The sequence below is a fragment of the Pinus tabuliformis genome, chromosome 6 (genome assembly GCF_031772625.1).
Source record: "Pinus tabuliformis cultivar Carrire ecotype Pingquan chromosome 6, CPIR1, whole genome shotgun sequence".
NCBI lineage: Eukaryota > Viridiplantae > Streptophyta > Pinopsida > Pinales > Pinaceae > Pinus > Pinus tabuliformis.
The window spans coordinates 1,021,492,910-1,021,564,998 of NC_142292.1; positions in this window are offsets into that span (position 1 = coordinate 1,021,492,910).

Genomic DNA, 72,089 nt, shown 5'->3' on the forward strand with positions numbered 1-72,089 from the left:
AGAAAGGGTTCATCAGGCCTAGCACATCACCATTTGGGTCACCTATCGTCTTGGTGAGAAAGAAATATGGCTTGTGGAGAATGTGCATTGACTACCGAGCACTAAATAAGATAACAATAAAAAAAAATTATCCCCTTCCTCGCATAGATGATCTTTTAGATCAATTGAAGGAAGCTGTTTATTTCACCAAGCTAGATTTGCACAGTGGATACCATCAGGTCAGAATTGCAGAGTAAGATGCATGGAATACTTCTTTCAAAACAAAGTAGGGATTGTATGAATGGCTGGTTATGCCTTTTGGCCTAACCTCCTGCTACTTTCATGAGATTAATGAATGATGTACTCAAACCTTTTCTTGATGATTGTGTTATTGTGTATCTGGATGACATTCTGATTTTTAGTAAAACGTGGGAAGAAAATTTAAAGCATGTTAAGCAGATATTAGATGTTTTGAAAAGAGAAAAACTTTATGTTAAACTCTCCAAATGTGAATTTGGCAAAACCTCTCTAAACTATTTGGGTCATATAGTAGGGGGAGGTGAATTAAAAATAGATCCCTCTAAAGTGGCAGTCATCATAAACTGGCCTAAACCCAAGTCTACTACAGAAGTGAGAAGCTTCTTAGGAGTAGCACAATATTGGAGGAAGTCTATTTCAAATTTTTCCTCAATTGCAGCTCCCTTACATGCTTTGACAAGATTGAACAAGGTGTTTCAGTGGGGAGGCAAACAGTAGAAAGCCTTCGACACCTTGAAAGACAAGATTAGTACAACACCTGTACTAGCACTGCCAGATCTACAAAGACCATTTGAGATCCAAATTGATGCCCATGACTATGCCATGGGAGCAGTGTTGACACAGCACGATAAACCCAAATGTTATCATTCTGATACTTTTAATCCTGTAGTAGTCAACTATGCTACATATGATAAGGAATTGTATGCATTAGTTCAGAGTGTGAAAAAGTGGAAACATTACTTAATGGGCAAAGAAACAGTAATACATACTGATCATCAGCCACTTCAATATCTACACTCCCAAACTAAGTTGCAACAATCAAGAGATTATATATGGATGGGTTTTCTACAATAGTTTCATTTAGTCATCAAATATAAAAAGTGCATACATAACAAGGTTGCAGACATGTTATCTAGAGCCATTATAAATGCATCTACCATACTTGAGCATAATTCTGTGTTGCATGAAAGCTACATAGAACAGTATGCTCAGGATATGGACTTTAAGGATGTATATGCAACTTTGAGTCAAGGAAAAAGAGTAGAAGAATTGGACTATCATGTGAAGGACCGACTCTTATATCATTGTGGGAAACTCTGCATTCCACAAACTGAGAGAGTAAAGATAATTAGGGAAGCACATACTTCTCTGGTATCAGGTCACTTTGGGGTAAGTAAAGTAGTTGCACAGCTACAAAGGTTCTGCTATTGGCCGAAAATGAATGAGACAGTTTCTAGATATGTAAAGGGATGTGCTATGTGTGCTAAAAGCAAGCCCAGCAACAGAAAACTAGGCTTATACACTCCATTACCAGTTCCTTCTCACCCTTGGGAAAGCATTTCCATGGATTTTGTTGGAGGACTACCCAAATCTAGGAAAGGCCATGATTATTTGTATGTTGTTGTGGATAGGTTCAGCAAAATGTGTATTTTGATACCCTGTACTAAACAGATTACGGTTGAACAAACTGCAAAATTATTCTTTGAACATGTATGGGTTCATTTCAGATTACCCACTTCTATTGTATCTGATCGAGACACCCGATTTGTGGGGAAGTTTTGGTCAAGTCTGTGGGAACTAATGGACACCAAGTTAAATAAAAGCACAGCTTTCATCTACAAACAGATGGCTAGACAGAAGTAGTTAACATGATGGTGATCCGGTTACTCAGAGGATATTGCAGCAAACACCCTAAGCTTTGGGATGAACAATTGTGTTATGTGCAGCATGCTTACAATAGAGCCAAATACTCTTCTACACAAAGATCTCCTTTTGAGACCTATTTTGGTTTCATACCAAGGTCTCCCTTGGATTTTGTCTTTGGCAAAGATACCATGGTTGATAGACACAGTGATGTGGACAGGGAAACTAGGTTCATTGAACAGATCCAGGAGATCCACCAGGCAATACAGGAACAACTAGAAAAGATCCAGGCCAAGTACAAGGCTAGGCATGATAGGCATCGGATGGAGCATAGTTTTCAAGTTCGAGACCAAGTCTGGCTGTATATCAGTAAGGACAGGATGCAAGGTGAAGGTAAAAAGCTAAAACCTATCAGGTATGGACCCTTCAACATGCTTGAGAGGATTGGTGAAAATGCTTTTTGCCTTGATCTACCAGCTTACATGCACATCTACTCAGTCGTGAACGCGGATTGCTTGAGGTTGTTTGAACCTTCAATGATCGAGGACCCTGAAGAGCAGAGTGAATTACCTTTTGTTGACGACCTGCTACCTGAATATCTTAATGAGTTGCAGGAAGATATAGTGCTGGACAGGAAGGTAAGGACGATGTGCAGTGGACAAGTGGAATACCTCAAGATTGGGCTTAAAGGTTCGAAGCCGAGTAGTGTGAAGTGGATTGAGATTGGACAAGTGAGACAACAGTTTCCTCACTTAGTCGATGCTTGAAGAAAACCAACTTTTGGTGGTCCAAAAGCTTTTTCAGTATGGAGGTCGTGATCTGAATTGGATCCACAAAAGATTGTCAAGAACCTTGATAGTATCGAGTTGAATAAATCCTTGAAAATTCCAAAACAGTGATCGAAAACACCCTAAACCAGTGGCCATGGCAGCCGACGTCGAATGACAAGGACCTTGGTCAAAGCACGCTGACCAAGGCCCATGGAGGCTACGCGGGATGCCAAAATAGCCCCTGGGAGCTGTGGATCGGGAAAAGGAGTTGATTTCCGATGCGCGAATAGCACTAGGCGCTGGGCGAACACGACCAAAATGGGAAAGCCTGAGCACCCGGTCGCGTGTGGGGGACCAGAGGACGGTGGGTGGAGAAATGAAAAGTGCCAATGTATGAAGGTGGGACCCACGATCTAGAAACCGACGGTTTTGATCGGGGCGCCCTTGAACGGTAAGATGTTTTGGAAGAGAGTGGAGAAATCCCACTCAAAGATCAACGCATGGTAGAAGAGGTGAGAGAAAAACTGTCGTGATCGTGCGCTACCGGTTGAGCAAGTCAACCGCGCTCGACGTGCGTATGACGTCGGATCTTGAGAAGCCCAGATCAGATGGCTGAGATTGCGCCTAATAGAAAGAAGCAGAATCGACAGGGAATTAAGCTGCGATTTAAGGGGATTTGGAATCCGTTTGACCACCACGATGGAGAAAGAATGTATCCACGACATAACCGAAGAAAAGAATCGACGAGCAGGTTGGCGTTGTTCCGATGGGGACGCGTGGCTACTTCCCGAGCGTTCATGCTGACGCCGAACAGGGAACTCCAAGCGCAACTGCAGAAGGTGAATCCCCATAGGCGGGAGAGGAACCGAACAGGCATGGGGATCGAATGACTAAAGCCATGAACAAAGGCAATCGAATAGGGATTCAGAGAGAGGAGGAATAGAGAGGAGTCCAAGCGACCAAGAGAGACAGTGAACCCTTGAGAGGAGGACTGAACACAGAGAACAGTAAAGCCAATCAGAGGAGACAGAGGGCTGAGCTGACCATAGGCAGCGTCGAACACCAGAGAGCTTGAAGATTCAAGCCTTTCCCTAGAGGAATCTGTCCGAACTGAGCATCACATTTGGCTCTTTCCATGTAGACCAAGGGTCACAGAGCTGGTAGGAAGAAAAAGAGTCTGTGAACTCCGAGTGGCTTGAGGAATCCAAGAACCACCCTACCAAGCAAAATCTTCTTTAGGAGAACTCACATTGAGTTCCTGTATTGTAATTTCTCTGCTGTAACACACAATAAAACAAGGCCACCACTCAAGATGGACTGGAGACGTAGCCCTGGAGAATAGAGTGAACTCCTTATTAAACACTGTTTGTGTCTTTGTGTTGCTTACTGTATTTCTCTGCTATCTTTCTACTTATTTTTTGTGTATTGGCAATCTGATCGATCCGTTGCTTAAATAACACAGGACACACACCATCACATGAGTTTGTAATACCTTTTTTAAATAAATCTTTAACTGAGGTCACTCATAGGGTGATTATCAGATCATTCATGTTTTTGTTGGGGTTTCTTTGGTTGCCCTTCACTTGGTTCTTAGTAACTCGATAATTATGAAGGATATATGATGGTATTAGTACATACCATCTAACCTTGGGACTGACATGCACCTTGAGGTTATGGGTAATCTAAGAAAACCCCATGATGACGATGATGGAGGGGGATGTCCAAGTATAGGTACCTTCATCATGGTTTAGGGTAAGCCAATAAAACGCAAAGCATGGTTATGGCTAATCTAAGAAAACCCCATGATGACGATGATGGAGGGGGAGTTGTAAGTACATGTACAGGTATCTAGATATAACGATTGACTGGATCATGTACATGAAGGACATCCTTGTAGACTGGCGGTTGCAACAGTTTAATACCCATGCATTATGGTGGATGATTCTTCCTTTATATGAACATCAACATATTTTTTTATTATATTTGTAAACACCAGGTTGGACCATACGTAGACCTTGTTGATTGAGATCGATACAAGTAGTCATTAAGAGGAGAACTTAGAAAATACAATTCTTACTTCTCTTTGATGTTATACTTTCTATGTAAAGGAGTCTATTCCTATCCTTTAGGAGTTGCTTAGATCTAGATATTTCCTAGATTAGTGTGTGATTGAGATATTCTCTTAACGTGTCCAAGATAGTCTCTCTATCTTGAGACAATACTACATGTATTTATATATAACATAATTTGATTAATAAATATAAGTGTGATCAGTAAACTTAAATACAATTTTTTCTTGTTCATTCCTTCTCATACTAACTCAATCTTTTCTTAACTTAATAAAAAAATTATTGCAATCATCAACATAGATTTTTTGGTAATATGAGGTCATGAGAAGAAACCCATGCTTGATTATCCACCATTGTTTCATCACCTCTTGGCACATCAAAAAAATAAACGATATCAATGGAATTCAGGTGATGGACCAAACCTTCAGGCAACCTATGATTCCCGTCACATCCTATCCATTGGTCACACATAATCAACACATTCTAACCACACCTTATCATCCAAAAAAACCACATCTTCATACACTAAATTCCTCTCACCATATTTCACCATATCATCTACCCACCATATTTCTATATTTAATTTCTATATATATATATATATATATATATATATATATATATATATATATAATATCATATCATATTAAATTTAATTTAAAATTAAAATTTTGAGATATAATTAATTATAATTAAAAGAAATTATATTTAAAATTTTATAAAAAGAATAATGAAGGTTACTCATAGCGATAATCATCCTAATAAATTACAAATTAAAATGTTCTAATAAAATCTGGTCCTAATGATGAACCACACTTGTTGGTTCCAAACGTGTTGGCCAAAAATTTCTTTTATGTAATTTCTATTGAAAGACTCTGCTTAGTTCATTATGGATCACAAAAACCTAACACAAAAAATACAAAATATTATTTTGTTGTTTTTTAATTAATTATATTTAATTTCAAAAACTTTATTTTCTCTTATGTCTAATATCTATAATAGTTATTATTTATAATTTAAAAAATTGGATCCCTCACATTTTATGATAAATTACCAATTAAAGTGGATTAATATAATGTATTAAAGATTATTTCTTAATCATTCAGGAATTCTATTTCTCTTTGAACATCTAATTTATTTTATTTTAATGGAAAACATTAATTTTTTTTTTTTTTTTATAGATTTTTTTATAATAAATTAGAATTAAAATAAGGGGGCTGCCAAGTGGAGGAGTATCACTGAATGCATCCAACCAAAGGTTTCTGCTGTGAATTGATGTCCTATAATCAAGCTACAAGTGCGTATTCCTTAACCGGGAAGATGTAAAACCAATGCATGCCGACATCGCTATATTCATGCCACGTTTCTCGTATCATGGCCTTCGAGCCTAGAGCGATTCCCATGCATGCATGACTATCCATTCGTGTTTTCTCTTCCACTACTATCAGTGACATCTAGCTTACATTGAGGAAGGTTTCTGCATACTAACTCCTGTGACATGTTCACGCCATATTTCAATCTTCTGCTGATTCTCCGTCTAAATCTATATAGCCATCTCTGTCTTAAGGGGGAAGATTTTTTGTTTCTTTTACTCCCTGCGTGTTTCATGCACAGAGGTGGGTCTTCGTCCTCCTGACCATTTCTCTTTCTGATAAGGCGCATTCTACCCTGGTTCTCATTTTATCCTGGAGTTTTTCTCTCGGTTTTCATTAGTCCAGGTCTCAGCTGTCTGGTTGTGGTATGCCGGTGATTTTCAGCACTCTTCACTCGGCACGCTCGCAGTTTTAGGTCAGTGCTCTTACTTTCTCCTGACTCTCATAAAGAATGTCTTTTTAGAGAGAATACTAGCATTTATCAAATGGTTTTTGATTTCTGGCTTTCAATATCAGTCTGAAGTCTAAATTTTAGTTTTCTGCTTTAAAAAGACTGAATTCATCCCGGAAGGTCTGTTGTTTTTTCTTTGGTATTCTTATTGAATTCTCATGTCGGGGCCTGTCAATCCAAACCGGTCATGGGTATCCGTCTTCAAGCTAAAAAATTATTGTGTCATAACCAAACCTTGCTCAGATATACGATTCAAGTTAGGCCCCTGGTGGTGTGTTTGCGAAATTTTTTGTTGCTGCATTGTATGTCCTGATGTTTCATCCTGAACAGACTCTGTATCTATGATGCAAGAGTTGTTTTGTTATCTGGTTTTGATTGGGATGATCATGTCAACCTTGAGGCAATACTTCTCCATTCCTCCTTTTACAAACCCATGTAGATGAGGCCACTGGAGGATTGGCAGCATTCCTGGCCGAGTTTTGGCACGATCCTTCGATATCGCCTATCTCCTGGTTTTTCCGGGTTGGAACCCTCTTTCTGAGCATCGGAAAACTTTTTGGGCTTCAGATAATTTCCTCGAACACATTTCTACTTTTCAGGACAACCTCGGGCAGAGTTTATTGAGATTCAAATCTTATGGTATTAAGGGATAATAGTACTATAAGGGATAAGGTCAGATCTCCGGGAGAAAATAGAAGCCACCGTTTTTCAAAATTTCTCTCTATCTGTCCTATATTACCTCATGGCAACGTCACCCTCTCTTAAAATCTGAAGACAGCTGGCCCTTTTGATTTCTACCCTCCCTTTGGAAAGGGAGCCTCTTTATTCTCGAGGCTTCTTTTTGTCAGTCCTTTTGTCAGAAAAGCCTCGATCTTTCTCCTTTGAACTTATTTTCTCTGGGTAATATATACAGAGGGTGTCAGATCACACATTCTGCCGATTTTTGCTGCCTGAACCGACATATCTACTTTTGGATTTCTTAGTACTCCTGTTTTAAGACAGTAGGTGGACTTTATTAAGTATGGACTTAGCGTCTGACTCATCTGCCACGGAGGCCATGGTCCACGCAGCCATCCAGGCCGAAATCTGCCAGGGTGCCGCCATGTTGTCAAATGAATGGCAATCCACGTTGGATGATGTGTTTGTCCGACCCTCGTTTCCTTATGATGACATGGATGGCAATGGTCGGTCAAAGGTAAGACCAATCCGCGAAGGCAGCCAAACCAATGTCCATCAAAAGGAAAATGTTCATTGTGAGCCTATGATCTGTTCTAAAAAGAATCTGAAGCCTGTCAAAACTATTCCCCCGCCTGCGGCGATCAAGCTAGAAAGTACTTACCTGTTGGACCACATAGAAAGCCTCCAGGAATATGCTCTGGTTGGCCGATGGCACTTTCCAGAGATGGATGACACCAAGATGAGAAATTGGCTCGAACTGCAATGGAAACCTCTGATCGGCTATACTCCCATTGTGGCTAGACTGCTGAAAGAATGGTATTGCTTTCATTTTTTGAGTGCTAGCGACCTGGAAGCCATCCAGAATCGCCCATGGGTTTATGGAAGGAGTTTTCTTGCGTTACATAAGTGGTATATTGGTTATAACCCGTTGAAGAATACTCCTATCAATAACTTGATTTGGGTCAAGCTCCCCGGACTTCCCCTCGAGTTTTGGTCAAAGGAAACCTTAACAGAGATAGGAAATGCCATAGGAAGATGTGTATATGTTGATCCTAGATGCCTGGGGGAAAAAGACAAACGTGTAGCCTGGATTCTCATAGAAAAAGCTTACAGAGGAGGGTTCCCCGCCCACATTGAGATTTTCTGGAGGGATTTAAAAATAAATCAGAGGTTGGATTTTTGGGGAGTACCCTTCAGATGCTCAGCATGCCATCGGACGGGACACCTAATAAAAAATTTCCCTCGTTGGCAAACATATATAGGATGAAGTCTCCATCCCCGGGAATGGAGAAGTTAACACCTACAAAAAGCCTATCTCCATCAGAGTTCGGTGAGCAGCAAAGGGTTATTAATCTTGAAGTTTTTCCTCACCAAACTCCTCCTTCTTTTAAGAATTCAAATCCTTTGGATATTGTTTCTCCATCAATGCCTCCCCTCGAACCTGCTTCTGATCATGAAATCCCCCTCCCTCCTCCGGTCCCTCAGTCTTTTAAAGATTCTAATATGGAGACCCATATTACCTTTATCCCATCCTCTTCTCCGTCTCCAAAAAAGAAAAGGACTCCATCTGGAAAAGGAAAAGAACCTATGGTTACGGCTACTCCTTTAAATTCCCCAGTCTCTTCCCCCACAAACTCAATTGGCAGTGACTTGGACTATCTTCTAAACAAGAAATCACTTGAACTTAGACCCCTCACTATTCATAAACTGAGGAAACAATCCTCTCCTCAAATAAGCCCTAATTCTGCAAAGAACATTACGGTGAGAAGAAAAAATAATAGGGGTAGTAGACATTTCAGGGGAAGGGTCGATGGTGCAGGTAGAGGAGTACGTAATCTTTCTCTTATAGATGTCCCTATCATTGATATGACAGAAGAAAGGCCTCTTAGAGCAAGCATGGCCGAAAAGAATCCCCAATGACCTTCATCATATCCATGAATGTAAGAGGTCTGGGGGCAGACCTAAAATTTTTGGCCCTAAAGAATTTTTTCTATTCAGTACGACCTAAAATCATATTAATCCAAGAAACCATGCATAACATTCCTGTATCTATTTCCTACTTCAGGAAAATGTTTCCCACATGGCATATAACTGCTTTGGAAGCAAATGGCCTTTCTGGGGGCCTGGCAGTTTTATGGGATCCTGATTGGATCAGAGCAAAGGCATACAGGTGCTTGGCGGGTATTCTCATCTCGGCACAAATCAGGGGGAAATACTGTCCGATCAACATACTGAATATTTACGCTCCTTACAAAAATAGATTTCCATTCTGGGAGAAATTATTTGCTTCAGAAATACTTGACATCGAATTTTTGATGATTGCAGGAGATCTAAATATCACTTTAAACTCAGATGAAACATGGGGCAACAACAGGAAAAAGGATCCCCTTGCAGATCGCATCAAATATGAGCTTCTAAACAGGAATCTTGTTGATATAAACCCTCCCAAAATGCTTCCGACTTGGGACAATGGAAGGATCGAAGAGGCTTATATAGCCAAAAGACTTGATAGATTTATCCTTCATGTTAGTATAATCGATAGACTGGGCATGCCTTTCTCAACAATTGGGAATGTGTTCATATCAGATCATAGACCGATACTTCTAAGTTGGAGAGATAAGGGTTTTAGAAAAGGCTATTCATTCAAATTTAACAGGTCATATTTGGAGGAACCAGAGTTTAATGATGTTATAATAAGAACTTGGAAAGAGCTGTCAACAACAGAGAATATGCCCCCTTTATTGACCTTTAGGGACAAGCTTGCCTCCATTAGAAAGGTGGTAAAGGAATGGCAATTTAAGAAAAGGCAAATGAATAGAACAACCCTCTGGAAAATACAAATGGAATTGGACAGCACCTCTGGAGTCCTAGCTGCTCATCTACTCACTTTCAAAATGAGATGCCATATAAAGGAGCTTCAAAAGAAAAAATTAAAAATTTTGGAGCAGGAGGAAGCTTTTTGGAGATTAAAGAGTAGGGCGATCTGGCTTAAGGAGGGGGACAAAAACACAAAATTCTTCCACAAGTTCGCGAGCTCCAGACGCGAAAAAAACTCTATATGGAAAATAAGTGATGGAAAAGGGGGTTTCCTATACTCTCAATAGGACATCTCAAACGAGGCTGTGAGATATTTTGAAAATCAGTACAAGAGAGCTGGGGATTGCAGAATTCAGGACATTCTATGGGGCATTGATTTATTCCCTCAAATGTTTGATGATGACCTAAATGAATGCCTTTTCCAGCCAGTAACTGAGGAAGAGCTGTTAGAAACAATGAAATCTTTCAAGAGGGATAAGTGTCCAGGCCCAGATGGTTGGACGATTGAATTCTTCATCCACTTTTTTGATCTTATCAAAATTGATTTGCTAAGGATGGTAGAAGGATCCAAAATTTTAGGTAGCATACATCAGATAACTTCCTCAACTCATATAGCACTCATTCCAAAAAAAGGGGAAGCAGAATCCTTCCAAGATTTTAGACCGATATCCCTTTGTAACATTTCTTTCAAAATCATCTCGAAAATTATTGCGGAAAGAATTAAAGAAACTCTATCAAGGTTCTTAACAAAGGATCAGCACGGGTTTTTAAAGGGAAGAAATATACTGGATGCAGTTGCAAATACACAAGAAAGTCTGTTTGCCATGCATACAAAAAAAAGTGAAGCTGTTATTTTTAAAATTGACCTCCGCAAGGCATATGATTGCTTGGATTGGGGTTTCATTAGGTGCTTACTTGCAAAGACTGGATTGAGAGCCAATATGATAAACTGGATCATGGCATGTGTTGAGAAGGTGAACTATGCTATCATTATAAATGGGATTCCATCTTCTTACTTTCTTGCTGCCAGAGGTCTTCGCCAAGGCTGCCCCCTGTCGCCTCTCTTGTTTATCTTGGCAATGAATTCGTTTAGCCTCCACATCAATAAGGCAGTCAGTGAAAACAGGTGTCGCCCATTGAAAATATGCAGAAACAACTACATCTCGCATAACTTATTTGTTGATGATATTCTTATTTTTGGAATGTTGTGCAGACTCACCTGGTTATGCTTATATGACATCCTAAAAAACTTTCAAAAGGCCACAGGACTGCAAATAAACAAATCAAAGTCAGTGATCTTCCATAATGATGTCAATTTGGAAATAGTAGAATGGTTATCCTCACTGTTTGGGATAGAGGCGCAGTCCATCAAGCATGGAATAAAATATTTAGGCTTCCAGCTAAAAGCGAAGGGATATTCCAAAATGGACTGGCAATGGATTCTAGATAGATACTATAAAAAGATATCAGTATGGGAATACAAGTGCCTATCATTGGCAGGAAGAGTGATCTTGGCTCAATCAGTTCTAACTCAACTTGCAGTATACTAGGCTCATTTATTCTTTCTTCCTGCAAGTATCATTCAAAACTTGAATAAGTTAATTGTGAATTCTATATGGGTGGCCAATTAGAAAAAAGAAAATTTCATCTGTCTAAATTATCTGATATCTCTTTACCAAAGAACCTTGGTGGGTGGGGCCTGCTGGACTTGAGGACTTTCGGAAAGGCACTTTTATGTAAGTCATTGTGGAGAGGGATTTATGGAGAGGGTCCATGGAGCAACACAATTCAAAAGAAATATATGGGCAGTAAGGATATCTCACACTGGTACAGGTTGGGAAGGATTGGTTCCTCATATGGGTCAGCAATATGGTTGAGCTTCCGCAAGATAGAAGGTTATTTCCTGAAGAATTTAGCATGGTGCTTCCAATCTGGTAGCAAGATCATCATCGGAATAGATCATTTTCTGAGCGGTCTGGAGGAAATCATTGTGCCTGAAGCACTGATAAAATTTTTCCATAGGAAAGGTTATTTCTATTGGGACAAACTGATTTCAGATTGGCAGGGCCCGATCCCTCTATGGAAAGAGGCAGACAATATGGAAATGCCAGATACTCTATCCCAAATGTGGAGAAACATCAGAGGCTGCCTGAGGAGCTGCAGCCTATTCCGCTCTTCGGATTTTTGATTTTCTTATTTGGAAGGATTCTAAAGGTATAAAACTGGTTCTTGTAAAGGACATTTATCAAAATATGATTGGTCTAAAGGGTGCTCTTCCTAGTCCTATATTTCATACAGTTTTTTGGAAGTCTGTATGTCCTCCCAAAATGATTTGTTTTTCCTGGTTGACTTTTCACAACAAAAATTTATCATTGGAAATTTTGAAAAAGAGGAGATGGCATGGACCAAGTATCTGTTTAACATGCAAATCTACGGAGGAAAGTAACTGTCACATGTTTTTAAATTTCCAGAGAACTCATCAATTATGGCAAACTCTTGAAAATACTTATGGATTTCCACATTTTTCTCATGCTTCCATAAAAGAAGTGTTTTTCTGGTGGAGCGGGTAGAAGGAATCTTGGAGGCTGATAGTTATTATCACTATCTGGAGCATCTGGAGATGGAGAAACAATGTTATCTTCAATGACAAGAAAGAGCCTTTCATGGAAATTTTACCTAATATCGTATCTCTCTATGACTCCTTACCGCAAAAGACTCACAAGCAAAAAAAGGATGATCTTAAAGAGCATGCTCAGGCTCACACAATGCTTCCAAGAGTGTATTTTGACGGAGTTGCGTAGAATGGTTACTGTGGTTGCGGAGTGCAGATATTAGTAAATGAAAATGTACAATATCTCATCAACTGGAATGGGGGAATGGGCTCCAATAGCAAAGCTGAGGCGATGGCTTTTGCAGGCCTCCTAAATTTTTGTTCTTTCCTCAACATATAGGCAGTCTCAATTTTTGGAGATTCCAAAGTTATGGTGGATTATGTGTCAGGAAAAAATAATATCTGCAAGCCTCACCTTGTAGGTTGGATGGACAGACTTAGGTTTTTTTGGAGAAGGATGGAAGGTTGCACCATTCACCATATCGACAGGGCACAGAACCAACAAGTAGACACTTTATCAAAGGAGGGTCTTCTATTGAAACCAGGTTTTTGGTATATGAAGGTAAAGTCTGAAGGGGAATTTTTCTCTATCTAAGAATTTTCCCTTCGAGATTCTTAACTTCAAAATTTTGTTGATCCTCAGGTATGCATTGTCTTTTTGTTCCTTTCTTTGTCCCCTTGCCTTCCGAATTTTGTTGAAATATAAAGTGAATCTCCTATTTAGTGCTTCTTCCGTTTTGAAACTCTAATTTCTTCTATTTTCCTCTCTAGAAATGTAAAATTTTGCATCTTGGTAACAGCTCTTTGGACTGTCTTTTTTTTTTTTTTTTTTCCAGAAATCTTATCTTTCTGCTGGGATTATGCTTCCCATCTCATCTAGATACTTTCTGGCTCAGATCTATATTTTGGCCATATGCAGAACTACATGTCAATGTACTGATCTGTCTCATTATATATCTTATACAATACAATTATGATTTTTTCGACCTGAAAATTATAATTAAAATAAAATAAACTTATATTAAAATTATTATGTAGAGAGGTGTATTTTATATTTAATATTAAGCTGATGCGTGATTTAGTTCTTAATGTGAAATTGACACATGTATATTGAGATCAAAATAAATTATTTATTTTTGAAATGGAAATTTAGTAATTTTAAATTATGAAAATAAATTTAAAATTTTTATTTAATTTTTAATAATTTATTTTCTATAATTAATTATTTGAAATTTATATTATTTTAATTTTTAAAAGTAATGTTTTTTTTAATGTAAATTTGAATTTGTATCATCTCAAAATACCTTCATACAATAATAGATACTACTTTATATGCTACGGTTACTTATAGTCCCCTTAAAGGATATAACATCCCCGAAATAAAAACATGTAATTAATTAGATTAATCATGAAATTTATAATCAATACACAATTTATCAACTAATTAACATCAAATTTCAAAAATATGAGTAGAGACAACTTACCTGTGGCGATGATGTTTCTCACTTGTGATTTCGGGATTGAACGCTAGTTGAATTCTACTAGCTGCAACAAGTCTTAGGGACGACTCTCCACCCAACCATAGGCTCAATTGCACAAAATCTTGCTACAACTGGCCACCCCCAAGCCCTCAATCAACGTACTACTACTAGGGAATCCTTTGTCTCACAACCCTATTCTTCCAAGAGAATGGATGATGGAATGATGGAATCATCTTCTTCACCATCTATTAAATAGAGCAAAAATTGGAAAGGGAACCGCATGCATACACTCCATGTGTCAACATGCAACTTACTGCTTTCTTGTTTTATTTATTTTGTTTTTACTTTTTGATAGCTTTACTGAATTTTACTGCTTTCTTGTTTTATTTCTATTTCTATTTAATTAAAGCTTTAGTATTGTTATTTATTATTTTATTATTATTTATTATTTATTTACTAATATTTTTTATTTATTTATTGTTTGTTATTTATTTTCTTGTATTTTAATATTATATCATATTATTTATTATTAAGGTACATTACATACTCCCCCACTTTAAGGAACTTCATCCCAAAGTTAAGTTGAATTATTTAACATTTTATTTAGTTAGTTATTTATTACTACATGTTTGCCCTACACCCTCTGTTGAACTAGTATAACCAACAGGCATCGAAAGTTTTCACAACACCTGGGAAATCCCAAGGAATATCTATCCTTTTTCCCACTTTCGGAACCAGGCGTAAGCCTCCTCGGTTTGTATCCTAGTCCAAGGCTGGCCCTAAGGCTCGCGCATCACTCAGACCTCATCTGCCCTAAGGCAAGCATCCGGTACGGTACTTAATGACTCTAGGCATCTCGCAAGGCTGGTCCACTCCCTCCACAACTACTAAGGCGCACAGCCCCAGGCATTGATGTCCTTACACCCCCACCAGACTTTAGCATCCCAATCCAATAATAGGCACCTAGACTAGAACATTAGGCATTTGGTCTCCTCAAGATGGTCCAATAGCCCTTCAAGAGCTATCCATCAAGAGCTACACAAGACAAAGTAACCACTGGCATATGTAGTGTTGATTGAGTTTGTCCCCAGCCCATATGGTGTTACTTATTCTCTCTCGTGCGTATGGGCTTGCACCAGATCATCAAATAAACCAACCCTCTCGGCGCATTTGTGGAGTCCTGTCAATCATCACACCTCAACATGCAACCAATGCATTGGCTATACCATCATAGTATCATAGAAAATAATCCACATGCAAACTCTTTCATTTCATCATGATAACATAACATCTTTGTTAATCACCACATTTTGAATAGTAAAGAACTGCATGCTCATGCATGCGACAAAATCTTCATGTGATTACCACATAAAATACCCTCATATGTTATAACATCCACATATCAGCGTCAAAGACATGTCATGACATCACATAATAAACTAACCACATGTCAATATAACCTCAAATCATAATATCATAATCCATATGCATATCGTATTCATTATGAACATACAATATCAATATCGTAACAAATAAACAAATAAGAACCACATGTGCATCATTATCCTCATACCATCGTATCATTAACAAATAAACAAGTAAGAACCACATGTGCATCATTATCCTCATACCATCGTATCATTAAACCTCCAGCATAATGTATGATTTAGATGTATCAAAAATTTAAACAAATAAACAGATTAAATTTTATTAATTTTAATTTTAGAGTGAGATCTAACAATGTACACATTGAATCTAATAAAATTAAAAGTATAAACAGATTAAATTTTATTATTTTTAATTTTAGAGTGAAATCTAACAATGTTCACATTGAATCTAATAAAATTAAAAGTAAAATTAAGAATATAAATATTTTAATACTATTTAATCTTTTCATTTAATTATTTAATAAAAAAATTTATAAAGAAAATCTCACACCACCATTTCAATTTCAATTATAAAAATAAACTATAATAAGAAAACGGACTGTTGAAATGGGCATGCTATAACCAATAGGAAGATAACGATTAGCATATATAAATATATATATTCCAATTATCATATCAATTTGAACAATATGAAAATAGAACTCCACTTAAATTGATTCCGAGGACCATAAGCTTAAATATAATCCATTACCTAAAGACAATCATAAATCATTTAATCACCAATACTCGTTTTTTTTTTTTTTTTTTAAAGACAAGATTTCCGGTCTAAATTTTCATAAATGATAAAATTTCATGGTGTAAATTTTCATCGATCAGACAGAACTATGATCGAACTATGACGTTTGATGAAATTTTTAATGACTATAGGGAGAATTTCACCTAGCCACTTATAAGTTTATGCCTTTAAACATATCTTTCAGAATTGACAGTCTGATGAATTACCCCCCTTGTTTAGATAAATTTATCGAACAATTAGCATTTTCTTTTTCACGCTTCCCTGTTTTTTCAATACATGGAAGCACATAAAAATTTCCCCGAAGAGGGCTTTATCGACAAAACCAAAATTCTGAAAGCTCAAATAGATGTCTCATGTTCTATTTCCATCATCGCCATGGTGACCAAATTTAAACTAGATTTTCCCGCAGGGAACGGAACCTTAATTTCATTGAATGGTTTCGATTTGTTCATTGGGCAATGAATTTCAACGTTCAACCTCTTGACAGGACCGGTTTCGACTCGGTAACCACTGGGTTCTTGAGGCTAAACATATAGATTGATCTCAAAATGAATCAACAACCACCAATTTGCCTTTAAATTGAACCAGAATTCGCTGCAAGAGTGGGATTTCCAATGCCACATGGCTATGGAAATAAGTCCATTTTCAAAGAATCATGAAGCAAGCTTCAAAAATGGGCAATTCTGCGTCGAACTCGCGGATGTATCTGCCCAATTTTTTTCATAAATCTAAAAAATGCTTAACGTATTAATGCAAATACGTTGCAGACGTTTGGTGGGGATTAAAAAGTGGCCGAATTAATTTAAGATAAGCTACTCTGCACTGAATTGATTTTTTCCAAAAATATAAATATAAACCTGCGTAGAAGTTTTGCCCGGGTAAACTTCTCCCCTCCACCCATGCTTTAGTTCTAACATCCCAATCGGGTACCAGGCAAGATTCCGAAGACACTTGATCCTTGAAAAGTTCCTGTGTGCCAAACTAGGAATTTATTTCTGGGTCTTCCACATGCTTTTGATAATAAGGAACACTTGATCCTTGAAAAGTTCCTGTGTGCCAAACTAGGAATTTATTTCTTGGTCTTCCACATGCTTTTGATAATAAGGAAGCCTTGGATTTGGAACAAGTAAAATGAAAATGCAATGTCACGTAGACCAAAGGGGTAAGGGGTAAATATTAACAAGATGTTACTAAGCTAATGATGAAAACGCAATGTCACGTAGACCAAAGGGGTAAATATTAACAAGAAGTCATTAAGCCAAGCACGCAAGAAGGAAGGACGAACATTATTTTGAAGTTGACTGTAATATTCTTTTTAAGGGGATAGAATGACTGCAATTTTTTTTGTTAAATCATTTAGATCGAAGTTTTCTACATTCAAATTCTATAGGCTTTAAGAGTTAAACCTAGGGTCTGATACTATATGTAATCACCCTGAAATAAAAACATGTAATTACTTAGATTAATTATGTGATTTATAATCAACACGCAATTTATCAACTAATTAATATCAAAAATATGAGTAGAGACAACTTACTTGTGGCGATGGTGTTTCTCACTTGTGATTTCGGGGTTGAACGCTAGTTGAATTCTGCTAACTGCAACAAGTCTTGGGGATGACTCTCCACCCAACCGTAGGCTCAATTGCACAAAATCTTGCTACCACTGGCCACCCCCGAGCACTCAATCAACGTATTACAACGTATTACTACTAGGGAATCATTTGTCTCACAACCCTATTCTCTCAAGAGAATGGATGATGGAATGATGGAATGCCTCTCATCTTGCTCACCATCTATTAAATAGAGTAAACACTGGAAGGAGAAACACATGCACACATTCCATGTGTCAACCCGCAACTTTAGTGCTTTGTTGTTTTATTTATTTTGTTTTTACTTTTTGATGGCTTTACTGATTTTCACTGCGTTCTTGTTTTATTTCTATTTATATTTATTTAGAGTTTTAGTATTGTTATTTATTATTTATTTACTATTACTATTTTATTTATTTATTGTTTATTATTTATCTTCTTGTATTTTAATATTATATTATATTATTTATTTTTTATTATTAAGGAACATTACAAAAGAAACTAGAGTTGTTGATGTTGGATAATAATTTAAATGATTTAACATGTTAAAAAGTATCATTATGAAGTTCATAAAAAATATCTTAAATTGAATTCCAAGTGGCTAAATATAGCATCAAGAATGAACAAGATTATTTTTATCTTTATCTTTCACTAGTATTTAATATCCAAAATTATTATGGATTTTAGACTTGAATATGATACCTCAATCATGTTATTGTTGATTAAATAACAATATTATTATAATTTTGAAAAATTAATGTTATTATTATTAATAATATTAATTAAGAAAAATAATTAATTTAATTTATTAATTATAATAAATTATTAATTGATTAATAATATTTTACACTTTAAAAAGTTTTGTATTTTGGGAGATTTCACCTTATTGGAATATAGATTTTGATTTAGATGAATCTCAATTGATTATATTTTAAAAATTAAATATGGAAAATGTTTAAAGTTATTTTAATATAAAATAAATAAATAAATTATTGTTTGTTAATTTATGTGAATTCTAAGATGGCTAGTATGACTAAAATCCAGAGACATCTAAGCTGTCAAAATTACCCATAGATGCACTCATCTTAGGCCACACCAGGAGAATCTAAGCTGGGCATCTAAACTACACCAGGGGGATATAAGTTGATGTTGTAGCTGAGGCATTTAAACTGTTCAAATTACAGAGGGGATGCACCCATCCTAAAGAGCACTAAGCTATCAAAATTTCAAAATTAACCAGGGATGCACCCATCCTAAGGAGCACCAACCCTTACATGGGTGGATTTTTTTCTCAAAAATTTTAAAACTTATAACCTTTACACCATGAAGTGACTTAATACAACACCTTATCATGTTCGACTAGACCCTCACTAAACTTCAAAATATCATTTTAAAATATTTAAAATGCTTATTAAATATAAATTAATATAAAAAAATTATAAATATAATTTATATTATACATTAATATTTTTTAAATTTAAAATTATATATAATTTGAAAGTTATAATTTACACCATCTAAATGACCGAAAAAGTTTTTCAAAGCGCTGACCCAAAGACAAATCAAACATAGAAAATTATCTGTTAAGACTCCGCTCTTTTTACTACTTTTTTAATGTTCAATAAAAAACCCAACCACCCCAAGCATCCATTTTACGGGATTTCAGTATTGGCGGCGGAATCGTCTCTACTCCGTTATGTTTCCTTTCTTCGGAAGCAAGTACCATTGGTCACCCTGGGACCTCCGCCTGCCTTAGCTGACGAATTCCAATAGTAGGCAGCACCCAGCATTTCCTTTCGATAAAATTGCATTACTGTCCCCGGAACTAAGAACCAATGTTCTCTGGTCTCTGGTTTTGCTTACGTGACGAATTCCCTTACGCAGTGCAATAGTGTGGTGGCCGTGGCTTCCTCTCTATAAAATCTTATTATTAATCCCCAACAGATAGAAGCTAAATCTCTCATTATTATCCCGCAGGACATACATACAAGCAGCCTGCAGGCCCTTGTCATTACTGAACCCAATCTCTGGATCTATACGCCCTTCTAAGAATTTGATGGGAAGCTGTCAATCTCGTACATCAGCTGATCTTCCTACTGCCAAATTAGTGGTTACTGAAGAGGAGACGGATGGGTTGATTAGAGAGTTTGCAGAACATGTGAAGGTAGAGGAAATCTTAAGAGAGAAACCCGGATTCTTCGTCTGTCATGCCGATTCGATGCGTTACGATGAGTATATTTCTCCCCTTTCTGCAGAGCAGGAACTGCAAGTGGAGCATCTCTATTTTCTGCTTCCTCTAACCAGACTCTGTCGTCCTCTGTCCGCCACTGACATGGCTGCATTAGCTGTGGAAGCAAGCGCTGCCATGGAACGGAGGCGCCATCGCCACAGGAAATTAGGGCGACGACGTGGCTCCAAAATCACGCCGGTTGTGATAATGATGGAACAAGAAGTAGTTAAGATCAATCATCTGCATCGACGCCAGACTTATCCTCAAATGATGTCTTCTGCTTGGGGGGAGAGTTGAAGGGCGATGGATTTAATTCAGAAAATGGAAAAGAGTGGATGCTGGTTTGATGCCGCGGCCTGGCCACTCTAAATTGCAGCGCACAGCGTCCGAGCGGAAAAGGGTTAATAAGGCCTCCTTCAATGGCCCCTGGAGAAGGAAGCTTGAGACCATCCATGAAGAGGGCTTCTAATCTCTCATGTGATGTCATTCATGAAGAGGGCTAATTCCAATCTCTTATGTAGGAGATTGTAGAATCATTAAAATGCCTGCCTGAGAGATCCTGACAATTATTGGGCAGACGTGGAATTGGGTCGTGGGGATCAGAGTATGATTGTCCCTGTCTCCGTTCGTAAACGTTGGAAGCTATTATGAATAGAATGTCATGCAGGGATATAGGAGGTATAAAACATACAGTTTTGCAGTGAAAATGTCACGGGAATGGTATTTGGTTTGAGAAAGCACAGCGTGATGGACTGACCCAGTCGGGAGTGAAACTAGAGCTCCGGGATTCAATCTCTTCCGTCGCGTGATGTTTAGTTGCATCCATCATCATATATGATATTGTAAGCATTTTGAAGTCCAACGATAAAATTATTTATATCAAATCCTCTGAGCTGCCCTTCTACTGTTATAAATGGGTTTGGGATAAATTCAGATTCAGTAATAAGTTAGGTCCGGGATAAATTCAGATTCAGTTCTCAGATTCAGCTCTCTGTGTAGATAACTTTTGTGGGCCATAAGTATCTTAAAATTTAAAATTTATTGTCCATAAGGTAAAGTTTAGTATTTCACAGTTATTCTTACATAAGCCTGAAACTAGCATTTGCACCAGATGTTGCAAAGGAAAGCCCGTAAGGCATAAATTGAAGAACACAAATACAACACAAAATTACTTTGATAAATAATAAAAATATATTGACCACTAACATCAATGCCCCATTAACTGGAACCACTTAGTAGACATATCTATCAACATTAGGATTATACACAATGATCAAGAAATTTCCCATATACAAACAACACCTTCCACAACAACCTTTTGTCATGTCCACATTTTAAAAAATGCCTTGGAACATGATTGGAATCTCCCATATTGTACATAAATCTTCCCTATTGCTATTTTCATCATGAATATTGTTAGTTCATTGTTGTAAAGTGTTAGTGTGTTAAAATATACAAACAGCACCTTCCACAACAACCTTTTGTCACATCCACATTTTAAAAAATGCCTTGGAACGTGATTGGAATCTCCCATATTGCCTTTTTCATTATGCAGAAAAATCTTCCATATTGCTATTTTCATCATGAATATTGGTAGTTCATTGTTGTAAAGTGCTAGTGTGATAAATTAAATACCATAAGTTCAACAAGTGAAAAACATTCCTCAATTACCATAATATGTATTTTTCTCTCACCGTGTATTCTTCAGTCATGCATTACAAAACTTCCATCAAAGAGCACAAGTAACAGATTAACTGATTTTTTTCGAGATCATAAACTGGAAAAGCCCTAAAACTTTTTGAGTTCCATACCTAAACCAAAAAAATGAACCACCCTAAGAAACCCTAAACCAAGAAAATGAAAAACCCTAAGAAACTCTAAACCAAGAAACATTTCATGCTGGTCAGCGTTACTGATATATTCATGACTGATCATCTTTGATGGGTGTGCCTTTTGCGGATAACCTGAAACTATCAAGCAATGCATTCCTTCCACTCAAAATAACATGAAAGAAGTCATTAACCTGTTTAGAGAGAGGACCTAACCTCTGGGCAAGCAATTGTGCACTTTGTTGTAATTCTTGTATAGCAATTCTGATATGTTCCACTTTCTCTGTTCCATCGACAATGTTAGACTACACCCTTATTCATCTATTCTTTTTACCTGGCCTTTGATGATGATAAGCAATGTTGAATTGGAAATGTGTATCACAACATTGCCAAAAGTGGCTCAATATTTGCTAGATGTTTTATAGGTCATAGAGTAAGGCATTGTTTAGTATAAGTTTTAGAGGTGATAGAGCAAGGCACTATTTGGTATATGTTTTAGAGCTGATAGAGCAAATCACTATTTGGTAGATGTTTTAGAGCTGATAGAGCAAGGCATTACATATAAGCTACTTTAAGAGGAGTTTTTCAATATGAAATACAGCTCCATTTTGTTATGAAATGCATTGTTAGATGGACATTTAAGATCAACAAGTATATTGTCATTAACTCTTAGGGCTTAGTAAACCAATACAAAACCATCTTTATGTTTATAAAATTTTCCATGCGTGGAAGCAACCTCAGTCCTTAATGCACTTACTTTTTTTGCTGCTTCTTTCATTGTCTTTGGTGGTATCTTGCTAGAAAATCCTTACATAAATTCCAATATATGTTCTCTAAAACAATATAAAATTCTCTCAAACGCAAGACATGAGCTTGGATACCACTTGGAGCAAAACCACATCACAAAAGACACATTGTACATTGAACGCACAAACAATAAGTTCCTTTCTTCCAATTTTTGACATTTTGCATTAAGGTAAACAATATCCAAGCCACTAAGTAGATAACTCTGCTCTTTTTCCTGTCTATGGGTGCACTGAGGCAAAGATTTTTGTCTTCTGAGGAAACTAAAATAATAACTGTCCATAAATATCTAATTGATAAAGACTATTTAGTAATGATTTTTAACTTATCACAAAAAGCACACTCATTTTTATGCCATCACTAAGAATCGAAGGTATGCTTTTGTATGAAAGTTAGACATGGATGGAAGGAGTTTGACTATATTTTGTGGTTCTAGATGTCTACTAATACGACCTAATTTGACCTTGAATGATGCAAGTTCTGGTTTCTTGAGTTTTTTATGAAGACACTGTTGAATTAAGATTTTGAGCTTTTTCTGATCTTGAGTAGAGTTTAGAGGATGTTTCCTTCATTACCAATACAAGTTTGGATCCATCCCATAACATAGATGAATTAACCTGAATGGATTTTTCTCCAATATTGTTTTTTCCAAGCCATTATGTTCCTTAGTTAGCTCAAGTCATCTACAGACACAACAAGGACCTTGAAAATCCAGCCATTAATCTGAAAGGATATATGGTAAGACCCTATACTGTCATTATGAATGTATGGGCATTAAAATATAATGAGCAACACTTGAAATGGACGACAGATGGCAATAAATCATTTGTTCTAAATAGGATCATATAGAATGAAAAGGGGCGATTATATTTCTATATTGTGTTTTAACATCCGGAAAATCATGGTTCTTGCAGGTGGGCAATGCACTTACAGACGATTTCCATGATCTTGTAGGGATTTTTGAATTTATGTGGTCTCATGGTTTGATATCAGACAACACTTATCGGTTGCCCAATATTCACTGTGACTTTTCATCTCTTGTGCATCCATCAGCTCTATGTAATAAGGTATTAGATCGTGCTGATGTGGAAATGGGAAATATCGATCCATACAGTATCTACACCCGTCCTTGTTTGAATAGTACTGGAACATATAGAAAACAACAAAGTAAAAGATATGTAAGTATATTATATACATTAAGCATTGTATATGCCAGCAGATCAGTTTGAAGGTATGCTTAAAGTCCAATTTCGTATCTTTTGCATTTGGTAGTCTCTTTCCCATTGACATGGTAAACTGTAAAATAAAGACCAGAGAAAAAGATGTGTAAGAATATTAGATACATTAAGCACTCTATATGCCAGCTTATCAGTTTGAAGGTATGCTTAAAGTCCAATGCTATATCTTTTGCATTTGGTAGTCTCTTCCCCATTGACATGGTAAACTGTAAAATAAAGACCAGACTAGATGATTGAGGTCATTTTTTCTCAAATTAAACACATTCTTGCGTGCCATTGAGGTCCAAAATTTGTTGCATGGTGAATTTAAATGACTGATATCCATCACCTGTAGATGGGGATAATCAGATCAGCTATAAGAGCACTACTGCATTCTCTTTCTCACAGAGGCATTTTGTTGCAGCCATGGAGGCATCTGTTTGTGGAGTATGATCCTTGCACTGAAAAGCATTCTGAAATTTATTTCAATCTACCTGAAGTACAAAAGGCTCTTCATGCCAATGTTACAGGAATTCCTTATAACTGGACTACTTGCAGGTCTGTGGTTTTATTATTAAAATGGTAACTTTTTTTTATCTGGTGCTGCTTCTTTTGCATTTATAAAGGACCTTCATTCATCAATCTGGTCTGTTTGCTTTATTATGTGATGAAGTTTCTGCTCACTGGGGAGACTCCCCTAGATCTATGTTGCCAATTTACCTAGAGCTCATAAACGTTGGACTACGCATTTGGATGTTCAGGTCACAACTCACCGTGCATATCATTTCTTTTAATCAGAACATGGCACTTAGAACAATGAGAATGTTTCTGATTGGACTTTTGCTATTATCTTCCATCATAAAATCTACTACAGAAAATTCGATATTGTTTTGTTGGTATGCAGTGGAGATACAGATTCAGTGATTCCAATCGTAGAAAAAACAGGGATTCAAGGGCCTTACCCCACGATTTATGATCGACAATCTATTGGATATTGCGAGAAAGATATAGAAGGAGTTGTGCATAGACATGGCCTTTATACATCACGATTTCAGAAAGAGTGCTTTCCCTTATATGATTGAGTGGTCCAGGAAATATGATACTGTCACAAGTAATTTTTATGGCATATGCTGCTTATGGATTATTGGTTTATTTATTTGTTGCAATTATAGATTTGAAATTCAATTACTTTTTGTAGGTGAGAAGTTTGTGATCTGATTTGGTTACGAACTGAGAATTGTTCTGACCTGATGCAGAATTGATCCGGCAATTTCTATCTTCCAAGCACGTGAATTACTGTGGAAAGTCTCCTCTGGACCAGAAAATGTTGTTTGTTGTGGTTGGGAGAAGTGCGTTTGTTGTTAATGGTGAACAATGGTCTTACCAACACCGAATGTTTGCGCCTGCCTTTAATATGGAGAAGCTCTCAAAGCTCAAGGTGAATATGGAAAGTAAAGATGGTAGAAATAACTTTCGGGTTAATCTCATTGAAGAAATTTAATGGTTATGGGCATTGCTTTTCTGTTTTATATGCTGTTAATATACTTAATATATAATCCTGTTTGTTTTTATTTTACTTTATTTTTTATCATAGCCACACTAAAATAGTACTACATATTCATGCAAAAGTAAATGCAGCATACCTGGCTGAGTAACAGTCGCCTTCTTCCAGTCATAGCTCCACACATACTTCGAGATTCACAAATACTTCGAGATTCAGTCTTGCCACGGAAGAGCTTGTCGTTAGACCAAACGCCATCTGAAAATTCCAGCAAATGCAAAGCATAATGAACAAGAAGCTGGAAATATTCAAGCTTTGAAATTTCGACATTTAATGCAAGGCAAATGTCTAAAAGCTTTACAGTGTCATCCAGGTATTCGTCCATCCATTTCTCATCCCAGCTTTGAAATTTCGACATCTAATGCAAGGCAAATGTCTAAAAGCTTTACAGTGTCATCCAGGTATTCGTCCATCCATTTCTCATCCCATTCTGCTATAGGAAATTGGAGATCTGTAATAAGGGACTTGAGGTCTGCATGTGTAGCAAATAAAACCGCCATGGCTTGCTGCATCCACAATAGATTTATCGTGTTCTTCAATAACACACTGGCACCCTAAGCATTTTATGGTAAAACAAAACACATAATTTCAGTCAAACAAAGATGGTTACAAAGTTCTCAATGATCAAGGATTTTCTGATCAAATTGTTTTCTGTCGCTTTCTCTCTATTTGCCCTATGAAAACAATCAAGCCCATTATCTGGAGTCCAGTTTAGAGCTGATAGAACCCTACTCGAGTTTGTAGGGTGCCATGGGGATGCTTTTCTTGTGCACTACAGATAGGGAAACAAGGTAGGGTCATTTTTAGTGTTGTTTGTTGTCAATGGATTCCTTGGATATGCCACCTATGATGGAAGACTGTCTATGAGACGTCCCAAATGTCAGGGGTTTGTCCTTGCCAAATGGCTATAATGGGATTCTGTTAAAAAAATGTTTTTTAATCAACCACTGGTTAACATGAGCAAGATTTTCTTGATTGTGAGGTTATTAGTGGTGTATTTATTCGGCCAAAGTTTTGAAGGATTTGCAGGTCTTACTATTTTTTGTAAGCATAAGCACACATATCAGTATGGATATGTTATTGGAGAAGCTTAAACTTTGGTGGAAGGAAGCCATCATTAAAATGCTTATTATTTTAACTTATATTTTACTTCAAGCCACCTTTTCCCATTAAAAGACCTCACTCTCCCAAATCCCTTAAAGCATAGAAACAAAATTCATAACATTTAATGGAGTGGCTTATAATTGCCCCCAGTCATCCCCTGCATTTTTTCCCTTGAAACTTTGGTGAATAGAGGCATGAGGAAGCATCGAGTCCCATTTCTTTGGTTGATGTTTGATTAGAAATTGTTATACAGTTCATAGGCTAAAAAGGTGACTTTTTAGTCTTTTTTTCGTGTAGATATTCTAGTAGATTTTTCTTAAAATCCTGTCAGAAATCTAAAAAAATGTAGTTTTAAGTTATTGAGTCTACACAACATATGTTTTCTAAAGACTTTCTACGGTGCTAAATCCATTTTTGCATTTAAAATTACAATTTAAATGACAAAATATTGTGATCTCACCAAGAATTGTATTACTAGATTCCGGTGAAAAGGACCAAAAAAATATTCGCATTAGACTACATCCTTATTCATCTATTCTTTTTACCTGGCCTTTGATGATGATAAGCAATGTTGAATTGGAAATGTGTATCACAACATTGCCAAAAGTGGCTCAATATTTGCTAGATGTTTTATAGGTGATATAGTAAGGCATTGTTTGGTATATGTTTTAGAGCTGATAGAGCAAGGCACTGTTTGGTATATGTTTTAGAGCTGATAGAGCAAATCACTGTTTGGTAGATGTTTTAGAGATGATAGAGCAAGGCATTACATATAAGCTACTTTAAGAAGAGTTTTTCAATATGAAATACAGCTCCATTTTGTTATGAAATGCATTGTTAGGTGGACATTTAAAATCAACAAGTATACTGTCATTAACTCTTAGGGCTTAGTAAACCAGTACAAAACCATCTTTATGTTTGTAGGATTTTCCATGCGTGGAAGCAACCTTAGTCCTTAATGCACTTACTTTTTTTGCTGCTTCTTTCATTGTCTTTGGTGGTATCTTGCTAGAAAATCCTTACATAAATTCCAATATATGTTCTCTAAAGCAATATAAAATTCTCTCAAACGCAAGACATGAGCTTGGATACCACTTGGAGCAAAACCACATCACAAAAAACACATTGTACATTGAACGCACAAACAATAAGTTGCTTTCTTCCATTTTTTTACATTTTGCATTAAAGTAAACAATATCCAAGCCACTAAGAAGATAACTCTGCTCTTTTTCCTGTCTGCGGGTGCACTGAGGCAAAGATTTTTGTATTCTGAGGAAACTAAAAAAATAACTGTCCATAAATATCTAATTGATAAAGACTATTTAGTAATGATTTTTAACTTATCACAAATATATGACCACACACATTAGCCTATAGTATAGGATGTATTTGATTCTTTATTGTTGCTTGCAGCCAACAAGATGCTCTCCAACAGGTCCAATTCTTTGTACAATGCTTCCTTTCTTAGATGCAAGTTGATTTGAATTTCTTGGCTTTAAATATTCTTCATCCGCGTTGTCATCTTCACCATCGACTTCCTTATCCTCATCGTTTTCTTCATCAATGTCCTCTAATTCATCTAGCTGGGAAGCTTCTCTAGTAAACCCTGACACAACAAGTGGAATTAATTTAAAGTCCTAACATAAACTAATGGCAGATGTCCTCCTTTACTTTTCCCTTGTGTGCACCCCATTTCCCCCAGGAATTGTTCTGCTTCTCTTTGAGTAACTTTGCTCAACTGAGAGTCTATCAAATTGTAGACGTAAACACAAGAGGAAAGACTTCGTTTTATCATCCCACCATTTTCCCACCATCAATTATTAGCATAACAATAAGATACCTATTTTATACCTCACTTTTGATTGTGCATCAATGATGGAATATATTATGGCAATATCTTGATTTCTACTCCTTTTTCTTGAAGACATTTCAATCTTGTAGTGCACATATGATGGGAGCGACGAGCCCATAGTCTTCTTTTACCTACCTCGTGGACTCTATGTTTGTTCCTATTTCACCCATTCATTAGATTTTGCATCACCCATTCTTCACAATTAAGCTAATGAGATTGGTTTTCGACTCTAAAATAAATTCAACATTCATGTGGAGAATTTCACAATTAGGCGACATCAACTGATGACATTTAGAGAAATCAATAGGCAAGAGACATGACTAACCCGAGATCCCCTGTACCACAAGAGATCACATAGTTGTATTGGTTTCTGCAGTCGACAAATACATATTAGAGACATTCAAAGAAGCACACATTATCAATGAACATACTTCTAAAAAAGCAGATATTGATGGGATTCTTCAAACACCTATCCTTCCTAACTTTTGTAGCTCAAATATGAAAAGTTTAAATTTCAAAGTTTTTTTGAAACACCAATAAAGAAACAAAATTACATAAAAATTTAAGTTCATTTTTCTATGCTACTCTTTCCTATGCTACTGCCTTACAATGTTTCCTTTGCGACATGTGATGCAATTGCTAGTATAATTCCATCATAACAAATATGAACTCAACATGACACATAAAGAGATAAAACTGAAATAGAGAAAACAACAACATTTCGTCGATTTATCTTAACTAAAACCCAATTCACAACAAAAATTTAATTACACCCTTTATTGAATTAATTTCCAATCTTTATAATCTTTAAATGAAACAGAAAAATCCCATTGTTAAATTTAAATCTTTGAAATACTCATAAAAAAAAGCATCTATAATATAATTCCAACCCTAGCTAAACCCAATTAACAACAAAGATTTAGCTACACCCTATCTTCAATTCATTTCCAAACTTTATAATCTTTAACGGAAACAGAAAAATGCCATTGTTTAGTTTAAGGCTTTGAAATACTCATAAAGATGCAAGGATGCCTTCTATAATATAATTCCATGGTAACAATAAGTCTAACAGAATATGGTAGGTAATTAAGCTATAGTAGGTAAATAAGGATATATATTTTCACTCTATTCATGTTAATTATGGTTGCTAACATAGACATGGGGATAAAATTAGTAAGGGTTGGGAACACCAAAAAAATCCTAAAAATCGGAAAAATATCAGGTAAAAATGGACAAACATTGGTAAAATCAAGATACCATCAAAATATCTGTAAAAATCCGAAAACATCAGCTAGGCCAAGAAATCGTGATTTCAAGATAAAATCTAGATGCTTAGAACACTGATGTTAATTCTAGTTTTACTATCAGTCAACTGGGGTGTCATGGATTATTTTTTGTCCAAATTCTTATTTGTGAGATGATGATGAGATATAATGCCTTGATAAATATTGACTTTAAATCTTGTAAACGTGTAATTGATTTTAAATATAATTTTGAATTCACCTATTACCAACAACAACCATAAAAATTCCAGCACCACTATCAATACCGCTGCCCTGATCAATTCCAGGTTTACTAATAAGATCGATGCCTTTGCATATAAAAATTGGAAGTACAATTTATAAATGTCTGCCCAGCGTAACTCGATCTAACAACTCTTGCTAAGTGGCAATATGAAATTGTTAAAGAAAAATACAATAGGTTGAAAGCACTAATTAGTCCCCCCTCCTCACAAAGAGGGTTAGGCTTTACGTAGAATACAGCACAACTGTTCAACTCGGGAATCCTTTATTAGTTTCATCTATTAATTTTGGAGTTGTAGAGGAACAAATGCATATTTCAGCATACAGGACAGCGTCACAGGATGGAACTTGGCACCAATGTACAGAAAATAAACACACTATGGAAATTTGGCCTCGCATCTTTGCCTCATTTTTCACATTGCCAAACTCAGCCCTGGTGAACAGAGGAAATACCTATATCATATGAAGATACAAGATTTCCACAATCAGCAAAAAAAATCCTAATAAACATAGTTGTCGAAGAGGCTTATTCAACTCAACCTCTTCTCAAGATAAAATGTCAACCAGTTGTTCAAGATACTTTCTGCCACGATGTGGAAGATTTGTACATTTTTAAGTGTATGTGAACTCTTTGGGAGACTAGGTCCAGCATTAGGATCCTAAAGCTCTTCCTCCCAAAGTGACCTTTCTCTTTTGATGGTAATGGCTATCACCTGTGATAGCTTTACAGAACTTCAATTGCAAAACTAGAGAGCCACACCAAATGCATGGGCATGTTTGTAACCGGACGACTCTGTCTATCCTAGCTACCCTAGCACTTATGCTTTAAAATTTTAACGCTCTTCACATTATTCTTCTTTAAAATCCTGTAGTTATCATTGTTTTTTTATTTATTGAAACTAATGTATGCAAGGTACAGTTACACGTCTCGCTCTAAACTCAAGACTTAGAAAGACAAACCCCATTGCAATGTTTGTTTCTGTGACTAGAATATTCATTAGCAAGCAAGATCCTCCCCTCAAGAACATACAGATTCATATAGAAATTAATAAGGTGTTCCTCATCGATATCTACGCAAGAAGCTGAACTCTATATACATTATTTATGTTGGCTGCATTTGGGGCCATTGCAGTCAAATAGAAGGGTAGAAAATCATTCGTTTTTATTCTCTGTATGAAGTAGCATCTCCAGAATAGAGAAGACAAATAACGGACCAAACAGGGGAGGCATAGGTGGCTTACTAAAGGCCGCAGCCAGTTGCCCTGAGCTTTGCTTCTCATATATACTGGCTTCCTTTCTGTTCACATGCGGTTCTTTCACATGATATTTTGAACTGGGTTTGAAATGCACCTTTGTCGGCTGGTTCTGCTGAACGAGCCATTCTGCAATACAGACATGTAATATGAATGTAGTCAGGTTCCTAAATTTTATAAGATATTAACTCCACAACTGGGAAATCTAATTTGACATTTTCAAGAACCACAAGGCTTTAATTTCATTGTACCAGCTTTTATTGGATAGAACTTTTTAAGGATATTCTTACAAAGAAATTCTGCAGTTATCCACATACTCTAGGGCTTCAGTTCAGAACACAAAAATGAGACTTTTCTTTTTTGGTTAACAACCAATGAATATCTCCAATGACCTGCAATCCAAGTCTACAAATTGTTTAGTATGTGTTCTTGCTTGCACATTGCACATAGAAATTTTGCCATTAATTCTATCTTATGAAGTTTACAGCATTTGTTTAGGAAAATCCCAATACGTCAGTTTGAACCGATCATGATCCACTGCATAATTCTCACTATATTCGCACTTAGAAATTCAAATACACAAACTAAAACCCCAAGACATATTTGCAAGTTTAGACATAATACAGTACCTAGAACAAATTTGGTTTCTCAGGAAAGATATAACCAGGAGCAAAGAACTCTCATACTATCAAGGAGTGGCAGCTACTCTATAGAGTGGACCTATCAATTAAGATCATGTGTTCTGTCCTTTGAGAACAAATTTCGTTTCTCAGGAAAGATATAACCAGGAGCAAAGAAATCTCATACTATCAAGGAGTGGCAACTACTTTGGAGATCACAAGTTTGAGTCTAGTGGGAGAGGTTATGTAAACCAGCATAGACTCAAATTATCACTGTGCATAGGTGATAGGGATTTCATCCATTAATTTGGTGTCTGACTAGGCCAATTTGAGTCTAGCGAGGGTAAAGTATGTACACCTGCATAGACTATGTAGTCAAATCATCACTGCACAGAGGTCATCTCTTGTCCCATAAACAAAGGGATTTCATCTGTTAATTCGGCCTCTGACTAGGCCTTGGCCTTAAAATTATATCATTCCTATAATTATTCAAATAATTGATATCTGAATAGGCCTTGACCTTAAAATTATATTATTATGATAATTTAATTTGGAGATTTATAGTGTCTTTAAAGAATAGAAAACTAGACTAAGATTGGGCTTATTGCTCTGTTCCAGAATCAACAGGACTAAAACTGGAACTCTTGAGCACCTGTCTCAATATACAAGACAAGTTTAGCCTCTCTCTGTAAAGAGAAGAACAGAGGAAACAAAATCGGTACTTTACAGCAAAGTTTCCACAATACATACAGAGTCTATAACTTGTATGCAGTGCCGAACCCTCTAAAGTGAAGTAGTTCAAATGAATAGTCATCACCAAGCCAGTGGACATCACTGAAAAATATGCATCTCCAGGTAATCCAAATGAAATCCCCATTGTGGCACATGTAGATCTGCAGCTCCAGAATAAACGCCAGATGGTCTCAACTGGACTGTGCAATGAGGGAAAGCCTCATCTGTGACTCCGTCGGTAACAACCACTCTTTAGAAGGTAGGCCCCGATATAAATACCAACATTTTGAAAGAGAGTCTAAAATCCTGAAAGGCTCTAAAGGATCATAGTGTACAACGGTGATTTCCCCACAAAGATTAGTCTTGCACATTACACAAGACTTGATCGAGAAGATGATCCTCAATGTTTCTATCGAAAGCAAACATAATTGAAGGTGGTTTTTCAATCATTGACAAACATAACATAGCACAAAAAGTGCAAACTATTCAGGGTATCCAGGATTCCTTAAAAACAGGGAACCTTAACTGTTTCATTTTGTACATGACTCTACCAAATAAAGGCAGGGTCCATAAAACAGATTAACAAACCCCAATATTGCAGCTATTGTGGGAACTTAACGCATGTTGGGCATGTTTTCTGGAGGCGCATCCTTCATAAGAATATCTGGTCATGGATACGAAATCTGTTTACAAGTATCTTTACTTCACAAATCTACTGGCGTTTAGCAAGTAATACTGATGGTCACTCTCTTATAAATGTTTGTTTTAGATTCTCCAACTACTCAGTGTTAGCATATTGGATTGCCTCAAGAGATTGAAATAAGCCAGATATAAGAACAAGAGCTCATGCAATGTTGGCATATCTGATTGATTGCCTTGACAAGGGATTGTAATAAGCTAGATGTAAGAGCAAGGGCTCATGCAAGATTGGCATGTCGGATTGCCCTGAAAGAAGATTGTAATGAGCTACAAACTAGATCAAGAGCTCATGCACAATACCCCAATTGCAGGTGTAGGTAAGGGGTAGGAAATTTGGGTATACTGATGGCCAAGCACAATCTTAGGTTCTCAGAAATGAGATCCATGTTCAAACCCCTTAGAGGACATAATCAAGTGGAAAACCTCTTTTGTTTTGTTTAATGATTTGCCAATATCTATTGCAGTACATTCATAAATTCCTAAACAAAAAGTCCAAGTACGTGGTACAGTCCAAGTATGTGGTTCAACCCTTAAGTGCGGAGGTTTGGACACTCTAATCCCAGTCAAGACTATGTACCCTAGGCTTCGCTCCAATCCCACAATCCCACACAAGACTATGTACCAGGCTTGGTAGCTCCAAGACTATGTAACCCAAATCCCAGGCAAGATTATGTACCCTAAATTGGAAGGAAAAAAATAAATAAATAAATAAACAAAACAATGCATCTATCCACAACCACCAAATAAGTTAGAATTTTATACACGTTTAACAGAACACAACACAGAGCTGGTATGGTGGTGAGCTATGGGAGTCACCAACAAATTCAATTGCATATTACCACTTAACCTAGAACTTGGAAAAAATCAACTCGTAAAACTTATCTCCCGATTTCAAATCCGATGGAGACTTTCACTTGCAGAACAGAGCCTAAACAAGGAGCTCCTACGATTCGGGCGTAGTGGGTTCTTCTAAAAGACGTAACAAGGTTTGAATTCTGCCTTCTTTGGCAATCAACTGACGCGTTTTATCATCTTGGGAAGCCATTGCATGCAGGCACTCTATTGCATTTTCTTGCGCAGACGGTATACCAGAAGAAACATATTGAGCAGAATAATAATCGCCCCTTCTTCTGCCATCGTTTTCCTTGTCTCTTCCACAACAACCACATTCTTCAGCGCCCCTACAGCCATGGCCTGTGCAGCCGAGGTTCCCGATTTGCAAATATGAATCAGAACTGAAACCCCACCATAAGCCTCAATTCCACCATAAGCATTTTCTGCATTGCTCGTTAGCCCTCCAATGGCCGCCACAGCCTTTTCTTTACACAACGAGCTCCCGGATTCCAAGAGCCGAACCAATGGACATAAAGCGCCCTACGTTTTTTTAAGGTTTTTTTAATGTTTTAAAACATTTTTCTTATTAAATTAGACGGCTGATTTTTGTTCAATCGTCTAACAAAAGATCTAACGGCTACGATTAAGACAGAAAGGCATTTGGGGGAGTTCATTTCAGAGGGGAACGCCTTACGGTGTAATTATTCTTAACTGCAAATGAGTTTGTTCAGTATTTCACAGTTATTCTTACATAAGCCTGAAATTATTCTTAACTGCAAATGAGTTTGTTGATGTGTTACTTTAGTTATGATCCCTTTTGTTATTGTTGTTATATTATTATTGTGGTGGGAAGGAATAAGTTGCAAGACAGATAAATTCATCAGATTTAGTACTTCCGGGATTTTTTTTGGGCATACGCATTCAACATTTATTGGCTATAAGATAAAGTTCAGTATTTCGTAATTTATTTTAGATTTGTTTTCTCATAAATATTTTAAAATTTATTAGGTATAAGATAAGTTTTAGCGTTTCACAATAAAATTTATTATTTATAAGATAAGTTTTAGTATTTTATTTATAAGATAAGTTTTAGTATTTCACAATTATTCTGAGATAAGTTTGATTTCTTTTTTGTAATGTTTGGAGGGACCATCCATTTTCTATTATATGTATAAGGGAAATTTACACCACATAGTTTTAGCGGGTGGCCTCAACTCACACCGAGGGGAAACTGAGTCTGTTGGCCACCGATCAGCGTTATACTCCATCCAAAAACAAAAATGCTTCCGTCTTTCTAGCAAGGCTAGTTGTATAAGGCAAATTTACACCACACAGTTTTACCAGATGGCCTCAACTCGCCTCGAGGGGAAACCGAGTCTGTTGGCCACTGATCAGCATTATACGCCATCCAAAAACAAAATTGCTTCAGTGTTTCTAGCAAGGCTAGGCAAGTTTCAGTCTCATGTCCAAATACTATATAACTATGACAATTGACATAAGCAAATGGAAATTTAAATGCTATCTGCATAAACAAAAACTAAGCCTAGGGAAACCAATCTTTCTTGACATTCTGCTCCTCAGAGTCTGAGGCTACAGGGGTAGGATCTTCAGAAGTTTCCTCTGGCATTCCATATAGCTCCACGATGCAAGGGATGTGACGGTCAATACGGTCCATCCTGATGTCCTGTTTGTGCAACTAAAATAGGATTTTGTCCATGTCTTTTTTGTAATTGGGTAGGTCCTGCATTGTAATTGCTATCCCCACAGAAATTTGCTCGATTGTTTTACCAGGCAAACTTTTCATCACAAAATACAGATACAGGGTGTGTTTGAATTATGTAATTCTACCTTGTGTATTCCCTGGGTCAAGAACCATCGTCCTCCAGGCTTCTATCTCATCATCCAGTTCCATTTCATGTTTTGTCTAATCTTCCCAGTCATTAATCAGCTTGCGGATACCTTCATTTGTTTCATCCTTGTATGTTGCGGCTGCCTCTGCTATGAAGTGCTCAGCAGGCTTGCGGCACCTGTGGCCTTCTGTCTTTCTTGGTATTTTAGCTGCCTGGGGGTCCGGGCCCTTGCTGCCTCGGCCACGTCCACGTTTTGTTGGAGCCATGCCCTGTTCCTTTGTGCATTGTAGACATTCCAACATCGTTAGCTTCATTTTTCCATTCACCTCAACCTGACGTGACAACTCATGCCTTGCTTCTTTGCCCTGCCTGGCCTATGATGGGTTAAGGTATCCCTGTGCCCACAAGTGGCCAGGGGAATTGGGTTCCGAGCGAGGTTCACCCAATTTTTCACCATGCCTCTCCCCCTTACTATGTTGTGGTTGTTGGTCATTCCCTTGCGGTTGTAACTAGGCCTTCAGACCCATTTGGAGCCAAGCGTTGCAAGTGATATCATACCCGCATGCCCCTCGCTCTCCTAGCAATATCCTGCATAGGTTCTGCTCACCCCTCTGCCACTCATGCCACTCGGGGTCCCTAACTGCATTCTCACTACCATGCATATCCAAATGCCAGGGTTCGCTCGACAAATTTCCCACACTGCTAATGTCCCGTCCCCCTGCCTATAGCTCTTCCTTGCCTCGCTCGGCTACACTCGGTCCCCTCAGCGTGACTTTCCCTTTAGCCCCAATACCCCCAATCTAAGCATACAGGTAGGGTCCTGTATCTCGGCTCAGCCCAGTATTGTTCATGCCAGTGCCAAAAATTTTGCTTGAAAGCAATATAAATACAACACAGAGCCGAGCCATGGCCCCCCCTTGCCTCCCCTAGTTTCTCCCTGGCTGAGCTAAGCCCCATTGGGGCAACCTCTTGCCTCTCCCTCCCCCCTAGCGGAACCCCCACTAGCGCATGGAATTACCACAAGAACCCGACCAGAACATATGAATTAAACGAGGGTGAGACCAAACTACATATTAGAGAGCTGTCGCTAGCTCGCAAATGTAGTTTCTCTGCCTCTCTTCTGCTCTGCACTGCCTTCCGTCTCCACTGCAAAATTCACCTGCCCAGCACGTCGAATACCCTTCCCATCTCTGCCACCCTTCCTTATTCCTCCCTCTGCCACCTTGCCAGCCCACCTCCCATGCATTCAAGGCTAAGGACACTGCACTCCCTGCCTTGAGCATGTGGGGGCGACTGTAATAATCGCAGCTGTACTAACCATGTCACCTAAGGGCTTGTCGCCTCTGACACCCTCTCTCATCCCAATCGGGAGCTTGGATTGTCTGGCTGCGTCTCTCCTGGCTCTGCCTGAGATCTTGTTCCAAGATTGCCTCCAAGGCTTCAAGGGTTGTGTCCCTTGGTCGAACTGGCCATTGTTTTTCCATCCGATCCTACTGGTGGTTGCATCCCCAGTTGGCCAAGAAATCAACCCCCTTGTTTCCCTCTCTTCGTACATGTTTGACCTGAATGTAGTCAAATTTGGGGATGATTATTTCTATCTCCTGGATTAGTCTTGCAGTTCTCCAACTCTGGCTAAGTTTGTCCCACTTAGTGCCATTGTTTAATTTTGCCACTGTATTGATTACCAAGCTTGAATCCCCTTCCACTTCCAGGTTTCTGTACCCCATTCTAACAACTATTAAGAGGCCCTGTCTAACTGCAGCAAACTCCGCCTCGTTGTTGTTGGAAATGCCACAACTTTCTGCATAGATGAGATGGGTATTGGTCTGGAAGTCTCGAAATAGGCTCCCAAGGCCTGCCTCTCCTGGGTTGCCTTTGGAGGCCCCATCGAACTTGAGTTTTATGAATCCTTCTGCCGGAGGGGTAAAGTGGGACCTAGAGCTCATGCCCTTGTTTCTTGTCTTCCATGCTTTGTTGTCGATCATCCCAGGTGCTAAATTTATCTTTTATTGGCATTATGATGCATGTGTTGTACTTGATGGCAACCCACTTATAGTAGAACAACTCACTTGTATATGGTAACTAGATGAATCTACAGTTGAGATATCAGATGTGACAGAATGCATGACAGTAGTGACAAAATGCAGGGCAGTTCAAAGGAATCAGTTTAGAAGTAATGTACAATGGCAACTCTCTCAGATGACAATTCATAGTGCAGCAAAGAATTACAGATTAGTCTTCACAAAATGAAGAAAGAGATGTATACATAGTTTCACCATTGACCAAGTTGTGTATACATGCAGGTTCACTGTATACAAGTCGTGTATACGTACACATGCACTTTCACAGAAGGAAACGTGCGTATACCTTGGAAAACTAAGTTTTTGGTCCGAGGTATTTGGTCCATGGTATTTTGATCCATGGTATTAGTCCAAGGTATCTGGTTCGAGGTATTTACCCTAGGTATTTGGTCCAAGGTATTGGTCTTAAGTGGTTTTGGTCCATGGTATTGAGAAAGGCCTACAAACTATAAAAGGAAGAGAAGATTATTAGGCCAATGTGTGCAAGTATTGAATATCTTCTGAAGTGTTAGATCATATATGCAGGTTATGAGCTTCTGATGTGTTGCTTGATCTGATCTAAGAATGCACCTATGTGGTTGATGATGGTTGATGGATCGGGATCATAAAGCCTTAAATGTATTATCATTATGTGGTTTGATCATGGACATTCTAGATCTGAATACTGACATATGTTTTATGCTGTAAATGATATGATCTGGGTATGACTGAAGTTTGGAATGTTTGTGAAATTTTAAGTTAGTACTTGCAGATATGTACGTTGTTTCACTTTGGTAAAAGAGCGTATACACACTGGTTCGACACATCAAAGTAGCGTATACTGTATGAACTATGATGTTTGAAGTTACAGTTGGTTCTGGTTGTTGATGCAAAGTTCTGGGTTTTTGCTTTATGTTCTGGTGACTGCATTCTGGTAACAGTGTTCAGATTAATTGATTGTGATTTGCTTCAGTGATGATGGATGATATCTAATAATGGATCATGATCATAAGGACTTATCATTATGTGATCCGATGGGCTAGATCTAGTTGCTAACACATGTATTATCCTTTATATGTGAGGATTTGGGTATGTCTGAAGTCGGGAAGTGCAACAAAGTTATAAGTAAGTATTTGCAAATATATACGCTAGTTCGCTTTGATGAAGTTGTGTATACACGCTGGTTCAACTCTTCCAAGTTGTGTATACACTTTGATGCATGTTTTTGAGGTTACAATTGGTTTTGATTGATGATGCCGTGTTTTGGGTACAAATATATGTATTGGCTACAATGATCTCTCTATTCCAGTTGATTTGTTGAAGTTGATTAAAGTATGAATGAATGGTTGATTCAATTGTGTCAGAGGTTCAGAGGTTGTCAGTGATTGATTGAGTTTTGTTGATTCAGAAAGTAATGATTGAGTTTTAGTGATTGGTTGATACAGATATAGTTGATGGTTGTATTGCAATGGTGATTGATTTTGAGATTCAATGTTGTTAATGGGTCTAGTATGAAAATTGGATGAAATGTGGCCTTCATATTCTGGTGTTGTGTTCTAGGAGTATCCAGTTTGAAAATTTATGAAATTTGGTCCCTAGAGGAAGAGAGAAGGTTATAGCCTTTTGTATGTTAGCACCTACGTACTAGTAAACAAAACAGCTAGTACAAGAGCTAGGGGGTTGTAGCTCCCTTCCAGTAGAAGCTGGAGAACAAGAGAAGGTTGGAGCCTTCTGCAGGTAGAAGCCTGCATACTGGTATGAGTCTGCACCAATACAATGTTGTAAACAAATTTTCTTATTATTAAAATAAGACTGAGACGATAGTAGCAGGTGGTTTTCACCCACATTGGGTTTCCACCTTAAATCTTGGTGTTCATGTGTGTTGCTTATGTGTGATGGTTCACTCTGTTATTAACTACATATGGTTACTGTTTAATGTTTAATAAAGTACTGATGCACAGATTAAAGATCAACATATGATGAATTAACTGAATCATTAGTTTGCTGGATATACACTTGTTTCCTTAAGCACAGTTGCGTGTACACGTGGGTTACCCACATGGAAGTAGCGTATACAAATTTGAGTATGAAAAGAAAAAAATTATTGACTTGACTAATACTGATTCACCCCCCCCTCTCAGTATTATTTCCAACAATTGGTATCAGAGCAGGTCCTTTGGTAGAAGCTTGATCGCTTGAAGGAGATCCATAGAACAATGGGAAAGAAGCTAAAGAAGAAAGCGCCTCAGAAGAAGAAGACATATCGAAAGAAGTATGACAGTGGGAGAATCAATTGGGGATTATGTGGAAGCAACTCTTCAGATTCAAAATCACCTCAGAATGAAGATGAACAAGAAAAAGAAATATCAGGTATGAATTTGTTATCCTCTGGTGATACATTTCTCCATCCATTTGAAGATTATGAAAGTGATAGCGAAACAACTGAATTTGCTCTTATGGGTGAAAGATAAAGATATCAAATAGAGGTAGAATTTAAAAGGCTCACAGAAAAAATTAGAGATCAACGGGATCTATTGGACAAAAGGGAGTGTGCCTTCAAAGAAGAAGCTACCAAACTAAAAGAGGAAGGAATCAAAGTAAGGAAGCCGTACAAGGAAAAGGAAGATCAATGTCAAAAGTTGCAGGATGAAGTGACATCATTAAGAAATGAAGTAAATAAAAGGAGAAAAACAATCAAGAAATTCAAAGATAGATCGAGTTACTGTGAAAGTCTTGAAGCTAAGATCCTCTCTCTAAAAGAAGATCTTGAAAAATCAAATAAGCAGAATAAAGAACTGCTCCAAGCTCTTGAGAAACAAGAAAACAAAGTTCTCGAATTAAGGCAACAAGTGGAAGAAGGAAGAAAAGCTGAAGAAATCATGAAGAAGCAGTATCTTGAAAAGGAAGAGCAATATTAGGTTGAGGTAGATATCCTGAAAAGAAAATTAGGAGAAAAGGATAAGCTTTTACGATTTCAAGATAATACTAAGATTTTGGATGATATTCTCAGTAGTCAAAGGTCTCCTGCCATCAAAACTGCTCTTGGTTTTCATGAATTTGTGGAAGGTGAATCTAGCTCACAAAGTGAGGCAAGGAACTCTAATGCAAAATCTGAAATGCTCAACAAGGAGATGAGAGGTCAATCCCATCAACAACCAAGGAAAGAAATTATTCAAAGAAAATATTTTACTCCTAACAATGGAAGTGATAATAAGTTATTTCCTCAAATGAATAATGTTGAATGTTTTATATGTCATAATCTTAGACATGTTGCAACGAGATGCGGAAGAAGAATGGTTCAAGACCATCACACAAAAATATCATCAGCTTCGAGGTATTTTAAAGGATATTGTTTTTCTTGCAATATGTTTGGTCACAAAGCCATTGACTTCTATAGAAGAAATATGAAACATGTAAGATGTTATGCATGTAGCAAGTTTGGACATATAGCAAAGGAATGCAGGGGAAAATTTTGGGCACCATACCAAAAGGAGAAAACATCATCACACTTGAAGATATGGAAGAAGAAGGAAGTACAGTCAGAAAAATGTGGCATGACATAGTGTACAGACATGACAGACTCAAGGGAAGATGAAAGTATGAAACTTCAATGTTCTAAATCTCATACGCAAGTTTCATGAAGACAAGTCACGTATATACGTGAGTTCAAAGCTGCACAGTTGCGTATATGTAGGTTGAGAAAAATGTTGTGGGATAGTCTCATAAAAACTAATGTGATATGATTCAGACAATTATTAGTTATCTCTTCTGTCATAGATAACTACAGTCTGTCTATGTTATTTAGAAGTGTTTTGATCCTCACAAGTTGTTGATAACTTGATGTATATCTGATTGATGATGATGCCTTGATGATGATGCCTTAATACTTTTTACTGATATATGCAATAATCAGATCTGATAGTGAATAGGTGGAACAGGGTTAGAGGGAGAACATGCTATGCTTCTAATAAAGCATTGTTGGCATTATGTTTAGAAGTCTTTGGTATCTAATCAATGATGATGAAGCTTATGTGGCTAAATGATACATCTTGCTATATTACTGTTATGAGTTGTCCATGATAAAATCTCAATGATACTTGGGGTCACATAGTTGGTATTCAGATCATATTTATGGATGATTGTGAATGACTTTTTGATTATGAATATAGTACATATATGTTTCTTACATGGTGATCTTCATAAGGATAAAGAGAAGTACAAAGCTTGAGTACACAACTTCATTATTTGATGATGAGCCACTCATTTCTTTTATGTTGCTGTCATCATGCCTTTAAAGATGCATAAAGTTCATATGGTGTAGTTATGACTTCTATAGTTCTTGGCTCTCACATGGTTGAGGATTGTTGTTGTTGATGATATCAAGAAATCTTGACAAATGACCATGAGCTATGCTGGATACATGGATGATTACTTAAGTTGCATATTGACAAATATTGTTGGTTGGCCAAGAGAATGGTGTTATTGCAGGTCTCATGAAGACATATCTATTTGAAGATATGGCTTACTTAGTCACATAATGATGATGAGTTCTTACATTATGATTATAGGTTGATACTCACATATGTTGATTATCATGGTTGATGCGTATCAGATGTGGGATGTTACCTAGTGATGATACATGATTGATATATTGAAGGGTCTTGTGGAAAGATCATGCAGTTCTTGATGATGATGGTATGATCATAGATGATGATTATGGTGTTTTCACATACATATGATATGATGTGAATGATTTTGTGCTACTTCTTGGAGATATGACATATGCTAAGTTGATTCATGGAAGGTTATGATAAGGCTCTTTCAACTAAGGAAACGAAACAAGTCGATCTTGATGAGATCAAGAGGATGAATTGATATCTATATGCAGACATACTTTGTCACAGGTTCATAATATTTACACTGTCATGGACATATACAGGTTTCTGGTCTGGATGTTGTTGACATATGCTTATGGAGTAGATCATACATGGTGTATGATAGTTGCTGATGACTATCATGGTCTTGTTTAGATATTTGGTCTCTGTTATAAATGTCATGTATATCATTCGATGTAAAGGTCATATCAAGACCCATGATGTAATAATTTGTCTCTGTCTATTGTAGTCTTTTGATGAGTCCCTTTTGGTCATATGATGTAATCTGTATCCCCACTATGCATGGGAAGGACGATGTAATATTTCAGTCATGTATAAACAATTGGTATATCTCCACTTGGTTGGGTGGACAAGTCAAGTTTAGTACATCCCCACTTGGTTGGAAGAATGAATGTATGTATGAGTCATTGGTGATAGGAAGGTAAAACTCACATAGTTGAGTTATAGAGTCATGTTATTTTTTCTTGAAAATATTTGTAGACTCTTCATGTGCTCAGGGGGAGCATGGATGATACAGTACATCTCAACATGAGCAAAGGGGGAGTTCAATTAGAGAATTCAGCATGTGCCCAGGGGGAGGATGATTAATACTCAACTATTCAGATATGAAAGTCCTCATTTTGGTCTGCCCTTTTCTCTTGATATCAAAGGGGGAGAATATCTTGGTTCGACCTTTGCCCTTGATGTCAAAGGGGGAGAGTGAATTGGTGTTGTTGTTGCCATCAAGTCCAAAGGGGGATATTGTTGGCATTATGATGCATGTGTTGTACTTGATGGCAACCCACTTGTAGCAGAACAACTCACTTGTATATGGTAACTAGATGAATCTACAGTAGAGATATCAGATGTGACAGAATGCATGACAGTGGTGACAAAATGCAGGGCAGTTCAAAGGAATCAGTTCAGAAGTAATGTACAATGGAAACTCTCTCAGATGACAATTCACAGTGCAGCAAAGAATTACAGATCAGTCTTCATAGAATGAAGAAAGAGATGTATACGCAGGTTCACCATTGACCAAGCTGCATATACACGCAAGTTCACTATATACAAGTCATGTATATGTACACATGCACTTTCACAGAAGGAAATGCGCATATACCTTGGAAAACTAAGTTTCTAGTTCGAGGTATTTGGTCCATGGTATTTTGATCCATGGTATTGGTCCAAGGTATCTGGTTTGAGGTATTGACCCTAGGTATTTGGTCCAAGGTATTGGTCCTACGTGGTTTTGGTCCATGGTATTGAGAAAGGACTACAAACTATAAAAGGAGGAGAAGATCATTAGGCCAGTGTATGGAAGTATTGAATATCTTCTGAAGTGTTAGATCATATATGCAGGTTATGAGCTTTTGATGCGTTGCTTGATCTGATCTAAGGATGCACCTATGTGGTTGATGATGGTCGATGGATCAAGATAATAAAGCCCTAAAAGTATTATCATTATGTGGTTTAATCATGGACAGTCTAGATCTGAATACTGATGCATGTTTTATATTGTAAATGATATGATTTGGGTATGAATGAAGTTTGGAATGTCTGTGAAATTTTAAGTTAGTACTTGCAGATATGTACGTTGTTTTGCTTTGGTAAAAGCGCTTATACACACCGGTTCGACACATCGAAGTAGCACATACCTTATGAACTATGATGTTTGAAGTTACAGTTGGTTCTGGTTGTTTATGCAGAGTTCTAGGTTTTTTCTTTATGTTCTTGTAGAATTCCCACTGTAGATCACCTGATAATGTAATATACTAAAGAAAAATACTTGATCTACTTCTACAAACAAAATTGTGGAAGCTTAATCGATTTTGAGACAGATCAAATAGAACACATATAACAGAGAATGAGAAATCAATCACACATGAACACAGAAGAATACTCTGGGGAAAGCCTCAGCTAAAAACCCCGATCTCTGTATTATCATACAAGTGGAAATATCTCATGATTACACAAAGCTTTAGCTCACAAGCTATCCAACTCTTAGTACAATCCCTCAATCACTGCTCATAGACTGAATAGACACAACATATGCCTTTCCTCAGTCCTCCAAGCCTCCTATTTCCTTGCGCAATTTTGATTGGGGTCCAATTACATAACATGTGTGAATTGGCCCCAGTCATACCTGCTATCAACCTCAAGTCCAACTACACAATGCTTGAGGACTAATATTCCTTCTGCATGCAAGGAATATTCACAAGGAATATCCTAGAAACTGATAGTACACTCTCCCTCATCTGATCTCAACTGGGTCTCTATCTGAACTGCCATACATCAGTTATCCATGAGTGAATACTCAATTATCTGAAAATACCAGTTGTCACATGCATGCAAGCATCAACAAACTGAATCTCATTAATTTAGCAACTTGTTAAATTAATCTAACTGAACTTGACTAAGTTAAACTAAGTCAATTGATCCGCTCAATATAGAACTCATCCTTAATTCCTCAATCATTGGAGCAAATGAAGGACACATTCCCCAATCAGTGGAGAAATTATTGCATGTTCTCACAAATAATTAAAGTTTGATTTTCCTTAACTAATTAACTCAAACTGAATTAATTAATTAATATTCAAACTGCTGGTAAGACCAAATTCAAATTTTACTTCCTATTTCTAGTCCAAGGACTGACTAAAAATAGGAATCCACACTACACTGCTAAAAACATAAATTCTATTTTTAGCGCTTCCATTTTTCATTCCCTATTTCCCAATCCAGCACTGATGCCCAAACTGCTAATTTTAGCACTTCTATTTTTAGCAATTTCTTGTTGCCAATTTTCAACAGTTCTGGTGACTGCATTCTGGTAACAGTGTTCAGATTGATTGATTGTGATTTGCTTCAATGATGATGGATGAGATCTAATAATGCATCAAGATCATAATCACTTATCATTATGTGATCCGATGGGCTAGATCTGGTTGCTAACACATGTATTATCCTTTATATGTGAGGATCTGGGTATGTCTGAAGTCGGGAAGTGCAATGAAGTTATAAGTAAGTATTTGCAGATATATACATTGGTTTGCTTTGATGAAGTTGCATATACACGTTGGTTCAGCTCTTCCAAGTTGCGTATACACTTTGATGCATGTTTTTGAGGTTACAGCTGGTTCTGAATGATGATGCAGTGTTCTGGGTACAAATCTGTGTACTGGCTACAGTGATCTCTCTGTTCCAGTTGATTTATTGAAGTTGATTAAAGTATGAATGAATGGTTGATTTAGTTGTGTCAGAGGTTCAAAGGTTGTTAGTAATTGATTGAGTTTGGTTGATTCATAAAGTAATGATTGAGTTTCAGTGATTAGTTGATGCAAATATAGTTGATGGTTGTATTGTAGTGATGATTGATTTTGTGCTTCAATGTTGTTAATGTGTCTAGTATGAAAATTGGATGAAACATGGCCTTCATACTATGGTGTTGTGTTCCAGGAGTATCCAGTCTGAAAATTGATGAAACTTGGTCCCTGGAGGAAGAGAGAAGGTTGTAGCCTTCTGTAGGTCGGTGCCTACGTACTAGTAAACATATCGGCTAGTACAAGAGCTAGGGGGTTGTAGCTCCCTTCCAGTAGAAGCTAGAGAACAAGAGAAGGTTGTAGCCTTCTGCAGGTAGAAGACTGCGTACTGGTACGAGTCTGCACCAGTACAATGTTGTAAACAGATTTTCTTATTATTAAAAGAAGACAGAGACAACAACAGCAGGTGGTTTTCACCCACATTGCGTTTCCACCTTAAATGTTGGTGTTCATGTGTGTTTCTTATGTGTGATGGTTCACTCTATTATTAAATTCATATGGTTACCGTTTAATGTTTAATAAAGTATTGATGCATAGATTAAAGATCAACATATGATGAATTAACTGAATCATTAGTTTGCTAGATATACGCTTGTTTCCTTAAGCACAGTTGCGTGTACACATGGGTTACCCACATGGAAGTAGCCTATACAAATTTGAGTATGAAAAGAAAAAGATTATTGAATTGACTAATAATGATTCACCCCCCCTCTCAGTATTATTTCCAACATTTTTTGTAATATTTGACCTTCTTGGGGCGACATCTGCTAGTCCTCTTCATGCCATGGTTCTGCCAAGATTGTTTCCCTTATGTTCTGAACAATACCTTCCCATACTTTTTACTACGAGGTTGTTTTGTGCTTGAAAACTCTGTGATTTCTCTCCTTCCATATGACCCATAGGGTGAATCCAAGGCCTAGGTTCCAAGCCCTATTTACTACCGGGCTGGAATAGATGTGGGTTCACCATAATAGGATTGTTCCTTTGATATTGTTTTGGTCTCTGTCCATCCTTTCAAAAAATCCTCGCATTTGTCTCCATTTCTGCTCCGCAAATGGACAGTTGTTGAGGATATGTTCCATGTCTTCCCCATTTTGACAACATAGCCCGCGGAAGGAGGGTTCCTGGAATTCTCTTTTCTGTAACTTATCCCAGGTCAAGATGCATCCTTTGTTGACCATCCAGAGGAAGTGGGTTACATTTGGCCACCATCCCACGTTCCAAACCTTTTTCCATATTATATCTTGTCCTTCCTGTTCCTGCCAGATTTGGATATCATATGCTTCGCTTATGGAGAATGTTCCCTTGGTGATGTGGCCCCATCTCAAAATGTTTAGGTCTTGATGAATCATTATCTGACTTGTCCTTAATTCTTTATCTAAGTTGCCCCATTGATATGTGTTTGCCATCTGTTCTCAGTCTTCTCTAGTCTTCCATCTCTGCCAAATTTCCTCTCCTTGCTCCTCCTTCCAGTATTAATTCACTACCGATGTATTTCTATTCTGGGTCTGCTAATACATTTCCTTGATCTCATGTTTCTCACCCAGATTCTCTCTTTGTTGCAAAGATTCCATCCAAAAGCAGGTTGTTTTTCCATTGCGGACCTCCGAGAAGGCATGTTGTTGGATGAGGTGTCTATTGTTAGGCGCTAGATTCCAGATCGTAGAGCACCTAGGACGGTCTTGATATCTAAGGATATCCTCAGTTCTCGTGGGCATGTTATACTTGTAAGTCCATATTTGTTTCCATAGATCATTTCCCCCATTCATCCATCGCCACCATAGTTTGGCTCCCATGGTTTGGTTCAGGAGGTATGGGTCTCTAAGTCCTAATCCTCCTTCCTCTTTTTTCTTGGTGAGGCCCTGCCATGACACCAATTCCCATTTCTTGATCTGTTGGGCACCTCCTCATAGGATTATTTTAAAAATGTTGACCATCTTGGTGCATGCTCCTTTTGGGGCCACCATTCTAGATAGTTGGTATATGGGAATTGACTGAAGAACTGCTTTGAGAAAAGTTGTTCTTCCTATAATATTTAGGGATCGAAAGGTCTAGCATTTGAGTTTGGCTTGTACTTTTTGGAGACTGTTTTGTGAGCAGTTATTTCTTAGAGGATTATCGGAGAGAGGCATACCCAGGTATTTAGAGGGCAGGATGCCAGAGCTAAAACCAAGGACTCTATCAAGGTAGGTCTTAACATTTCCTTGGGTGTTGAAAAAGAAAATGCAGGATTTGTCATTATTGATCATGGTTCCTGAGGATTCCATAAAGGTGCTAAAAATATTTCTTATGCTTCGGGCTTCCCTAAGGCTGGCTTGGCAGAAGAGCATAATGTCATCCACAAATTGCTGGTGGGTGATAGGCATGTCATTACCCCAAATTATTAGCCCTTGGAGCTGGGAGGTGTGGACCTATTGCTTTATATATCGGCCCAGCCTGTCCGCTGCTAGGATGAACAGGAAGGGTGAAATCAGGTCCCCTTGTCTCAGACCTCGGGATGGGTTGAAGGTTGTCGTGGGGGTTCCATTAAGTAGGATGGAGAAGACCGCAGAGGACATCATAGATAGGATCTAGTTGATCCATCTTTGGGCAAATCCATAGGCTTTGAGAATGCTCGTAAGGTAGCCCCAACTCAGTCTGTCATAAGATTTGGAAAGATCTAGTTTTATCATCATGCCCAAGAGCTCATGGGATTTGAGGGAGTGGACTACCTCTTGCGAGGAGATAAAGCCATCGAGGATTTGGCAACCTTCCACAAAGCCTGTTTGTTCTGGGGAGAAGTGGTTTTAGGCATTTGACAATTAGAGTGGTGAAAATCTTGTAAATGACATTGCAGAGGGAAATTGGCCGAAATTTTTGGGGATCCTGGGATTTAGCTGACTTAGGAATTAAAGCAATGAATGTAGAGTTGAGGCTAGGACATACCTTTTGATTACATCTTGATTCCTCCACAACCTCTAGGATGTCTTTCCCCATGAATGGCCAAGTAGCTTGGTAGAATTCAGCAGTGAATCTGTTTAGACCTGGGGCTTTATTCTTTGGCATTCCTTTCACTATTTCCTCTACTTCTTCTTTGGTAACCGCGTGCATTAGTGCCATATTCTGGTCATCATCTTGGGAATTTTCTGCGTGATTCTTTGGACGGCTTCCGACCTGTTTTCCACGTTCTCCGTAAGTAGGTCTTTGAAATGGTTGACCAGTAGTCCTTCCATCTCTTCATGTTGTGTTTTACGTTGTCCTTCTGCATCTTTAAGAGAGTAAATGTGGTTGTGTTGTTGGTGATTCACCATAGCTTTATGGAAGAATCTTGTGTTACGTTCTCCTTCCCTCAGCCACTGAACTCGTGATTTTTGCTTCCACATGATTTCCTCCTGTTGTCTTCGTTCCTCTATCTGATTGATCAGTAATCCTTCTTCCTGCACCAGGTCTCCTGTTCTTCGATATTTTTTCATTTTTAGTTGGACATCTGCCATATGCTAGCTGAGATCGATTTGGTCTTTGAGGACATGACCAAACTCCTTCTTATTCCACTTTCTGAGCCTTTTTTTTAGTTCTTTCAGCTTCAGTTGGAAGGTATGCATCCTATTGCAGCCCTGTTGGGCACTTTGTGTCCACCATTCCTCCATCTTTGTTAGGATATCAGGGTTCCTAAGCCAAAATGATTCAAACCTAAATGACCTATTCTTAGGTTGATCTTTTAGATCCACTTCCAGGCAGGCTGGCCAGTGATTCGACCCCATACATGGGAGTATCGTTGCCTCTATGAAGATATCTTTACTCATCAGCTATTCTAAGATTAAGAACCTGTCCAGGCGGCTTGCTATTTGGTGTACCCCTCCTCTTCTGTTGTTCCAGGTATGAATCCCATTGATTGTATCTATATCCACTAGTCGTAGATTAGTAATGGTTTCACTGAAGGCTTCCATATCGGGATCTGCTCTTCTCATTCCTCCCTTTTTTTCCCTAGGGTTGTGATCATATTAAAGTCCCCCCCTACTATCCATAGCTCGTCTGGGTGTATATTCCTCAGGTCACTCAAATTGTGAAGGAAGGCTCCTCTTTCACTTGGGAGATGTGGACCATACACCCTTGACAACATATCCCATTCACTAGAGCCTAGATTTCGAAATTTTCCTGTGATAATTCATGGTATCCTTACCCATTCGTGGAACTGCACTTCTCCCGGATTCCATAGGATCACCAATCTACTTGCACTCCCATTTGCATCTTGAGCCATGACTTGGTATTCTATCTTGAAGTTTTCCATTATGTCTTTTATCTTTTTTCACTAATTTTAGTCTCTTGTTTGATCATAATGCTTGGATTATCCTTTTTCAGTCTCTCCTTAAGGTACCTATGTTTGTCCCTGCTATTGAGGCCTCTAATGTTCCAAGTTGTAATGATCATTTTAAGAGTTTTATCGGCTGATAAAAAACCTCCGACAATGGCACTACTCTTCCTGAGTTCACAAGTAATTCCCCTGCCATTTGTATGGATTCATTCATCATATTCCTGCCTCTTTTCCCCCCCTTTTTCCTTGTGTTCCTGTCTCTTGTCCTTGATTTGCTTGGGCCCCTAGCTATTTAGGTTGGCTTATGATCGCTAAGTCCTTCTTGTCTCTATATCTTTGGAAGGTTTCTTTGTAGAGTTGTTTCTGATCTTTCGGGATGAATCTTTCATCCAAGTGTCTCCATTCCTGCAATAGCCTCTTCATGACTTGTTCTTCTACACTTAGGTCATCTTTCTGATTGTCAATCTCCATTAGGGTTTCCACCATTTCCATGTTATCTTCAGGTCTTTGCTTTACCTCAGTCATCGTTGCTTTCTTTTTTTCCCTTATATTCCTTTGTCTTCCTGATTTTCTTTTGCCTGAGAGTTATCCTCCATCTCTGCCCCTAGATCTTCTTCTTGTAGGGCTGAAAATATGTTCTACAGCCTTTGCTCCTTCTCTGCTTGGTGTTCTTTGTGATTCCCGACTTGTCTCGGGGTTCTTTTCCTCCTTTGCACTTCTTTATACCCATCTCCTTCCACTTTCGCCATATGGTCTCCATCCCTTTCCTCCATCGAGTGGTTACCCACCTAGTTTAGGGGACAAGCTCAGAACAGATGGCCATATTCATGGCATCTACGGCACCGGAATGAGATGTGCTCATAGTTGATCGGTTGTGGCCATACCTCATTGTGGTACTCTAGCTCTATGTAGTCTGGAAGTGGTTCCATAATATTCATGTCGACACAGATTTTGGTGTAGGAGGTGTATCGCTCCTTTCATGTCGAGTCTGCAACCTTTACAAAAGTGCCGATGGAGTTTCCAATGCCTTCTAGTATCTCTCGATCCCAAAAGTCCATTGGGAGACCAAAAAGTTGAACCCATATTGGCGCTGCTAAGAGTTTCTCATGGTCAGGGTTGTAGCATTCTTCCCAGTGCCTCATGAAGAGGTCGCCATTGTTAAAGAAGTATGGTCCGTCTTCAAATATCTTCTCTTTGTCTTCTAGGTTTGAGAAGATCACTGTAAAGAATCCTTTCACTCCTAGCTTGAGATCTGTGTGCCCTTTTGGCTGCCATCGGTGTTGGATCCATTTTATCAATTCTTTCTCTGTCGGCCATGCCCCTATAAATTTGCAGATGAGAGCATGGTCCTTCATGTACCTTCTGTATTTTTCCAGTTTATTATTCGAGATGACGAATCTGGGTTTTTTTACAGCTCTTAGCAGACATCTCCCACCCAGTCTTTCCTGCTATTTGGCACCCAAAACTGGGATCCCTTTGCCCTTTCCCCCATTCCCACTTGCTGCGCTGTATTGGCTTGATTTTCCTACTGCAATGTTCCTGTAGGTGGGGATCTCTCCCCTCCCCCCTATCATGCCGCTCATCCATTTCTCAGTCGTTGTCTTCGTCAGGGTGCAGGCCTCTGTTTGGTTCTGTTGTTGCAGGTTTGTCAAGGCTAGGTCGAGGCTCCCTGAAACCTTAACCTACCATGCTTCTAGTTCGCTCCGCCATCACCTTACTGATCAAAAAAGGTTTGACCTCATCTTGATCTTGAGTGCAAAAAGAAAAAAAATCTTGAAATTATTTTTAATTGCAAATGATTTTGTTGATTTATTACTATTTATTTTTTTATTGTTGTTTTTATATTATTATTATTGTGGTGGGAGGAAATAAGTTGCAAGATACATAAATTCATCACATCAGTTTTTCTGAGATTTTTTTTGGGCATAAGCATTTCAACATTTATTGGTTATAAGATAAAGTTCAGTATTTAATAATTTATTTTAGATTTGTTATGTTATAAATGTTTCGAAATTTCTTAGGTATAAGATAAATTTAAAATTTTATTCAAATGAGATAGTTTTTTTATATATTATTTTAATTATAGTTTATTGGAAAATTTTATTAACAAAAATTATATAAAATCTAATATTTATATTAATAATGATTATGATTTATTGGAAAAATATATTAACAAAATAATATATAAATTCTAGTATTCGAGTTGTTTTTAATGTTATTTTTTGGAAGCTTTTCCAATGGGTTTTTCCACTCTAATTTCTCTAAAATCTGACAGGATTTATTGAAATCATAAGTTTCATATGTAATCCCTACACAATCAAAGTGCCTTAAAGGTTTTTCACGGTGTTGCATATATATATATATATATATATATATATATATATATACATACATATATATACATATATATATATACATATATATACATATATATATACATATATATATACATATATATATACATCTATATATATATATATATATATATATATATATATATATATATATATATATATATATATATATATATAGATATATATATATTCAAAAAAACCAATTTAAATATATATATATACATATATATATACATATATATATACATATATATATATATATATATATATATATATATATATATAGTCAAAAAAACCAATTTAAATAACACAAATCAAGATTTCACCTCAATTTTTTTAACCAGGAACCGTAAAGTCCAAAAAGTCGCACTAAAGACAACTCCATTTATATTAATTATGAAATTATAATTTGGAAGTGGAAATTGCTTTTCTATTTAATATGCTTTTCAACATTTATATTTGTATAATTATTTATTTTAGGAAGAAAATAGTTGATATTTTCAATTTCATTAATTCAAAATTATTTTAGCATTGTAGATAAAAATGGTGGTTTCTTTTATTAGTTGTGACAAGAATGGTGATTTTTCTTATTTTTTTTGCTGAAGCAAGAGTCATACCTTGTGACCATGGGGATACCCTACAGCGTGGTATCATCAACAAATTGTTGATGAGTTAAGGCCTGTCCATTCTCAGAAAGTTGGAGACCCTTGATATTGCCGACTTCTTTTGCATGCTTGATAGACTGACCAAGTCCTTCCATCATGAGGATGAAGAGAAAGGGAGAGAGCGGATCTCCCTTCCTGAGGCCTCTTGAAGGAATAGAAGTCTTGGAGGGAGAACCATTAACCAAAATTGAAAAGCTGGAAGAAGTTACCAAGGCCATGACCCATCTAACCCAGTTATGATCAAACCTAAAAGCAATAAGAACCATCCTGATATAGGTCCAATTCAGCTTATCATAAGCTTTGGCTAGGTCCAGTTGCATGATCATTCCAGCCTTCTTATTGCTAGTCAGTAAGTGCACCACCTCATGCACTTGAATGATGTTATTGAGAATTTTCCTGCCTTCCACATAACTAGATTGTTCCCCAGACACAAGAGTAGGAAGAAGAGGTTTGAGTCTATGGGCAACAACCTTGGATATTATCTTGTAAACCACATTGCACAAAGATGTGGGTCTAAACTTATCTGGAGTTTGAGCAATGTCCTGTTTAGGGATCAGGGAGATGAAGGAGGTGTTGAGCACTTTCAAAATAGTTCTATTCATCTTGGAATCTTCTACTACATTTAGAATATCTTGTTTTACAATACTCTAGCAAGCTTTAAAGAAATCCACATTGAACCAATCAGGGCCTGGCGCTTTACCATTCTGCATTTCCTTGAGGACCTCACTAACCTCCTCTTTAGTCACTGGCCTATTGAGGTTAAAATTATCCTCTCTAGACACTAGCCTAGGTATATGTCTTGTTAAGTCCTTGATGGATTACTCTCTATCTGAAATGGTTTCCTTTGCTATACCACTAAAGTGCTGAACTAACATAACTTCTATGTCTTCGTGGGAATTAAGAAGTTGCCCTCCCTCATCCTTGATCGAGAAGATTCTATTATGAGCTTTGTTTGCCAAGGTGGATCTATGGAAAAATCTTGTGTTTTGCTCTCCTTCTTTCAGCCATTGAACTCTAGATTTTTGTGTCCAAAATATTTCCTCTTGCTTACATAAATTCTCCCATTCTTGTTGATATTTAGTAGCTTGATAATTTTTGACTTTATCAAAGCCAACCATGATAAGGTCTTGGTTGAGTTCCTGCAATTTATCCTCAACAGATTTTTTCCCCTCAAAAATATTGCCAAATTCATTCTTGTTCCAATATTTAAGCCTGAGCTTGATGTGCTTTAGTCTTTTGTGTAGTAGGAACATTCTTGTACCATGAATATGCAAATCTTCAGACCACCAATTTGCAATGTTGCTTATGAAATCTGGATGGGTGAGCTAGATATTCTCAAATCTAAAAGGTCTGTTCCTGGGGGTACCAATGCCTTGAATATCCAGTTGAACCGGCCAGTGATCTGAGCCTCCAAAGGGGAGAATTCTCGCTACCATTTCCTTATCGATGAGTATAAGGTCCACTAAGATAATGAATATGTCTAACTTTGAGGCTACTTTAGACTCTCCTCCTCTTTTATTGTTCCAAGTAAAGAGACCGTTACTTGAATCAATGTCAACTAGCTTCATATTATCCATAAAGGCTTGAAATGCTAAAGAGTTTTTGTGTAGATTTCTGGTTCCCCCTTTTTTCTCCGAAAGTGATTTGGTCATATTGAAGTCCCTACCCATGATCCATGGTATTTCTACATGTCTCTCTCTGAGATCCACAAGATAATCTAGAAACCTGAGTTTATCATCCATTCTATAAGGGCCATAAATATTTGTGACCAGATAGGTCTCCTTATCCCCCACAGGCCGAATAACCACAGATAAATAATTCCTAGAAGCCTCAACATCTATTATGCCAATCTTTTGGGGGTTCCAAAGAGTTAGTATGCCTCCTGTTGTATTCTCTGCCTTGACTTCTAAAAGCTCATATCGATTGAGCCATTTGCTATATATTTCTTTTATTTTTTGAATGGAACATTTAATTTCCTGGATGAAGATCATATCTGGAGCTTATTGTTTCATTCTATTACTAAGTAATCTTTGTTTTCTTTTACTACCTAGACCCCTGATATTCCAAGAAGTGAACTTCATCATAAAATATTTGTAAAGGAATAGCTGGTTAGGTCTTTCATCTTACCTAAATCAATCATTAGCTTTCCACATTCCATCAATATCTCATTCTGCTTTTTCCTGCCTCTTTTCTTTCCTAGGTTCCTAGGTGCTAATCTTGGTGTGTTTTTCAAAGTTTTCACACCTTCGTTACCCTGTCTTTCAGTTTTTCTTTACCTATCTAGCCCTTTAGCTTGAGTTTTCCAAATGTACAGCTGGGGTACTCTAGTGAACTCTTCCTGAGGTAACAAGTTGATCCCTCCCATGGTTCCCTATTTCAAGAACCCTTGCAGATCTAGGTGTTCTCTATCAAGAATCTCTTGTAGTTCATGGTCCTCCATTTCCATCTCACTCTGGGTCATTTCCTAGTCCATCTCCAGTTCTACATCACTCATCATAGTCTCTTTTTGTTTATTGATATCCTTTTTTTGATCATTGTCTTCTTCTTTCTCCTTCTCCGCTGGACTTCCCTCCATTCCCTGATCTGCTTTTGTTATCTCTTCTTCTTCTTCAAGTACTTGGTACCTGTTCAGACTGGCCTGTAGCCCTTCTGCTTGATGTGCTTTAGTCCCTTTTTTCCCCCTTTTCCTCTATGATTCACTTTATGAAAGCTTTCAGTATCTTTCATTGTGGTAGCTTTACTCTTGTTCTCTATTTTACTGAGAGGGCAGTCCCTGAATAGGTGCCCATGCTCATGGCATCTACAACATCTGAAAGGAATATGTTCATAATCTACTATTTGCACCCATTCTTCATCAAAAACTTCCAAGATAACCTCATCTGGTAGAGCTTCGGAGAGATCCATCTCCACACAAATTCGTGCAAAGGAAGTGTATTTTCCCCTTCTGGTGGCCTTAGAAGCTTTGACAAAATGCCCTAATTTATTTCCTATGGCAGTTAATGATTCTGTTTGCCAGTAATCAAGAGGGAGTGAGTAGAGTCTTACCCAGACCGGAACCGAAGTGAAAGTCTCTCGCTCTGGGACAAAGTTCATCATCCACGGCCGCATGTAAAGGCTTGTTGATGCATAGAAGTAGGGCCCTCCTTCAAACACCCTATCTTTATCCTTAATATTGGTGAAGACCACAGTAAAGAATCCCTTTGACCCAAGATGTAGGTCAATGCTTCCTTTTGGTTTCTAGTGGTATTTAATCCATGTCTGTAATGCCTTTTCAGTGGGCCATAATCCCATGACTTTATAAATGATAGCACATGTCCGCATGTGGTCCCTGCATGCCTGTAGAGATGGGTCATTCAGAACTACTCTGGGAGTGACCTCAGCTTTGGGTTTACATGGTCCCTTTTGTGTTTTGTTTTTTGCTCCCTGTTCCTTGTCTTCTTCCTCCTTTGTTTTTTGCTATCATTCTACCTTGATTTGTTTCCCTCTTGCTCCTTTTCCATGCTCCTTTTCTCTTCTTCTGCAAGACCTATGGCAGTTTCTATTGGTTTCTTACCTCCGCTGGCCATGGCTTGCTTGTAGGAGGGAGTGGAGCTCCCTCCTTTGCGCCCTTCCATGGAGTTAAACACTTGCTAAAGACTGTAAACCCTAGCTGTGTGTCCCTGCTCTCTTGTTCTCCCAAAAATCTTGGTGATTTTTCTTATTAGTCCTGCAGAAGCAAGACTAATTTTCTTTTGAGTTTTGATCAATATATTTTCTAATATTTTTATAATAGTTAAAAAAAAAACATAAATATTTTTTAAAATTTTTAAAACAACTAATTTATAATGGTCTTATTGGTTCATATTTTAAAGATATTATTTCAAACTTAATTACGCCGATAGGTGTCCCCCCTATCGGAATCGATAACTTAATCATTTTCTTAATTAATCTTTTCGATAAGATGACCTGAATTGAAATATGCCAGTATATTCTTGTAGTCGTCACTAAATCAATGAATGAAATTCGCAACAGTAACTTTCTTGCATGTCTAGGTCACATGTTTAAACCATACTTAAATTAATTTTTTACCAAGCATGATTAAAAATTCACTGTGCCTCTTGTTGATAACCATGTATGTAGGATTAAGAAAAAATGAAATAAAAAAATTAGTGTAAAACACCCGTCTTTGAAAGTGCCTTTGAAAGTGGTCTCTTTGTATTCTGAAATGTATGAATGTTCAAAATTTGAGTAATAAGGACAGGTTTTCATCCATTACAATGACGGTTGAAGCATTTATGCCCGATAATCATCCATAACCATGAAAATGAGGTATGTGGGCATAAATTCAAGTAATAAGGACATGTTTTAATCCATTACAATGACAGTTGAAGCATTTATGCCCAACAATCATCAATAACCACGACAATGAGGTATGTAGGCATCGATCGATGAAACATTTCTTTAATTCAGTTAAGTACAATCGAAATATGAAATGTTCTACCTATTCGTATTCTCCTCCACCAGGGGTTTTGAGTTTTTAATTACATTACAAAAGTGAGAACCTCATAGTAGGGCGCGATAGTACTCCCAGCTTAGAGAGGGTCGGGCTTTATCCACTATGGTGTGTTGCTCATGTGTAAATGTTTTAATTTTTAATTTAATTCAGTAAATCACATTGATTTTTAATTAATTATGTAAATCCCATAAATTAATGGCTTTTCCTCAATCCAACTGGCATCCTACTCAAGAATGTCGAGGAGGAGGAAATTGGACTTCAGTGCCTCTGGTTTGTTTCCTGAATCAGTCTTCATACCTTTAGGTTTTGTTGATCTCTTGTTTCGAATATAGACAATATTGATCCGTATTGATATACGTTGTATGTTATGCAGGAGGAAAACCTTGATATCGGGGAAGTTATCAGGGTTTTAAGTGCCGAAGAAACCCTGAAATCCTGCAATCAACCCCATGTAACCCGAGGCTACTTTAGAGAGATAATATACCAAACTGTGGATGGCAGGGAAACAACTTCTTCAGAGGAAATAAACCAGTGGATAGCATGGAGTCAACTTCTACATGTTGTGACTGCAGAATTGGGAAGATTATAGTCATAATGACCCCTTCTATATGGAAAAGGAGCATAGTGTTGAAACAATCTTGTTTGTGGAAGGGATAGGATAGCATCGATTTAAGGGTTTTACTGATTTCTGTATTTATTCAAACCTCTTTAAGGTTTTTCAATTATTGTAGCTAAATAAGTAATAGGTGACTGTAACAGGCTTTAAAATTTTATTCCAGATCTGTAACAACTCCTTTATTATCTTTTTTCTCAAGATTTCAAAACCAGATATATTAATGTTCAGTGCTTTGGATTTCTATGATTATGTTTTGCCTTGATATATTTTTTTTAACTTTCAAAATTAGATGGTAGGTTCAATACTTGTAAATTTCTATCATTAAGTTAAGTACAATCGAAATATGAAACGTTCTGCCTATTCATATTCTCCTCCACCAGGGTTTTTGAGTTTTTAGTTACATTTCAAAAGTTCGAACCTCATAGTAGGGCGCGATAGTACTTGCAGCTTAGAGAGGGTTGGCCTTTATCCACTATGGTGTGTTTCTCATGTGTAAATGTTTTAATTTTTAATTTAATTCGGCAAATCACATTGATTTTTAATTGATTCTATAAATCTCATAAATGAACGGCTTTTCCTCGATCCAACTTGCGTCCTGCTCAAGAATGGCGAGGAGGAGGAAATTGGACTTTAGTGCCTTCGGTTTGTTTCCTGAATCCCTCTTCATATCATTAGGTTTCTTTGATCTCTTTTTTTGAATATAGACAATATTGATCCATATTGATATACGTTGTATGTTGATGAGCCCCAAAACTGGACAATTATTTGGGCTCATTCAACCTCCTAATTTGACTTAATCCACCATTCTCATTGGTTTATTGCATGTTTTTGATTATTTTTATGTTAATAGAGTGAATTTGGTTAGTCATTATGCCAAAAAGTCTAATGGGTGCTTTGTGTAGCCCTTTTGGTCAACTTGGAGACAAAATTGAAGGTCTTAATGAGCACTTGGCAGCCAAATTCGTGGGAGAACAAGCTAGAGGATTTGTAGGAAGGTGTCCCCCTCATTTATGGGCCCTTACCTTGAATTCTCCACCATCAGCTCGGAGTTCAAAGGCCACCAAATCAATGAGCACAAGGGCAGCCAAGCAAGTCAAGTAGGACTGCTGTTAACTACAAGTCTTGGGCAGCCAAGTCCCTAAATTTTAGGAGGACTGTTGGGTCCTTAATTTGTATAAATAAGAGGGCTTAAGGCCTCATTTCAGTTAGTCAATTTGGTTAGCCAGTTAGTCATTTTGTTTTAGCCATTAGTTAGCTAGTTTGTAGTTCGATTTTTATGCAATAGATTAGCTTTGCTTTCAGCTCATTCTCAAGCTCTCCTTGTGGACAGTTTTGATGTAACTCTTCATTCTTGTTTAATAAAGATGAATCCAGCTTTGCACCAGCTCTAAATCTCTCTTGGGAGGCTGTAGCTCTTGGGGTTGGGCCCATCTCAAGCGCCCAGTACCTCCCTTGTTTATCTTTATGTGTTTTGCTGCGTTCTTGAAATAAAATCTGCTATCTAGATTTAGATCTTTCTTTGTTATTTAGATTTCTTTTGATGGTTAAAGTAGCTTTTTATGGTTGGAATAGAGTGGTAGGATTCAGTCATGAACTTAGATCTTTTGGACTGTTCTTGCTCACGTGTTGTACATGGTTTCCTTGCAAATAAAGTTGCTGTCCATTCTTGCTACTGTTAGCTAGATCATATTAGGGTAGCATAACTAGATCTTTGTTTTCTTGCATGTCTTTGTTGGTTCAGTTGGAAGCACTATGCAGGGAACCTTCATCACCTCCTCGTTCATCTGAGCCTCATCCAGATCAGCTCCTCCATCACCAAGTCTGTTTCCTCATCTCCCATCTGCTCTTTTGCCACGTAACCCTACCTTCTTGCTTTTCCATTGCCTAAACCTTCTTTGATGCAAGCTAGACCTCCACACCCTCTCATCAACTCTATCCATCAGTCCTTGGGTCATTTCAGGCCCCTACCCTACCTCCCTATCCATTCATGCACCTTACCTCACTCACCCATGCTCCGAAATTGCATTTCAGAACATCCTGTAGAAATCTCTGAACATCCTGTAGAACCCCTGCAGACTTCCTGTAGAAGTTCATAAACACGGTTGCATGGCATCCTGACTTTGTGAAACTCTCTGAAAGGATGATAGGGATCCCTTAGACCCTCTCTGTACCTTCCTGACCTCTTCCATGCATTTCATCCCTTGATCCATCCCTGCACAGTGGAAAACTAGTTAGAAGCACATGCATGGTAATTTCAACAACTTAAGCAAAAATACAAAAAGATGTTTTCTTCAGATAGTGATAACTTAGACACATGCATTTTACCTTCCTAGAAGTAATGGCATCTCTTCTCGTAGTTTGCATTCTCATTTTTGCATCAGTAGGACTAGTTGGTAGAATTAGGGTTTGCTAGGGTTTGTATTTCTTTTTGGCTTTCAGTTTCTTTTTGCAATTAGATTAGCTTCCTTCGAGTTAGCTTTCATCCATCAATTAAAAAGCTTCTTCTAAGAGCTCATAGAAGTTGGCTTGAGCCCCTAGCGGACTTGTGCCAGCTGACCAAGTGACAGCTATGACAAGAGCTAGTACTTGTGCATACAGCACCGTCGCTTCCAAGTTTGTACGAACTACCGAGTTGATAAAATTAGAGATAGGAAGCTCCAGGAGTTGTAGCATTATTGCTACAATACTGGAGCCCACCATATGTTATGCAGGAGGAAAACCTTGAGATCAGGGAAGTTATTAGGGTTTTAAGTGCCGAAGAAACCCTGAAATCCTGCAATCAGCCCCATGTAACCCAAGGCTGTTTTAGAGAGACAATATACCAAACTGTGGACGACATGGAAACAACTTCTTCAGAGGAAAGAAACCAGTGGATAGCATGGAGTCAACTTCTGCATGTTGCGACTACAGAATTGGGAAGATTATAGTCGTAACGACCCCTTCTATATGGAAAAGGAGCATAGTGCTGAAACAGTCTTGTCTGTGGAAGGGATAAGATATCATAGATTTAAGTGTTTTACTAATTTCTCTATCTATTCAAACCTCTTTAAGGGTTTTCAATTATTGTAGCTAAATAAGTAATAGTTGATTGTAACAGGCTTTAAAATTTTATTCCAGATCTGTAACAGCTCCTTTATTATCTTTTTTCTCAAGATTTCAAAACCAGATATATTAATGTTCAATACTTTGGATTTCTATGATTATGTTTTGTGTTGATATATTTTTTTAACTTTCAAAACTAGATGGTAGGTTCAATACTTGTAAATTTCTATCATTAAGTTTTGTATTATCACATTGTAAAATGATATAGAGTGAGCAAGCAAGCAAATGTATAGTGCATACCTATAAATTTTTCCAATTCTCCAGTGTAATATACAGTGCATTCCTTTAAATTTTTACTATATATTTTATAATTTTGTTTTCTTTGATTCGCGTGTTGTTTCCAAACGAAAGGAAAATACTCTTAATCATTCAGTACTCGGTGTTCTCCAAATGAAAATTCGATGTTATGATATTCTTGATATAGTATTGAAACCACCAACGGAAGTAGATTTCGTAATGGAGTAATCAAGCCCAAAAGTAATATTGTTAATATTATTATCAATGCATTTCACTGTGCTAGTAATTTTATTACTTTTGTTTTGTTTGAGGTGAAAGTGAATAACTAATTTAATTTAATATAAATGAATTTTATTAATTTAAAAAAAATAAGTTTAGATAAGAACTTGTATCTAAGGCTGAAATGCCTTAGCCTGTATTCAATATTCTATAATGTATAGATTATGTGTTCTGTGAATTTCGTGCGCCTATGTTTATAATTTTGTTCAATTATGTTGTATATATGTGTGAATGACTTAAATTCGATTTGTAGGTAATGTTGATCGACCATCAATCACTTAAGGATCGATGGCGATCCATTGATAAATGAGTTAACTGTGTGTCGTGTGTCTAAAGCGGAGTATGGCAGAAACTGTGGATTTAACGCAGAAATCCATCAATTGAAAGATATTAAGTCCAAGAGGAGGTTGGTGGAACGATACACAGGAGCCGTTGGATCAATATGATCAACGGTCCAGATGATGTCGCTGAGGGACAGAGCTTTATCACATCGGCGGAACCATTATAATGATATCGGAACCAGCCTTTTCAATATAGCGATAGTGATATGCGATTTAAATCACAACCGTCGGATCGAGGGTCCAAATCGACGGTTTAGATGAAATTGGTGATCGCATATCGGGGAGGTCAAGGGACAATGGTCTGTGGAATGACGATACACCGATGGCCTATATTGCAATATCGCCGATAAGTCGATTGGTGATCAGTGATCGGGCTGATTGGAGGTCGGAGGATTAGGGCAGCGAAAAGCGATAAGGAGTGGACTCGATGACAATTCTGAGCGTGGGTTTATAATATTTAAGATTCGCCTATATGTTTGGGAGCGGAATTTTCTCACGTTTCTGTGTATTGCGGTTAAGTTTTGATGCTCCGGGCTTTGAAGAAAATCACGATAATTAATGCCCTATGAAAGTTATATGGTCCACGTTTAATGTAAAAGTGCCATTTAAAGGCTTAGGGTTAAGGAATGCTTCTGATAAGGGTTGTGGACCAAAACTCACGGGCGTCAGGGAAGCATGGTCAAACATGGTCCAACATGGAATTGTGATATGGATTGTCTCAACATGAAAATCAACCATGTCAAATCATGTTTATTTTAGTGTTTATAATATTTATCTTAGGGTTTACATACATTGGGTTTATAATATTAGTCCCTTGGGTTTAATATTATTCTATTAGGTTCATAATCCCTTGGGGTTTTAGTATTAATCTCTTGGATTTGTTATTCCCTTGGGTTTATAATATCAATCCATTGAGTTTATAATATTAATCATGGTCAACCATGGTCAATCATAGCCAGTCATGTTCAACCATGGTCAAACCATATGGATATGGAAATTAGCCATGGTCAACCATGGTCCAATGTTTCATTCTAACAAAGATTGTCTCGATATGAAAATCAATCATGGTCAACCATGGTTAACCATGGTCCAACGTTGCATTGTGACAAGGATTGTCTCTATATAGAAATCAACCATGGTCAACCATGTTTATTTTAGGGTTTATAATATTCATGTTAGGGTTTATATACCTTGGGTTTATAATTTTTATCCTTTAGGTTTATTATTCCCTTGGGTTTATAATATCAATCCCTTGGGTTTATAATATCAATCCATTGGGTTTATTATTTCCTTAGGTTTATAATATCAATCATGGTCAGCTATGGTTAATCATGGGGTTTTAGTATTAATCCTTTGGGTTTATTATTCCCTTGGGTTCATAATATCAATCCCTTGGGTTTATTATTAACTTGGGTTTATAATATCAATCATGGTCAACCATGATTAACCATAACCAACCATGGTCAATCATGGTGAGATCTCACATTATGAAAAAAATTGTCATCATATAAAAATAATGGACTATCATGGACAATCATGGTCAACCATGGTGAGCCATGGTTGATGATGGTAAACCATGTTTTACAGAATAAAAAATGGTCAACCATGGTCAATCATTCTAAATAACGTTTCAACGTCGCATTGTGACAAAGATTCTCTCCATATGAAAATCAACTATGATCAACCATGGTCCAATGTCACATTGTGTCAAAAATTGTATCGACATGAAAATCAACCATGTCAACCGTGGTCCAACATGGCATTGTGATAAGTATTGTCTCAATATTAAAATCAACCATGGTCAATCATGTTTATTTTTGTGTTTATAATATTTATCTTAGGGTTTATATACGTTGAACGTTGCGTTGTGACAAATATTGTGTCAATATGAAAATCAACCATGATCCACCATGGTCCAACGTCTCATTGTGACAAAGATTGTCTCGATATGAAAATGAAGCATGGTCAAACATGGTCCAAAATGGAACTGTGATATGGATTGTCTCAATATGAAAATCAACCATGTCAAATCATGTTTATTTTAGTGTTTATAATATCTATCTTAGGGTTTATATACATTGGGTTTATAATATTAGTCCCGTGGGTTTAATATTATTCTCTTAGGTTCATAATCCCTTGGGGTTTCAGTATTAATCCCTTGGATTTGTTATTCCCTTGGGTTTATAATATCAATCCATTGATTTTATAATATTAATCATGGTCAACCATGGTCAATCATACCCAGTCATGATTAGCCATGGTCAACCATGGTCCAATGTTTCATTCAAACAAAGATTGTCTCGATATGAAAATCCATCATGGTCAACCATGGTCCAACGTTGCATTGTGACAAGGATTGTCTCTATATAGAAATCAACCATGGTCAACCATGTTTATTTTAAGGTTTATAATATTCATGTTAGGGTTTATATACCTTGTGTTTATAATTTTTATCCTTTCGGTTTATTATTCCCTTGGGTTTATAATATCAATCCCTTGGGTTTATTGATCTAAGGGTTCATATTCCTAGGGTTTAATATGATTCAGCAATGGTCGACCATAATCAACCATGTTCAACCATGGTCCGATGTTGCATTGTGACAAGGATTGCCTTAATATGAAAATCATTTGTGCTCAACCATGTTTATTTTAGTATTTTTAATCTTTATATTAGGGTTTTTATACCTTGATTATATAATATTAGTCCCTTGGGTTTAATATTATTCTCTTGGGTTCATAATCCCTTGGGTTTATTGTTCCTTTAGGTTTATAATATCCATCCATTGGGTTTATTATTCCCTTAGGTTTATAATATCAATCATGGTCCACCATTGCCAACCATGGTCAATCATGCAGTTTTAGTATTAATCCCTTGGGTTTATTATTCCCCTGGGTTCATAATATCAATGCCTTGGGTTTATAATATCAATCATGGTCAACCATGATCAACCATAACCAACCATGGTCAATCATGGTGAGATCTCACATTATGACAAAAATTGTCATCATATAAAAATAATGGACAATCATGGTCAACCATGGTGAGCCATGGTTGATGATGGTAAACCATGTTTTATAGAATAAAACATGGTCAACCATGGTCAATCATTCTAAAACACGTTTCAACGTCGCATTGTGACAAAGATTCTCTCCATATGAAAATCAACTATGATCAACCATGGTCCAACGTCACATTGTGACAAAAATTGTATCGACATGAAAATCAACCATGTCAACCATGGTCCAACATGGCATTGTGATAAGTATTGTCTCAATATTAAAATCAACCATGGTCAATCATGCTTATTTTAGTGTTTATAATATTTATCTTAGGGTTTATATACGTTGAACGTTGCGTTGTGACAAATATTGTGTCAATATGCAAATCAACCATGATCCACCATGGTCCAACGTCTCATTGTGACAAAGATTGTCTTGATATGAAAATGAAGCATGGTCAAACATGGTCCAACATGGAATTGTGATATGGATTGTCTCAATATGAAAATCAACCATGTCAAATCATGTTTATTTTAGTGTTTATAATATTTATCTTAGGGTTTATATACATTGGGTTTATAATATTAGTCCCTTGGGTTTAATATTATTCTCTTAGGTTCATAATCCCTTGGGGTTTTAGTATTAATCCCTTGTATTTGTTATTCCCTTGGGTTTATAATATCAATCCATTGAGTTTATAATATTAATCATGGTCAACCATGGTCAATCATAGCCAGTCATGTTCAACCATGGTCAAACCATATGGATATGGAAATTAGCCATGGTCAACCATGGTCCAATGTTTCATTCTAACAAAGATTGTCTCGATATGAAAATCAATCATGGTCAACCATGGTCCAACGTTGCATTATGACAAGGATTGTCTCTATATAGAAATCTACCATGGTCAACCATGTTTATTTTAGGGTTTATAATATTCGTGTTAGGGTTTATATACCTTGGGTTTATAATTTTTATCCTTTAGGTTTATAATATCAATCCTTTGGGTTTATTTATCTAAGGGTTCATATTCCTAGGGTTTAATAGTATTCAACAATGGTCGACCATAATCAACCATGTTCAACCATGGTCCGATGTCACATTGTGACAAGGATTGTCTCAATATGAAAATCATTTGTGCTCAACCATGTTTATTTTAGTATTTTTAATCTTTATATTAGGGTTTTTATACCTTGGTTATATAATATTAGTCCCTTGGGTTTAATATTATTTGCTTGGGTTCACAATCCCTTGGGTTTATTGTTCCTTTGAGTTTATAATATCAATACATTGGGTTTATTATCCCCTTAGGTTTATAATATCAATCATTGTCAACCATGGTCAATCATGGGGTTTTAGTATTAATCCCTTGGGTTTATTATTCCCTTGGGTTCATAATATCAATCCCTTGGGTTTATTATTAACTTGGGTTTATAATATCAATCATGGTCAACCATGATCAACCATAACCAACCATGGTCAATCATGGTGAGATCTCACATTATGACAAAAATTGTCATCATATAAAAATAATGGAAAATCATGGACAATCATGGTCAATCATGGACAATCATGGTCAACCATGGTGAGCCATGGTTGGTGATGGTAAACCATGTTTTATAGAATAAAACATGGTCAACCATGGTCAATCATTCTAAACCACTGTTTCAACGTCGCGTTGTGACAAATATTCTCTCCATATGAAAATCAACTATGATCAACCATTGTCCAACGTTACATTGTGACAAAAATTGTATCGACATGAAAATCAACCATGTCAACCATGGTCTAGCATGCCATTGTGATAAGAATTGTCTCAATATTAAAATCAACCATGGTCAATCATGCTTATTTTAGTGTTTATAATATTTATCTTAGGGTTTATATACGTTAGGGGTTATAATATTAGTCCCTTGGGTTTAAGATTATTATCTTGGGTTCATAATCCTTTGGGGTTTTAGTATTAATCCCTTGGATTTATTATTCCCTTGGGTTTATAATATTAATCATGGTCAACCATGGTCAATCATAGCCAACCATGTTCAACCATGGCGATACGATATGGATATAAGAATATGGTTGTTATAAAAATAATGGACAATCATGGTCAACCATGGTCAATCGTTCTAAAACATGTTTCAATGTCACGTTGTGACAAAGATTGTCTCCATATGAAAATCAACTATGATCAACCATGGTGCAACGTCACATTGTGACAAAGATTGTCTTGATATGAAAATCAATTGTGTCAACCATGGTCCAACATGGAATTGTGATAAAGATTGTCTCAATATGAAAATCAACCATGGTCAATCATGCTTATTTTAGAGTTTATAATATTTATCTTAGGGTTTATATACATTGGGGTTATAATATTAGTCCCTTGGGTTTAAGATTATTCTCTTGGGTTCATAATCCTTTGGGATTGTCTCACTATGAAAATAAACTATGTTTATTTTAGTGCTTGTAATATTTATATTAGGGTTTAACAATGTTGCGGTTATAATATTAGTCCCTTGGGTTTAATATTATCCCCTTGGCTTCATAATCCCTTGGGGTTTTAGTATTAACCTTGGGTTTATTTTTCCCTTGTGTTCGTAATATCAATCCCTTTGGTTTATTATTAACTTGGTTTTATGATATCAATCATGGTCAACCATGATCAACCATAACCAACCATGGAAAACCATGGTTGGTTAAAAATATTTATACTTTTTCTAAAAATAAGATAATTTTTTAAAATAAAATAAGTAATAATTTATTTTCATGTTGTAAAAAATGAATAATAAATTATTATTATTATTTTTATTATATATTTATCAATAGTGTGTGTCATAGATAGAAATGAAACATTATAATTGTTAAACACTAATATTAATAATATACCCCACCATTACTAATAATATATGTATTATTAATATATATATTATTATTGTTAAACAACACTAATATTAATAATATAGCTCCCCATTATAATAATATAATATTATTATAATATTATGATATGTTATTATTATGAATTAATTAATATTACTAATGTTATTATCATTTAATATTATTATTATTATATTAATATAATAATCATGAATATATAAATATATAAAATATGGTTATTATTTATATAGTTATTAATACTCATAAATAATTCGTCTTTCAAAAAATACACATAATAATTTTTTTATCACAATTCTAATTACTATTGGATCATGATTGTTATTATATCATAATATTATTATAATGATATAATAATACAATAATAATAATAATAACAATAATAATAATAATAATAATAATATAATATTATTATGGGTTATTATTATTATTAATTATTATTATTATAGTTAATATATCATAATATTAATATTATAATTATAATAACTATTACAATATTATAATAATAATTATTATATTATTATAATAATATAATAATATTATTAATCACTATAATATAATAATCATTATATTATAATATATTAATCATATAATAATATATATAAATATAGAAGACTATGGTTGCTATTATTTATATAGTTATTAATAATGATAGATAGTTGGCGTTTAAAAAAATACACATAATAACTATTAACTCAGTGGATATAAGCCTATCGGCGTATATCAACCATATTGGAAAATGTGGTTGTATTAGTATATATATTTCATATATGCCTATCCGCATATATAAACCACATTGGTAAATGTGGTTGTGCTAGTATTAGAACTTAATGAACTATCCGCCAAATTCTAAGCCACAACCAGACTTAGAAACTTTCCATCACTGTCATTGCTCTCAGTGATTCTTTTGGCCTAGTTATACGCAACATCATATCCATTCATATCAAGTGCAGCATGATTGCTCGCATCATCGGTGTTAAGGCGATTATGGGAGTTCAACATAATTGTCGTGGAAATGCATACACATGTTTAGCGGTTGCTTTTGTCTATAAGGGAAACAACTGCATGTCTTCAATAAGACGATGTAAGACGATGATGCTTTTAAGGGAAACAAATCTACATGCCTGCTCCACGAGAAGCAATGTTGGATTTGGGATAAAAGCTTCAATTCCACCACACAATAGAGACTTGGAAAGAGAAAACCAGAATGGATTTCGTATTGTCCAACAATATTAATATTTTAATACTAGTGTTAATATTTTAAATTCCATTATTTTATAAATAGAAAACACTTATTAGCTCGATGATTTTTTGTGAGAGCTTATTTGATTTAAACGAGTTCAGCTTAAATAATTTGTAATTGTTATTTTCTTTTAACAAATTTTAGTCGATGTTTAAATTTTTTTAGAATAAATTTCATGGGTACAAATTTATTTTTGACTTCGTTGTTTATTAGTGTTATGGAAACAAAAATTGGACGGCCAATTCTCTGTTTCCCGTGGCTGCAAAATGAGTGATGTTCTCCCTTCTCGCCATGTTCCATGTGTTGTAAAGGCACAAAATTTACACACAATAACACGAGTTGGACCTCTTTTATTGATCACACAAAAACTTGATGATTATAATGAACCCGGTGAGGGGTATTTAACCTTTTCGACTATCGACTCACTCAAAATAACTTTGACATGCAACCACACACTGAATTTGACTTTACCCAAAATATGACTTAACTCGAAGTCACTCAACTTGACTTAGTTAACTGACTCTTTAAATTTAGACAACTTTGCATGCATGAGTAATTAGCTATCTTTAACACTCCCCCTTAATTACGACTGCTAAATTACGACATGACTTGTGACAACTCAACACTCATTTTGGTCTATGTCTTAGCTAGGCTTAAAACACCCAAGTTTCCTCTATGGAACTCAAATACATATTTTTCTAATGGCTTAGTGAATCTATCACCCAATTTACAATTCTTCAAGTAGACTTCTCCGTTGCTCACATGTTCTCTAATAAAATGATGTCTTGTATCAATATGTTTTCTCTTTTGATGAAACACACTATTCTTGGATAGCGCACTAGCTCAGGTGTTGTCACAATAGATTGTTTTGATCCTTGTTTTTGCTTGAGTCCATACAAAACTCTGCAAATTCATGGCAAATATAGCTATTCTGAATCTAAATTGGAGTCAAGTTGCCATAGGAATCGTGGGAAGACGTTGGAGAGAGTCGAAATCATCAAAAAAGGAAAAGGCCACCATGTCTTGAAGTGAAACGAGGCTTGCAATAAAGACACCCAGAGCCAACAAAGACACACCCAATAATGGATAACCGAAATGGGAAGGTAACTAACAAAAGTGTCTGTTGTTAATAACTGCTACCAAAGGAATTACATATATGAATGGCACAACAGAGTCTGATGAATACCTGAAGGTTCTAAAAATATTTGTAGATCCAAATCCCTAGGAGAGAAGACCTAATGGGTTTTCTTTGTGTTAAAACCCTAAGTGAGAATTGAGTGTGTGATCATATTTGTGCTTCTGTAAAAGCGGGAGTTGCGGGACCTCAAAAAGGAAATTTGCGCGACCAATTTCTGTCCCAAAGGTTCTAAAACTATTTGTAGATCCAAATCCCTAGGAGAGAAGACCTAAGGGGTTTACTTTGTGTTAAAACACTCAGTGAGAATTGAGTGTGTGATCATATCTATGCTTATGTAAACGGGGGACTGGTAGGACCTCAAAAATGTTAGAAAATAATTTTAGGGGGCAAAGGAGCTCATTTACTTGTGTAAAATTAAAATCATAACTGACCACACTTTATATTATATGTCAAAACATGCAGCTCCAAGTGAAAAACACAACAAACTTACTGTAAGCATTGTGGAGTAAACTTCTGTAAAACTCCTTAAAACTGGTTTTCACGCACACACCAAAATTTCCTCCATGATTTTCTCCTCACTACGTCATATTATATGTCAAAACATAAAGAAATTACATTCGTGTGATAAATGGAGGCTATAGCTCCAAGTGAAAAACACAACAAATTCACTGTGATTTACGCATGGGTTGTGGAGTAAACTTCTGTAAAACTCCTTAAAACTGGTTTTCACGTGCCCACCAAAATTTCCTCCACAATTTTCTCCTCACTACCTTTCGTTGCCTAACTTGCCCAATAGTAAAAATGACTTTTACTTGCATATTTATCCTAACATATGAATTTGACATTAATTACATGACAAAGAAAAGATTTAATACGCAACATGGGCGAATTTACATAGTAAATGATTTTCTGAACTTGAAGGTGTTGTGGAGTGTGGGCAACAGAATGAATGTTTGCCCATATCTATTTAATAAACTTCATTAAATGCATAAACTCCTCTGCTTTCTTACGGAATGGTCAGGGTTGTACTTCTATTGTGACTTCAGTCCTTTCACCTGCAAACAAAATCGCAACTGTGCAGTGGTTGACCGGGCAAGCATGTTGGTTTTTAGTGTGTTTAAGGCAGTGGTTGGCATTAATATTTTGAACACTCATCCTTAATAACAAC